This window comes from Cannabis sativa, chromosome 9 (genome assembly GCF_029168945.1).
Source record: "Cannabis sativa cultivar Pink pepper isolate KNU-18-1 chromosome 9, ASM2916894v1, whole genome shotgun sequence".
NCBI lineage: Eukaryota > Viridiplantae > Streptophyta > Magnoliopsida > Rosales > Cannabaceae > Cannabis > Cannabis sativa.
The window spans coordinates 27605752-27677840 of NC_083609.1; the positions used below are offsets into that span (position 1 = coordinate 27605752).

General features: G+C 34.9%; 6 protein-coding genes and 1 non-coding gene across 8 annotated transcripts; 3 read left to right on the plus strand and 4 right to left on the minus strand.

Moving 5' to 3' along the window:
• Nucleotides 1-23398: 23398 nt before the first annotated feature.
• LOC115723851 (uncharacterized) lies at nucleotides 23399-24676 on the plus strand. Its single transcript, XM_030653316.2, has one exon. It carries the CDS (start codon nucleotides 23399-23401, stop codon nucleotides 24674-24676), a length of 1278 nt encoding a protein of 425 aa, XP_030509176.2.
• On the minus strand, nucleotides 23780-23886 carry LOC115724230 (small nucleolar RNA R71). Its single transcript, XR_004013032.1, has one exon. It is a non-coding gene; the product is annotated as a small nucleolar RNA R71 (small nucleolar RNA).
• Nucleotides 24677-24732: 56 nt separating the features above from the next.
• Nucleotides 24733-25710, plus strand: LOC133031332 (uncharacterized). Its single transcript, XM_061104814.1, has one exon. It carries the CDS (start codon nucleotides 24733-24735, stop codon nucleotides 25708-25710), a length of 978 nt encoding a protein of 325 aa, XP_060960797.1.
• Nucleotides 25711-31720: 6010 nt separating this feature from the next.
• On the minus strand, nucleotides 31721-33321 carry LOC115723043 (15.7 kDa heat shock protein, peroxisomal). 2 transcript variants are annotated; one of them, XR_009684290.1, is made up of 3 exons: nucleotides 33186-33321; nucleotides 32716-33092; nucleotides 31721-31828 (listed from the first exon to the last, which is right to left on the minus strand). XR_009684290.1 is itself a non-coding variant. In XM_030652444.2 (2 exons), the coding sequence occupies exons 1-2, from the start codon at nucleotides 33319-33321 to the stop codon at nucleotides 32806-32808; spliced, it is 423 nt and encodes a 140-aa protein (XP_030508304.2). In that variant the 3' UTR covers nucleotides 32690-32805. The 2 variants fall into 2 exon arrangements, 1 of the variants encoding a protein (XP_030508304.2); XM_030652444.2 differs by lacking the exon at nucleotides 31721-31828 and having other exon boundaries at nucleotides 32690-33092.
• Nucleotides 33322-33700: 379 nt separating this feature from the next.
• Nucleotides 33701-35772, plus strand: LOC115723041 (ASI1-immunoprecipitated protein 1). Its single transcript, XM_030652442.2, has 3 exons — nucleotides 33701-33841; nucleotides 34274-34795; nucleotides 35304-35772. The coding sequence occupies exons 2-3, from the start codon at nucleotides 34355-34357 to the stop codon at nucleotides 35457-35459; spliced, it is 597 nt and encodes a 198-aa protein (XP_030508302.1). The 5' UTR covers nucleotides 33701-33841; nucleotides 34274-34354; the 3' UTR covers nucleotides 35460-35772.
• Nucleotides 35773-40552: 4780 nt separating this feature from the next.
• On the minus strand, nucleotides 40553-42604 carry LOC115722071 (UDP-glycosyltransferase 43). The gene is given in 1 exon segment (XM_030651187.2): nucleotides 40553-42604. A coding segment is annotated over 1 exon segment (1503 nt). The 5' UTR covers nucleotides 42572-42604; the 3' UTR covers nucleotides 40553-41068.
• Nucleotides 42605-59377: 16773 nt separating this feature from the next.
• On the minus strand, nucleotides 59378-62204 carry LOC133031333 (uncharacterized). The gene is made up of 3 exons (XM_061104815.1): nucleotides 61613-62204; nucleotides 60587-61475; nucleotides 59378-60260 (listed from the first exon to the last, which is right to left on the minus strand). Exons 1-3 carry the CDS (start codon nucleotides 62202-62204, stop codon nucleotides 59378-59380), a joined length of 2364 nt encoding a protein of 787 aa, XP_060960798.1.
• Between the last annotated feature and the right edge of the window lie 9885 nt (nucleotides 62205-72089).

Genomic DNA, 72089 nt, shown 5'->3' on the forward strand with positions numbered 1-72089 from the left:
TACTTGTATGGGCAAATCAAACTTAGAATTAAATTAGTAGTGGTGGTCCAAGATAGAATTACTCATTATATTTGGTATAAATTTAAGTCTTTGACTTTAATTTTAGATTCCAAACAGAAATTTTCTTATATTTCTAATTCCAGGATGCAATACAGTTACACCTTCACAAGGGTTTAATATCCATCTTCTATTAATGGATTCAAACTGTATGGAATATGAGTTAGGTATTCTGTGACCAGGATCCACTTGCACTATTCTAAGAATTCTTTGATGTAACTAAACCTAAGTCATCAAAAGACACTACCGCATTTTTTTTAATCTATGGCATTTGTATCTTGTTCATAGTGGATTTGACAAGATCAATCTCTGCAAAGAGTTAATATGCCTATATCCACTGAAAGTAGTTCATCTCATTCGCAGATGGATGTACATTCAGGGGTGGATATGAGTTTTTCTTTGTATTCTTAAAACGTAACTCTAAATTATACCTTATGCAAAGAAATTTGAAATGTTTGAAAATTTTCATTAATTTCTAGCAATGGTTAAAACCATTAAGGTAAGTGGTTAAAGATCTTGCGAACTGATAGGGGTGGAGAAATAGTTAGTAGATATGTAGTTCAAAGATCATTAAATTGATTTTTGAATTATATCCAAACTTACCTCCCCAGAAATTTCGAGTTGCATGTTGATGATTAGTTACTAGTCGTTGCCTAATTCCTTCTATGGTAATACAATTTCAGAATGATGTAATGGTTGTATACTTAATGTAAATCATTACTAGATTCATGGATGACCTACTCAAAATCTTAAGAAAAGCTAGAACTGTTAACCATGGTTTGTTAGCTATTCTAAGTGATTAGGGGTGGACCATCCCATAGTCAATAGATAAGAAAGTGTTTGTTCAAACAAATACTACTTTCTAAGAAAATGACTAAGTCTGAAAATAAAGTAGCATATAAAGGAGATATTTAATTCTTGATTCCAAAAGTGTTCTATCATCTTACATATGATGATCCCACTGCCTCTGTTGTCTTGTCACAACCGAAGAGATCAATACCATTTAGTTTTCTTAGACATAATTCACGGTACCTTGTCGTAGTGGGAGAGTTTCTAGGAACTCACCTTCTTATGACTTGGAAGACACTAGTGATTAAAATCCATTGTGAGTTTAAACAAGTAATGGATTGTCAAGATAAGAAACTAAGAAGAAAAGCCAAAAGAACTATGGTTTAATCCATTCACATGGAATAACCTAAAGTTTTCTATTACAAGGACATAAAAGGAAATTTTCGTTTATAAGTCCATTCAATGGACTTAACAAAATTTCCTGTTCCTAGTATTATAGTTTGAGTTTATCTAAACCTATGGCTTGTGGTATACCTGGTAATTACTTACTCTAATGCAAGCAACTTACTTTAGTGAGATGCTGAAGCATTTTCTTTCTAATGGCAATCTATAGAAGCTTCACAACTTTTTAAACGTAGATTTTATTTATCTAAGGAAAAGTTTCAACTATTCTAGAAAAGATAAAGCCATGAAAGAATTTCTTAAATCAACAGTGAGAGGTCTTAGATATGCTTTTGTATGCCTTAGACCAGACACCTGCTGTTGAGTGGGAGTAATGAGTAGGTATCAGATTAATCCAGGAGAAGAACATTGGAAGACAATCAAGTAAATCTTAAGATAAAGAAGAGGAACTATATGTTAGTCTATAAGGGTGTGTTTAGAACTCTTAGACTACACCATATCCGATTTCGAAATTTGCCTTTGTGCTAGTAAATCTTTCTGATAAGATGGTGGTTACTCTGGGGGTGGAATAGTGATTTTGGAGAAGTGTAAAAACCTATCTGAAGTCTCTAGGTCTACCAGAAAGGGACTGAATGTTAAAGTTGCAGGAAAGGTACTTATTCAGTCTAAGGAAAGTTCTATACATCTTTGGCACCATTCCAAATTGCCTTAACTACTAGTGTTACTTCCTGAATAGCCAAGAAGTAGTTGCCAAAGGTATGTATAGAATCAGTATCCTAAGAGAGTAGACATATAGAGAAGAATTTCACATTATCAATGATTTTGTGATTAAGGAAGAGTAATAGTGGAGAAAAGGTTGTGTTTTATTCAACCTTTCAGATCCTATTACGAGGAGTTTACTACTACTACACTTGATTTGTATATCAAGGTGTTGAGATTATTTGAAATGCACATTTTATTTTATATTAGTGCAAGTGGGAGTTTGTTGGGTTTTATGCCCTAAATTAAACTCATTTCAATATAATCAGATTTACTTATTAATGTAGATCAGAAATAACATTTAATGTTGCATGGTTCACATGATTTATTTCATGATTATATGTACATAATGTATGAATTCATCTGAAACCCTTTTCACATACTTGATCCTGTTTATTGTGTTGTCAACACATTGGAAAGTAAACATGACTATGTGAATAAAGATTCCTAGATTTATCAGACATAGGGTTTTACTGATATGATAATCTACAACAGAGTTTACTTGCATTTGGAGAAATGCTACGTTCTTTCCAGGGCATTGGTTAAAGTAAAGCTCAGGTTGGATGCATGGAGTATGCATCGGAAGGGACCGATATTGAACTTTGACTTAGATTTATTAAACTTACTGTAATATCTATTCAAGTCAATATCGCCTAGTTGATCCTAGATCAAATGATCTTAATCCTGTTATGATTAGGCTCAATCTCGAGAGGCTATTCGTGTTCTTTGATTTGTTAGTTAAGCCTACTTTTAGGTCAGGGTGATACGTACATTTTGGGAACACAGTAGTGCAATTGAGTGGGAGCGCTATCATAAACATGGAATCTATAGCTTCTATCTGGCGAATAGTAAGTAAAGGATGATCTCCTTCGAGCTTGACCAAACGAAAATAAATGGTGGAGTACTCATTTCACATAAGCTGAAATATCATTTATACGGGTTTAAGTGTTTTAAGGATTAAATACATTGTAGGGTGTATCGGTAATCTAATCCCTTTACAATGTAGATCATTCATATAGAGGATCATTGATCAAATTAGGATTATAACAATGGATAACTAATGATGTGTCTATATGGTAGAACATATAGAGCATTCTATATACTGAGAGTGCAATTCTAAGTTCTATGCGTGGATTCAACAAAGAATTAATAAGTCAGTGAATTTAGGTTATAAATTCTTGATCTACTTATTGGAAGCTCGGTTATATAGACCCATGGTCTCCGCACTAGTTGAGATAATATTGCTTGTAAGACTCATATAATTGGTTTTGATTAATCAATTATAATTCTCAATTTAGACTATGTCTATTTGTGAATTTTTCACTAAGTAATGGCGAAATTGTAAAGAAAGAGTTTATAGGGGCATATTTGTTAATTATGATACTTTGTATGGTTCAATTAATAAATATGATAAATGACAATATTATTTAATAATTATTTATAGTTATTAAATAGTTAGAATTGGCATTTAAATGGTTGAATTAGAAAATTTGCGTTTTTAAGAAAATCAGATGCAGAAAAAATAAAACTGCAAAATTGCAAAAAGTGAGGCCCAAATCCACTAAGAATGGCCGGCCACTTTTGTAGGGAATTTAAACTGATATTTTCATTATTTTAATGCCAAATAATTCAAACCTAACCTTAGTGGAATGCTATAAATAGATAGTGAAGGCTTCAGGAAAATTACACTTAAATTTTCTATTTTTCCTTTAGAGAAAAACCCGAGCCTTCTCCCTCCCTATCTGGCCGACCACTCCCTCTCTCTTTCTTCCCTCTTGAATTTCGAAATCCTTAGTGTGAGAGTAGTGCCCACACACAACAAGTGATACCTCATCCATAGTGAGGAAGATCGTGAAGAAAGACTTTCAGCAAGAAGGAGTTTCAGCACTAAAGAATCAGAGAAAGAGATCCAGGTTCAGATATTGATAATGCTCTGCTACAGAAAGGAATCAAGGGCTAGATATCTGAACGGAAGGAGTCATATTATTCCGCTGCACCCAATGTAAGGTTTCTCAAACTTTATATGTGTTTATTTCATCGTTTTAGAAAGTTCATATTTAGGGTGTTAATCAACATACTTGTGAGTAGATCTAAGATCCTGGTAAAATAATTTCCAACACATATCACAGCTACCAAAGTACTGTTTGCTAGAGAAGAAGCTCACATGGCAGAAGCAATGTTCTTTGACAAGCTTTTAGAAAATAACATGAAAATTGTCACAAGGCCACGTGCGGTGCACTTACCAAAATGGGAAGAATATGCAATAACAAATAATCCTTCAATTGCCAAGCCTAAAAGAGAAAAGAAGGTTCAGAAATTCACATTGCCTAATGGGAAAAGAGCATATCGTTTATGACGGTATGCGGGATCGACTATCATGTCTGGCCCCACCATTGCTATGGCGGAAGAGGTTGAGAATAAATTTGTTCTACCTCATCCACAAGTTGATAGTCTATTAAAGGATGTGGAAGACAAGTTAATATCACTTGAGCTACAAGAAGAGCCAAAATCCACGTCTAACAAATTGGAAGAAATTAATTTTTCAGAAAATCCTGTAGGGAAAAAACCTGTGTTCATTTCTACTGACTTACTTGTAGTTATACGAGTTGAATTGATGGAGCTATTATACAAATATCGAAATGTGTTTTCTTGGACATACGAAGATATGCCTGAGCTAGATCCTAAACTAGTCACTCATAAATTAAGCACACTACAGGAAGCGAAACCAGTAAAGAAAACCTCAAGGAATTACAGGCCAGAGGTATAACTTCAAATCAAGGCAGAAATGAAATATTACTAAAAGCAAGATTTATTCGCACATGCAAGCATCTGATATGGTTGGCTAACATAGTGCCAGTAAAGAAAAAGAATGGGAAAATGAGAATCTGTGTTGATTATTGAGATCTTAATAAAGCTTGTCCAAAGGACGACTTTCCATTGCCGAATCTTGATACTTTAATTGATGCAACAACAAATTGTGAGATGTTTTCTTTCATGGATGGGTTAAGCGGATATAAAAAAATTCAGATGTCTCCAGAAGATGTAGAGAAAACAGCATTCTGAACCCCATTCGGAAACTTCTACTAAACAGTCATGCCATTTGGTCTGAAAAACATTCGAGCCACCTATCAAAGAGCAGTGACAGCAATATTCCATGACATGATACATAAGAACGTAGAAGTGTATGTTGATGATACCATCGTCAAATCCCAAAATAAATTTAATCACATTCTCGATCGAGAGAGAGCATTCCAAAGGTGTAAAAGATACAAACTTAAAATGAATCCTCTTAAATGTACCTTTGGTGTGAGCGCAGGAAAATTCTTAGGGTTTGTTGTTCACAAAAAGGGTAGCATAAATGAAGACAAAACTAAGGCTATATTAGCCATGGGAGCACCACAGTCACTAGAGGAACTAAAAAGCTTCCTTGGAAAAGTACCATACTTACAACGTTATATACCAGCTTTGGCAGAACTCACAAATCCACTACAGGCCATAATACGGAAGGGTGTATCATTTTATTGGGGAGAAAGACAACAGAGTTCATTTGACAGGATTAAAAGCGTGTTGTCTTCTCCTCAGGTTATGATGTCACCAGTACAAGGAGTACTGTTGCTATTATATTTAGCTGTTACCAAGACATCTGTTGGGACATTGTTAGCACAAGAAGTAGAAGGGAAAGAAAAGCATGTGTATTATCTTAGACGAAAACCGAAAGACGCCGAGACTAATTACCCCTATGTTGAAAAACAATGTTTGGCTTTGGTATATACAGCCCAACGATTGTGACATTACTTAGTAGCACACAAAGTAATAGTGATGACCAAGGTAGATCCCATAAGGTTTATGTTAAATAAACACATACCTTCTAGTAGAATAGCCTGGTGGATACTAATGCTTAGCAAGTTTGATATCACTGTCATGCATCCAAAGGCACAAAAAAGTCAGGCCTTATCTGATCTATTGACATGTTTACCTGATAATGATAAAAATTTATTCATGGATAAAATCCCTAGAGAGTTACCTGAGGCTATGATTTGTAATGAGGGAACACAAGAATGGTGGGCAATAACATTTGATGGGTCGTCAACTGCTAAAGGAGGAGGTGTAAGAATAGTATTAACTGATCCTATGGGTAAGAATCGTATACAAGCTTATAAGTTATCATTTGATTGTACTAACAACGAAGCTGAGTATGAGGCACTTATTCTGGGAATGATAGTCACGCTAAAAATAGAAGTCAACAAAGTTGTGATTAGAGGGGACTCCAAACTTGTTATCCAACAAGTCAAAGGGGAATTTGCTGTGAAAGAGCCATCATTGGCAACATATCGAACAATGGTCCAAGAGCTAGCAAAGAATTTTGAGCAATGTCAATTCGAGCATATGCCTCGAACATAAAATAGATATGTCGATGCTTTGGCTACTATGGCTTCAAAAATTGAGGTATCAGAAATCCAAAACTTGACATTTAAAATAGTCAATTAAAAGTGTTCAATCACCTCGGGGTATGGAAAAGAGTCTGCCAGCAAGAAGTGGACACAACAAATGATTGATAAGCTCGCGAAATTGAAAAAGACTCATCTCAAAGAGATGCAACGCTTTATTGTTATAGGGGGACACTTTATTACCGATCATCAGATGGGGTATTAGCAAGATGTTTAGACCAAGAGGAAATCTCTACACAGATGGAAGAAATTCATAACGCTGTCTGTGGAGTCGAAGGCCCCAAATTGTCAAGAAGATTACGAAGGGCCGGTTATTTTTGGCTAGAAATGGAAGAAGATGCTACGAATTTGCAAAAAGATTGTCCGCAATGTCAACTCTTATTTAATAACCATGAGGCAATTTTAATAACCAAAGATTACGATTGGAGGAGACCATATAAAGAATATTTACGAGACAAAATAGCACCATGTGATAAGAAAAAAAAAAAGAAAAGCTACTCAGACACATAAGTAATTATTTCTTGAAAAAAGTGTTGGGTTTTGTGCCCTAAATAAAACCCTTTACAATCTGATTAGTTATTAATATAAGAAATTTAAAGTGATTTATGTTTGCATGAATTTTACATGCTAATGGTTTAATATGTTTATTACATTTACACACAAAATCTGTTAAGTCCAGATCATATGTTTATTCACAATTACAGTATCGTCAACATAGTGGAATGTAATTGTGATTATATGAATCAAAAGACTAAGTCCCTAATTCATTAGTGTTTTGGATTTACACTGATGTGATAATCAGCGATGATGTGTACTTACACTTGGAGTAAGTGTTATGTTTTTTCCAGGACATTGGTAAAGTATACTAGTTTCAAATGTATGGAGTATACATTGGACTGGACCGATATTGAACTTAGTTAAGATATTATAAACTTACCGTTATATCTTTCCAAGTCAATATCAGTAGTTGATCTTAATATTAAAAGAATCTAAATCCTGATATGCTTAGGCTCAACTCAGGAGTGCTATTCATGTTCTTTGATTTATTAGTTAAGCCTACTTTTGGGTCAGGGTGATACGTATATTTTGGGAACATGATAGTATGATTGAGTAGGAGTGCTGAACATAAATATGGAATCTATAACTTCTACTGGTGTATAGAAGTCAAGTGATGATTCCCTTCGAGCTTAACTAAATAGAAGTAAATGGATGAGTTATTGTTTAAGTGACTAATTCTTAGATCACTAAACATCATTTAAAGGTAGCTAAGTGTTTTAAGGGGCAAAATACGTTGAGGGGTGAAAACGGTAAAATTATCCCATCTCGATGTAAATCATCTATATAGAGGATCTTGTTGGGTTTTATGCCCTAAATAAAACTCTTTACATTCTGATTAGTTATCAATATAAGAAATTTGAAGTGATTGATGTTTGCATGAATTTTACATGCTAATGGTTTAATATGTTTATTACATTCATACACACAAAATCAGTTAAATCCAGATCATATGTTTATTCACAATTACAGTATCGTCAACATAGTGGAATGTGATTGTGATCATATGAATCAAAAGACTTGGTCCCTGTTTCATCAGTGTTATTGGATTTACACTAATGTGATAATCAGCGATGATGTATACTTACACTTGGAGTAAGTGTTATGTTGTTTCCAGGACATTAGTAAAGTATACTAGTTTCGAATGTATGGAGTATACATTGGACTGGACCGATATTGCAACTAAGTTAAGATATTACAAACTTACCGTTATACATATCTTTCCAAGTCAATATCAGTAGTTGATCTTAAGATTAAAAGAATCTAAATCCTGATATGCTTAGGCTCAACTCAGGAGTGTTATTCATGTTCTTTGATTTATTAGTTAAGCCTACTTTTGGGTCAGGGTGATACGTATATTTTGGGAACATGATAGTATGATTGAGTGGGAGTGCTGAACATAAATATGGAATCTATAGCTTCTACTGGTGTATAGAAGTCAAGTGATGATTCCCTTTGAGCTTAGCAAATAGAAGTAAATGGATGAGCTCTTGTTTAACTGACTAATTATTAGATCACTAAACACCATTTACAGGTAGCTAAGTGTATTAAGGGGCAAAATACATTGAGGGGTGAGAACGGTAAAGAAATCCCATCTCGATGTAGATCATCTATATAGAGGATCTTTAAATCACAATAAGATTATAACAATGGTTAAATGAGATAGTATATTGATATCGTGGAACATACAATATGCTCTATATAAGTCTGAGAGTGCAATTCTAAGTTCTAAGAGTGGATTCAACGAAGAATTAATAAGTAGGAATTTACTTGGTAAATTTGGTTCACTTATTGGAAGCTCAGCATATAGATCCATGGTCCCCATTCTAGTTGAGAACATTCTGCTTGTAAGACTCATTAATTGATTCGTGATTGATCAATTATAATTCTAAAGATAGACTATGTCTAATTTTATGAATTTTCACTAAGCAGGGGTGAAATTGTAAAGAAAAGAGTTTCTAGGTTTATTTATTTATTAATGGACTTTATATGTCTAATTAATAATTAAATTAAATGACAATATTATTTAATAATCTATTTTAGTTATTAAATAATTAGTTTTGGCATTTAAAAGGTTAGAATTGGAAAATTGGCATTTTTGAGAAAATAGAGATAAAATTTGATAAAACTGCAAAATTAAGTGAGGCCCAATAACACACCATGGCCGGCCACTTAAATAGGTTTTTCAAATTAATATTTTCATTATTTTAATGCCAAATAATTCTTAACCTAAACCTAGTAGTTGCCTATAAATAGAAAGTGATGGCTCAGTCACATAACAATGCTTTCATTAGTAATCTGACAGAAATTTCTCTCTTCAGAAAAACTGAGCCTTCCCCACGTTCTATACTGGCCGAAATCTTCTTTCTCTTTTCTCCTTCATCAATTTCGTGACCCTAGTGAAAGAGTGAGTGCCCACACACAGCAAGCAGTAACTCAATCATAGATTGGAAGACTGTGAAGGATCAAACTTGAAGAAGAAGGACATTCGGGCTCAGATCTTGATTATACTCTGCTACAGAAAGGATACAAGGGTTAGAGATCTGAGTGGAAGGAGACATTAATTCTGCTGCATCAATGTAAGGTTTTCTTAACTTTATATGTGCTTAATTTATCGTTTTAGAAAGTTCATATTTAGGGTGTTTAAACAACATACTTGTGAGTAGATCTAAGATCCTGGTAAAATAAATTTCCAACAGATCTTTGATCACAATAAGATTATAACAATGGTTAAATTGTTGGAAATTATTTGTTTATTGGATTATTGATTCTGGACTAACTTTGTTTATTTGTTTCTTCTTCTTATAGGCCAAGCTACTTGAACTCAGATGTTATCTTAGTGAGTTGGATCGGAAAGTTGGACAGAAGGGTGAAGACCGTCCAAGATGAAGATGAAGCTCATTTATCTATTTTTGAATTAATTGTTTTAGTTTAAAGACAATTTGGATTTCGAATTTTAGTTATGGATTTTTATCCCTGTTTTCTCATATTGTTGCAATACATTTTTTTTATTATTAATAATATTTTATTTTCTATTCAAACAAATTGCAATTTATGAGATTGAGCTTCATTTACTTTATCTTAAACCACAATTACCACATTATATTTATATGTTTGTATGTGTAAGTGTTTTTATTATTGATACAAATTCTATAATATTTACAACTCTTCATAGAGTTATATTAAAGAAACACTAGAAATTATTTCTATGTTTATTAATAATTGTTAATTCTAATACAATTATTGAGAATTTGTTTAATAAAAGGATCTTTTGATCTGATAGGGGTGGAGAAAAGTTAAGAAAACAATGCAGTTCAACGATCTTTTATATCTAATGAACTCTGGATTGTATTCAACTCCACATAATCTCTATAACACTTAGAGAATCATGATCTTTATAACCTTTAGGGGTGGATCATAATCTCTATATACTTAGGGGTGGAATTTATCCACAATACCCTATGTAACACATATTTTCTTTAAACATGGAAGTAATATAATGAATAAGCTATTTTCAGTATAAATCCTTGATCTTGATTGTATGTTCCAATTTAGTTTTACTGTTGTAGTAAATAATGATACCTATAAAAGTTCTTTGATAATGTATCACACTACCTTAATTGAGTGGGAGAATTTTAAAATTCTTTACCCATCTTCATTTGGTTGACACTTGTGATAGGAACTTAAGAACACTACTGAAAAGCAAATCTAACCATTCATGTGGATAGATATAACTTATCAGAATTATGAGAATAAGATAAAAGAATTCTAGTTCAGTCTATTGGAATGACTTGAGCCAAGATTTCTTAATCCTCATAAAATTTTATGGTATCTTAATTTTGATTACTTAATCTCTAGCAAGTATTTTTCACTTCAAATACTAGTATGCTATGTTGATGATTTAGTCTTAAAAGAAACTTAAAGTTTCAGACTAATACAATAAGTCACAACTAGATAACTCTCCAAATAATAAGAGGTTAAAAGTATTATTTAACCAGACATCTGCCATTGAGTGGGAGCTATCTGAGATGTAATCAAATAAGGAACGTTAGAAGATATTCAAGAAAGATTTATGAAAGTGATCTATATGTTAGATATTAAGGAACTGTATATTAGTTATCCTTGTATCTACCCCAACTCATTCAAAACTTTGAGGTGGTGGTTACTCTGGGGGTGGAGGAGTTATTATACAATAATTCAAGCTCTACCAGAGAAGATTTATAACTTTGTAAATTCGAAATTACCAGAAAGTTATTTTACTGAAGAAAAGTCTACGTTGTATTATCTCAATTCCATATTTTAAAATATGAGAGATATGTCTTCTGTTTATTCAGATGTACTTTAAATAGTAAGGATTTCAGTATCCCTTGATGAGTAAAGCATATAGTAAATGATGTTTCATAAATATTTTTATGAACTAGTTTCTAGAAGTTTGGTTGGATTCAAATATACTACACTTGATCTGAAGATCAAGACAACAGATTGATTTATTTGCACAGTTTGTTTTATGTTAGTGCAAGTGCGAGTTTGTTGGGTTTTGTGCCCTAAATAAAACCCTTTACAATCTGATTAGTTATCAATATAAGAAATTTGAAGTGATTTATGTTTGCATGAATTTTACATGCTAATGGTTTAATATGTTTATTACATTTACACACAAAATCTGTTAAGTCCAGATCATATGTTTATTCACAATTACAGTATCGTCAACACAGTAGAATGTAATTGTGATTATATGAGTCAAAAGACTAAGTCCCTGTTTCAACAGTATTTTGGATTTACACTGATGTGATAATCAGCGATGATGTGTACTTACAATTGGAGTAAGTGTTATGTTCTTTCCAGGACATTGGTAAACTATACTAGTTTCAAATGTATGGAGTATACATTGGACTGGACCGATATTGAACTTAGTTAAGATATTATAAACTTACTGTTATATCTTTCCTAGTCAATATCAGTAGTTGATCTTAAGATTAAAAGAATCTAAATCCTGATATGCTTAGGCTCAACTCAGGAGTGCTATCATGTTCTTTGATTTATTAGTTAAGCCTACTTTTGGGTCAGGGTGATACGTATATTTTGGGAACATGATAGTATGATTGAGTGGGAGTGCTGAACATAAATATGGAATCTATAGCTTCTACTGGTGTATAGAAGTCAAGTGATGATTCCCTTCGAGCTTAGCTAAATAGAAGTAAATGGATGAGCTCTTGTTTAAGTGACTAATTCTTAGATCACTAAACATCATTTACAGGTAGCTAAGTGTTTTAAGGGGCAAAATACGTTGAGGGGTGAAAACGGTAAAATTATCCCATCTCGATGTAAATCATCTATATAGAGGATCTTTGATCATACTAAGATTATAACAATGGTTAAATGAGATAGCATATCTATATCGTGGAACATATAATATGCTCTATATAAGTCTGAGAGTGCAATTCTATAAGTTTTAAGAGTGGATTCAACGAGGAATTAATAAGCAGGGATTTACTTAGTAAATTCGGCTCACTTATTGGAAGCTCAGCATATAGATCCATGATCCCCATTCTAGTTGAGACTATACTTCTTGTAAGACTCAATAATTGATTTGTGATTAATCAATTATAATTCTAAAGTTAGACTATGTCTAATTTGTGAATTTTCACTAAGCATGGGTGAAATTGTAAAGAAAAGAGATTCTAGGTTTATTTATTAATTAAGAGACTTTATATGTCTAATTAATAATTAAATTAAATGACAATATTATTTAATAATCTATTTTAGTTATTAAATAATTAGTTTTGGCATTTAAAAGGTTAGAATTAGAAAATTGGCGTTTTTGAGAAAATAGAAATAAAAATTGTGAAAACTGCAAAAACCAAGTGAGGTCCAATAGACACCTTGGCCGGCCACTTAAGCAGGTTTTTCAAATTGATATTTTCATTATTTTAATGCCAAATAATTACTAACCTAAACCTAGTAGTTGCCTATAAATAGAAAGTGATGGCTCAGTCAAATAACAAGTTTTTAACAAGTTTTCAAGCCTTCTGTCAGAAAATTACTTTTTCAAAAAAACTGAGCCTTCCACTTTTCTCTCTATAGCCGAACTAATCCCTCTCTCTTTTCCTCTTCATAATTTCGAAACCCTCAGTGATAGAGTAGTGCCCACACACAGCAAGTGGTACCTCAATCATAGATTGGAAGACTCTGAAGGATCACACACAAAGAGAAGGACATTCGGGCTCAGATCTTGATAATACTCTGCGACAGAAAGGATACAAGGGTTAGAGATCTTAGTGGAAGGAGACATTATTCTGCTGCAACCAATGTAAGGTTTTCTTAACTTTATATGTGTTTAATTATCGTTTTAGAAAGTTCGTATTTATGGTGTTAAATAACATACTTGTGAGTAGATCTAAGATCCTGGTAAAATAAATTCCAACAAAAAGATGATGGCCTCTACCGCAAAGGATTCAATGGGAAGTTGTTGCGTTGCATTTGCAAGGAAGAAGCTAATGAAGTAATGGAGGAAGTCCATCGCGGGGATTGTGGTCAACATCAAGGAGGAAGAAAATTATATGAGGAAATTGTTCGTATAGAATATTATTGGCCAACCATGGAAGCAGATGCCATGAAATTTGCAAAAGAGTGTCAAAAATGCCAAATTTTTGGAGACAAAATCCATGCGCCAGCTATCCCTCTCCAATCCATCACCACCCCTTGGCCTTTTCACACTTGGGCTACGGACCTCATAGGTCCAATCTCGCCACCATCTGAGGGAAGAATTTGGATTTTAGCTGCAATAGAGTGTTTCCTAAATGGTCAGAAGCAATCCCTAGGGAAGACAATTATACCTGCGGGTTCGGGTACCCGCAGGTACCCGTCCCTAATGGGGCGGGTACGGGGGTTGACTTTCGTGGGCGGGGGTAGGTATGGGTTTAAAAATTCATACCTGAGTCGGAAACGGGACGGGACAGGGGAATAGATACTCGCCCCAAAGCCACCCTAATATGATATATGTATATATTTAAGTTTTAAAATCATAACTACTATAATTAAAATAACTTCATGCTTTAGGCTTTTTATTGATTATACCTTTTTTTTTTACTATACACACTATTCCACTTAAGTTTATTATTTTACTAAGTTTTTATGATTATTTTTTTAATTCTCTTTGAGACATCATTTTTTTTCAAAAATATATATGTAATGGGTACCCGATGGGAATCCTTCCCCCGTCAGGTAATTCCTACCCCAGCCCCGCTTTAATTTAAATGGGTATTGGGGCGGGTATGGGGGTGAATTTAAGAAGCGGGTATGGTGGTGGGGGAGCAATCCCCGCACCCACCCTGCCCCGTTTACATCCCTAGCAATCCCATTGAAAAAAGGCCTCTACAGAAGTTGTGGCCACTTTCATCTTGGAACACATTATTTGTCGATTTGGCATTCCAAAAAGAATCTTGTCAGATAATGGCACACCATTCACCGGCAAAGCAACAACAAAGTTACTAGAAGATTATCAAATTTTCCATGGGAAATCAACCAGGTACTACCCGCAATGAAATGGCATAGCTGAAGCATTTAATAAACTATTATTGTGGGTATCAAGTCGTATGGTATATGACAGTCCCACAATTTGGCATGAATTTATTCCACTGGCTCTATGGGCCTATTGTACCTCAAAACGTGGGTCTACAAGGTTTACACCGTTCTCCTTAGTGTATAAATCTGAAGTAGGGGTGTTCGCGGTGCGGGTGGTGTGGTTTTTAACTATTTTTTCAAACCAACCCGCACATGCGGTTTTTCCAATTTTGCCAAACCGCACCCGCACTGCGATACTTAAAAACCGCAAAAACCGCACCGGAAAAAATGATGCGGTGCGGTGCGGTTTCTGCGGTTTGAACTATCTCAAATTTTTTTTTGAAATCATCATAAAATAATTATACTATCATTAATATAATTATTCCAAAATACTTAAGAAAATACAACAAACTTGAGACTAATAAAAGTTATAACAACAACAAGTCAATAATTTTTTAAAAGTTTCAACAACACACCTAAATCAAAATAACAAACTTGAAACTAATTAAATTCAACCAATAATATAAATGTACAACTAACATACTTTATTAAAAATAAAACAAACACAAACTTCCAACTCCAAATTTCAATACACATGTATGGGCTTGGGTTTGTTGCTAAGAAGAGAGGGTTTGTGAAATGTTATGGATTTTGCCCTAAGATTTATGGGCTTGGGTTGGGCTCATATGTGGGCTTAATTAAATAAATATGAAAATTGAAATTTGAAAACATGCGATGCGGTGTGGTTTGAATCGCAGTTTAATAATTCAAAACCGCAAACCGCACCGCACCGCGCGGTTTGGGAAAAATTCAAATCGTAACCGCACCGCGAAGAATTTCAAACCACATTTTTTTTGCGGTGCGGGCGGTTTGAACGGTTTGAGCGGTTTGATGCACACCCCTAATCTGAAGCAATATTGCATGTCGAAATAGCTGTGTCGTCAACTAGGCTAGCCATGTCTGCGGGAATGGATGTACACCAAGCACGGTTAGAAGAATTGGAATTAATTGATGAACGTCGGGAAAAGCCCAAAATAATTTGCTGCAATACCAACGACGTGTATCTTGGGCATATGACAAACTTGTACGACCAAGGACGTTCCAAGAAGGTTATATGGTTCTGAAAGCTGTAGACCATGTGATGCGAGGAATGCATGCAACTAAGTTTGTATCGAATTGGGAAGGACCATATATTATCAAAGAGATAAAAGGCAGTGGCTACTGCACGCTCTTAGATACTAACACAGGAATGACACTCCCTGTTACTAATATAAAATACATTAAGAAATACTTTTCTTAAGTTATGACTACAATAAATAAAAGTCCAAACCTTGGATAATGAAATCTTATAATTACCTCACTACTCTTGTTACCATTGTGTATGGCATGAAGTTATTTTTCTTAAATAAAATGTTTAAATCATATGTATTAATTTCTATTTTATTTTTTTTCTTTTATCTTTTCTAGAAGTTTTACAAAAAAATATATATAATATTCCCATATTTGTAAAAATGAAAAGAAATTAATACACACATATATATAAAAAAAAAACATTTATACCAAAACTAAAAGAGACTACAAGAAAAAAAGGGGATCTACACCCCTAAATCATAAAGGAACATGAGTCCAAGTACGTGGTGGAGAGTCGCGATCTCTTATATGCTCTGCCAAATTTTCTATCTTATGATCCAAGTCGTTACATGCTTCGCGCAGGGTATTAAGCTCTTCTAGCAACTGACGATGACGAATGGATGACCGAACAGTCTCGAGGTAGGACTCTATCAATTTTTTTAATATAGAGGGCTGCTTTGGAAACACAAGACACAATATTCTCCAATTCTCTGACAATAAAGAGCAATATGTCTCTGAAACTACGTATTCAAACTGGAGCAACGGTAGCACAGGAGTACTCAGTTGAATAAAAAGTACTTTTTCATACTGGAAAAGACCTTTGAAGAAGGACGCAAAGTCTTTATCCATTGAAGTATAACGTAAATAAAATTGTGATGCTTGAGGCTCATATGATGACAAATAAATTGTGTCTCTTCCTACTAATGTTGTTAAGTCTTCACTATGCTCCAATCCTACATGCGTCGAGCTAGCATCTAAAAGACCGCTTGGAGGAGTTGGCAAGCACAGTTCATGAGTGCTTCGATCAGTGTCTGTGGCATGCGTCTAAGATAGAGAAAACAGATTGAGAGCTCTAGAGAAACCTACAAATCCGGTTGTCTGCACAATATACATACATATGTAAGTATCCATACTATACTACACATATACATAAAATATATATACTTAGAAGACTTCCATACCTTTAAAGGCGCAATTGTGGGAGCTAATTCATGTGTGATAGTACTTTAAATTGTGCTGCTACCAGAAGAAGGGACAAGTGGGTATCTTGTAATGACCTTGAAATTAGAGAAAAGGATATGTAATGAAAAAAAATAATAAATATAAAATTATAGATATGGTGAAGACTACGAACAAATAACCATAAGCAAAATATATATATACTAACCAAGTTTGTGGTAGCATCGCTGTCACCATTAGTTCCTGAACAATGGAAGGGTCGTGGTTCAGAGTTTGGTCGAACTGCAACATCATTCCTGTGAGAGTTACCACCCAAAGCGTCAGAAGGTTTACCCATTAAAGCTACCATTACATCATCTTCTATGGACCCGATATTAAGATTGGCAGAAGTATGACGTTCATCAACTAAACAGAGTTCATGGGGTGCTAAAGGAGGCGACTTTTGCGAAGGAACATACACCCCTGTTTTCAACAGCAAAGTCATATTATCTTGTATAAATTATCAAAGATTTGGCATTATTAAGAGAAGAGGAGCAAGTGAGGAGATACTTGACGATGGACCCACGTCTTTCTCTCGGTCATAAGCCTCACCTCGACTGATTAATCTAGTACAATGATGCCGCATCCAAATGTTAACAAATTAAACAGAAACCCCACCTTCTCTTTCTTTACTGGGTAGTCAAAATGTGTCGTGAGATCGCTTTGAGAGTTGGAAGGAACCCAACAAACATGATTGTTTTGTTTTTTCTAAATCCCCTATCTTCCGATCATGAGGAACATGTTGATCAAACCCAAATTGTCTATTTACACGATCAGAGCGATATGAAACAAATGACCAAGATAAAGATTTCGAATCATCTTGAAGACATAACACTGATCAGGGAAGGCAAACAACAAACCAAAATCTTGCTTCCCCAGCAGAAGTAGTGAAAGAAGAACAAACCTCATATGTCAGTGGTACTACACTTCCTGGATACATATCGAGGGTGAAATAGGTACAAATATTGGTAAGGTAAGGGCGAAACGTAAAATTCGAAACATCCTTTGTAACATTACACAAGGTTTTTCAACACTTCGAACTTACCCATGCCCAAGGACGGGGTTCTCCAAGTTGCAGTGACTTGCAAAGAGGTGCAAGCTTTGAAAAATGCTCCCAAATGAACATTTGAAGGAAACATGCATCTATTGAACTTATCACCTCCTTATTTTTACTATAAGAATTGGCATCAGTAATAATGGAATCGAGGTTATGATACAAAATTCCAAGATACGCAGCTCCTAGAGGAAAGTGTTTCCCGTAAGTGAGTCTGCAGACCAATGGAAACATGGCGCTTTGAATTGTTCTTCTAGAAGTTTTTGAGGGGAAAATATATCTACTCAACCATAAAGAAATACAAGATGCTAATTCTACCAAATCTTGACTACCTTCTTTTTAACGCAGACTTTTGTTAACCAAATTTGAGCCTCACAATGATAATTCAACACAGAAATAATAAAAGCTATAGAAAAATAAAATATGAACACTGAGTTTTTTACGTGGTTTTGCAGTTAAAATTCTGCATAGTCCACAAGTAAATCTTATTCAGATTTCTGAGTATTTTTTTAGGGCCTCTTGTATAAAAGTTTTTTCGTCCCTTTTTTGAGATTATTTGCCATTATTTATAATTGTAAAGTGGCAGTTAATTACAAAATTGACCAAAATATGATTACAATCATTATCCCTTAAATCGTGGGATCTGATTACATATCATAAAATGTAAATGCGGTGCATAATTTTGAAAATCATTTAGCTATGATTTTCTTGCTTTTACTGGGTCAAACATATCGTGTATTAAACACGTCTTTAATTGCTGAATCTAGAGATGTCTCGATAGAAACTTGATTGTAGTGATCCCAATGGCGAGCTAGAACCATTCTTCTTTCTGAGGTCGACAAGATATGTCTTACGTCGATCGCGGGTATACAGGAATCTTCTGACTTGCCAGGGTGATGAGCCTCGCTCCTGTTAGTTGGATGGAACTATAGGAAGCTTCCTCGTAGCGAGATGGTCATCTCGCATTCTTATTCTTCGAGTCGATCCGACTTTTACACTTAGTTTGCTTATTGCAAGCAAAGGTATGTGTTACTTTCTCCGGTGCCTCGCTATTCTCCTTTAGCGATATATGGTTTCTTGTTAATACACTAAGTACCAGTTCGTACATTAATTCCTCGCCTAAGACCTTACAATCAGCGGGTTACAAATATACTCTGATACTTATGCAATTAATGAGTTATTCCATAAAAAGTTATGACACCGATTCACATTCCCTTTACCTTGACACGTGTCTTCCAGCCGAATTTCAGGTATAACAATTGCCCCTTAAAAAGTTCTTTTTTTAGTAAAAAGAGCTTTTTAATAATTACATAGGGCATTTTTTCCAAAATCTTTTCTTGGAAAGGGCACCTCCTTTGATTCTGGCGATTGTATGGTTTCGAAGATCATTATAAATTGCCTATTCATATTCTGCACGATTCCCAACCATTAGATTTCTCAATCTTTGGCTTTCTTGTCAACGAACTTCGTGTATAAAAGGGGGGCTCATGCTGGTCATTTTTCACAACCCTCTGGCTCTTTAGTGAAATCCATTTTCAGAATGGATTACTTCCTTCCTACCAAAATGTCTCTTCTGAGTTTAGAAGTGTATCCTTCTAGACTCATAATACCTAGATGCACCAACCATTTTCCATTTGTTCTTATAGACTTCAAGCCTCTACCGGAGCCGGAAACAATGGATTCCAGGGTTGAGGATCTTCTGACCAATCCAAACCAGGGGAACCCCGTGACCTGCCATGGCCGATCCTCACAAGTGATCCTAGAGGGTATAGATCTTGTGAGCAATCTCAAAGATCCTCCTCAAGCTGGTGAAAAATTCCAGAGCAAGATTGGCATGGTTTTAGGTGGATCTGGGAAGGAAGTTGACGTGGTTTCTATTAGAGAATCCAGCCAACCCGAGACCCTAACCTGTGCCAGGAGATCTTTGCGTCAGCCTCTCTTCAATGTTGAGAAATTTCCTGAGGCTGGAAAATAGATCTCAGCTTCAGGAAATGGGATCTTCTGATGATGAGGGGAATGAGGCCTGTGCAGAGATCAAGGCTCTCTACGTGTAGCCGGTCTTTCTCAAGCTATGTGTAGTCACTCTGTCTTCGAGTTACATGTAGATAATCTTTTTTAAGCTATATGCAGACGGTCTTTCTTGAGTTTATTGGCTTCCCCTCTCATCCTTTGTTTAAGAGAATGACTTAATGGTTTGCCCCTAGTGGCATTTTTGTAAAGACAAGTTTGTAACCAGTCTTAGGTTTTTCTTATCTTAAATGCCTTGTGCTGTTTTCATTCGAACTTAATACAATTGTATTTGCTTGCATTTTTATTCACAATGTAAACAACTATATTTTGATCGAATATACAACATTTTTGGGTTTCTCCATTGTTCGTAATCTTCTTGTAAAAGTAGTTAGTAATCTACCAAACTTTATGATTTTCGAGCGGTTGTCAATTCTGCCTCACAATTGCAGTTATAATCTGCCTTAAGCAAACTTAAATATACTTTAAGGATTTTATCACTTTGTATATTTTTAATTTGCTCGCATGAATAGTTATATTATCTATCGATTTTCTAGGTTTAAGTACTTTTATCAAGGCATCGTGATGCCTCGTTTAGTACTTTCCTAGCTTGCGAGAACCGTTAGTATTTAGTTTTATACGCGAGTTATAACTTTTGATTTTCCTCTCCCGTCAGATAGGTTATAATAAAAAATTAATGTTGTTTGATCCTTTCTTCGTCAAAAAGGTTTGATCAATGTGTTACAATGATTCGACCCCTTTCTCGTCAAAAAGGTTTGGTCAGATAGTTATAATAGTTCGACTCCACTTTCGTCAAAGAGGTTTAGTCGAGAACCTTTGAATTTCAAAAAAAAAAAAAAATTAAATGGCGGGTTTGCATTATACAATGTATTTCCAGATAACTTCCGGTTAGTCATACATAAATGCCCCTTAAGTAATTTTAAAGAACGAAACTTCGTAATTACTTAATATAAATGATTCTCTTTATTCATAACTGAAGTTTAAAGCTTACATCAATAATGTGAGTTACATTATTTATTTATTGATAGTGGGGTCGTAAATGTTCTACGTTCTAGTAGTTTTTTATTAGCGAGCCATCAAGTCGAGACAATTTATAGACTCCGACTCCAGTTACTGCTTCGATGACATTTGGACCCTGATTAATGCTCAAATTTGTATGTTTTAAGGCCTTAATTATGGACATAAAATTAATTTAAATTAAATATTTCATAATTTTAATTGTAAAATTATTTCAATTGAAAATATTTAATGTACTTTTATTTTTATGTTACTTTTCAGATTTTGAGCAAAGTGGTGTAAATGAAAAATAAGAAAAGCCCAACTTCATCAATCCTATCCTTGTTTTATCAAATTAATTTGATCTTCTCACATGAAGTCCAAGAAGGCCCAATCATCATCATCACGTGCCATGTATCCAATTTCAAACAACTATAATTAATATTATTATATAAATGTTTGTCAATGGAACTATTGCACAGTACGGATGCCATATCACACCACTCGGCCCACATCTTATTCCCAGTATCTGCTAATCCATTACCCAACATCAACTTTCACTCCGAGCACGCCATGTGTCCGCTTTCTTCCATTTTCTTCACCAACAAGAGCATGTGGTTCAAGATATTTCCCCACTCTTTGCAAGATGACGTCAATTAACCACTTTGCTCATTTTAAGAGTCATTTTCTTTCCCACTAAACAGTACACGTTTGGCAAGTTATGGGGCCAATTAGGCTCTATAAATAGGACCATTTAGGAAAGCAAAAGGCATCAGATTTTACCTAGAGTTATTATACCAAAATTGTGTCTTTTCTTTCTTTCTTCTTTATTTTGTTTTATTAATTTTGGTGTAAAGACAATGCCTTTTCTAGGCTAATTTCTTTAGCAAGACTCAAGTGTAAGTTCATGCAATTTTTATTCTTCTAATATATTGATTCTCTTTGTTCTTCATTTTCACATTTGTTATATTAAATTTCTCTTCTTCTTAATTGCACTTTAAATTTAATAGTACCTTTTATATAAGTTCACTCATGCTTTTCTTATGTAAGTTAGGCTATTAATTATTAGAGTGTTTATTATATTATATGATTTTTACTGCATTTTGCCGGTGGTATTTTGTCGATTTAAATTATATAATATGATAGTATTTTGAGAAGTAGTATTAATTTAATTAGAGAACATATTTTTCTAGTAAGCTTAATCATACACATTTTCCAACTATAATTAATGGTGTAGAATTATAGTTGAGGTTAAAAAATCAATTTTATTAGGAAAATATAATTGCATGTACAAAGCTTGTGTCTTCCATAATCATTTTCTGATCACTTCTCGTTTTAATTACTTGTTTAATTTTTAAAAATCATTTTCTCAATATTCTCATCACATTCAAGGTTCATATTTTATTCTCTAAAATTACTAACTATCATTTTGAGTGTATTTTTCCTCCCTGTGGATACGACATATAGCCCGTTTACTACCGCGACCGCAGTGTAACTAATTGGGCGACATCAATTTTTGGCACCGTTGCCGGGGAGGTTTCTGCGCTACAAGAGGTTAGTATAGTAATTTTATTTTTTTTTAATTTTTTTTTTGTCTCTCTTTATTTGTTTACATCAAAAAAAAAAAAAACTTTTTAGTTAATATAATATAATTTAGTTTTTTTTAAGTTATATATAGATTAAAAAAAAATTATTATATATTATTATTATTATTATTATTATTATTATTATTATTATTATTATTATTATTTACTCTTTTAGTAAAAAAAAAAAAGCAAGCAGTTTAATTTTTTTAGTTTATTTGTTAGTTGTATTTATTATTTTGCTACTATATTAGGGTGTTAATTTTTTTTTTACATTATTTTATTTTGTATTATTCTTTTTTTAGGATTAGCCATTTTTTTTTATTTATTTATTTTAGGTTAGTTGTAGACTTTTACCCTTTAGGCTAAAAAAAAAGTTGTGCATAAAATATTTTCATAAACTTTTTAGTGTAAACCCAATTGTGTAATGGTAAAAGTGGTACAAACTGAGATTATTCTGTCTAAGAAAGATTAGCTTTAAAGGTTTGTGGTAGAGTACCCTCTACACTTTCTAGCAACCCCGGGGAGTTCTAGTAAAAGTGTGGGACGAAGCGGTACCTTGACAACCTTCCCAATCGGCCTGGGAATATCTTGTGTGAATACCCTTGCATTATTACATAGTTGTAATTTACATTATTTAACAAGTGAAAATACACACAAAAAAAATTAAAAAAAAAAAGTGAATGTCACGAAATAGAGACAGATTAGGGAGATTTGTAAAACAACAAATTAAAATTTTAAAAAACTCTCCTAAATCGTCTTCTTCCACTCATTCTCATTCACCACCATCACCCATACTTCCTGCACTGCCAATGATGGCTCAACAACAGGAAATCCAACCAAGAACGCTACAGGATTATCTACATCCTACGCGTACGGCCACACCTTCATGCATAATGTATCCCATGAATATGCCCAACTTCGATTTCAAACCTGGCATGATTCAACTTTTACCAACCTTTCATGGTATGGAAAATGAGAATCCATATGTGCATATTCAGGCCTTCGAAGAGGTGGTGGCCACATTCAACAACCAAGCTGACATCATTAACTTGGTGAGATTGAAGTTCTTTCCTTTCTCACTCAAGGATAAAGCCAAAAGCTGGTTGTATTCCTTAAGGCCAAGGTCTATTGGGACATGGGATGAAATGACAAAAGTATTTTTCTCTAAATTTTTTCCACCCCATAAGACCAGCAGCCTTAAGAGGCAAATCTCTACCTTCACCCAAAAGGACCATGAAACGTTTTATCAGGTCTGGGAGAGGTTTAAAGATTTGATGGGCAAGTGCCCACATCATGGATACGAAAGTTGGCGTCTCGTCAGCTATTTCTACCACGGTCTCACAGCCGACAAAAGACAATTCGTACAAATGATGTGCAATGGCGACTTCCTACAGAAAGATCCCAAAGAAGCTTTGGAATATCTTGAAGAAATTTCTGAAAAATCATACACATGGAGTGCGCCAAGTCCTACGGACAAGCCACGAACAGCCGAAGTCTACCAATTGAAGGAGGAGGACAGTGTGAAAGCTCAACTTGAAGCTTTGAAAAAACAATTTGAGGCTTTCAAAACTCAAGAAGGTAAAGCACTCCAGATGGCTGTAAAAGTGGAAAAGCAAGAACCATGCTTCATTTGTGGAGGGACTGATCATCAACCACAAGAGTGCCCTAGTCTTAGTATGTTGAGGGGAGGAAATGAGGAACAATGTAATGCCTTAGGGGATTACAAGAAGCCTTATAATGCCTACTCCAACACATACAATCCTGGTTGGCGTAACCATCCCAATTTCAGTTGGAAGGATACAAGTCAAAATCAAGCATCTGGGAGCCAATGGAAACCTGTTCAACAAAATAATTCTCTTGAGAATTCCATGAAAATTCTCGCAGACTCTCAACTAGAGTTCAGGACTTATTTTGCTCAGGTGATAGAGGAATTGAAGGACATAAAGATTCAATTAACAAAGTTAAATGATTCTTCAGCCATTCAAGAGCGTGGTAAGCTTCCCGCTCAACCTCTAATCACTCCCAAAGGGAAACAAATGGCACAACCTCTACTTCTTCAGAGTCTAATCTTAAGGGGGTTAATGCCATAACTACTCGAAGTGGTCAAAGTACAGTATCACCATTACCTAAGACCACTAGTGTACCAATGCCTGCTCTAGATGCTAATATGCCACAGAACCCTCCAGTGAAGGTGCCCTTCCCTCAGGCTTTGAAATCTTCTAGGAAGGTACTGGAAAATCATGGTGAAATCCTAGAAAATTTAAAACAAGTGAAGATCAACCTTCCTCTCTTGCATGTGATCAAACAAGTACCAGCATATGCCAAGGTCATCAAGGATTTATGCACCATGAAAAGAAAACACCATGTCAAGAAAACTGCATTCTTGACAGAACAAGTAAGTGCGGTGATTGAACAAAAGATACCGATCAAATACAAAGATCCAGGTTGTCCTACAATCGCTTGCCAAATTGGGACACAAGGATTTGGTCAAGCTCTCCTAGACTTAGGCGCAAGTGTTAATCTCATGCCTTATTCAATTTACTTGCAACTAGGCTTAGGAGAAATCAAGCCCACATCTGTGGTGCTACAATTGGCTGACCGCTCAATTAAAAAGCCACGAGGAATAGTTGAAGATGTCTTGATTAAAGTTGGAAAATTCTATTACCCCGCTGACTTTTTGATTTTGGACACTCAGTATGAGGTTACTGAGCCAAAAATTCCCATCATTCTCGGTAGGCCTTTCCTCGCAACAGCCAATGCTCTCATTAACTGTAGGAATGGTCTCATGAAATTATCTTTCGGGAATATGACTATGGAGGTCAACATTTTTCATGTTGCGAAACAACCACCAGACGAGGAGGAAGATTGCTATCATACTGATGTGATAGACACAATTGTTGAGGAGGAAGTTCTTTTGGATGATGATTCTGATTCTTTAAATGATCTCCTCCATGACTTTGATACTGAAAATATGCTTTATCCACCTGAGGAAGCTAATGTTTCTTCCATCCTTGAGATGTCCCAAGATGAAGCATCACCGTCGCAATATGAGAATTTGCGATTCCAGACCCGATCTATGAAACGCTTCTTCGGGTCCATGTGCGATATTGACAAATTCTGGTAAGAGGGTAGGCTTACCTGAGGAGAACACCTTTGTGACTCTGGCCTACCCAGAATGATCAGGTTGTTTCTATTTCTGTTTATGTTTATATTTTATTCACTATTTATTTCCTTTGTTTTTGTTTTGTTTTTTCGAGGATCAATATCGCTGCTATCCATGGTTGCTTGCTCTCCAGGTGTTCTCTTTCCCTATTCTTTTAATTTTTATATCTTTAGACATTGAGGACACTGTCTGATTTTAGTTGGGGTCGTGAGCATATTCAAGCATGTTTCTTAATTTTTTCATATTAATATTTTCATGGTCAAATTTTTCAAAAAATTACTCATTTATTCTTGTAAAATGTTATTTTTAAGCCAATTTTTGCTATCTTTGTTACTTAGAATTTTTCTAGAGTTACAAAATGCACATGCCAAACTTTGTGGTAAGATGGTTGTTAGCACATATTTGCTTAGAAAAGCTACCAAGTTTAAGTGTTCATGTTTTTGTGAGTGGCGAGATTTGAGAAAACAACTTTTGAATTTTTATTGATTCTGAGAAACGGTTATAATTATTTTGGACATGGTACTAGGGTTTGATTGGATTATGCTTTAAGGGATAAGTTTTTTTATAGACAAATCTTATTAAGGAGCCTTTGTGTAATTATTTTCCTTATGTGCAAAAAAAAAAAAAAAGGAAATACAAGAGCAACATTTCCATTATTACATGTTGTCTCTTGTTAAAAAAAAAAAAAAAAGAAAGAAAGAAAGAAAAAAAAAAAGAAAAGAAAAGAAAAAAAAAAGGTTTGTAGTATTTCATTTTTTTTATTTGTTTTGGCTTCTAGAATAAATGTAAAAGATTATCTATTTTCGTTTAAAAAAATCTCGAAAAGCTGGTTTGTGGTACTCTTATGGTGGTTTGTCCAAATAATTCATAATCTATCTTCGTTTCAATATTTATTTAATTATTTGTCCTAATATTGTCATATTCATTCGAGTGCTCACTTTTCAATTTCCAACTCCATGAGTGAAATCTTTAGCCATGAATAAATATTTTCAATGACCTGTGAGGCTAATGGAGTTGAGACTTTCACTTGGTACATTTTTCGAAAGTATTTATGTACTATGCTTTGTGGTAAGAAGGTTCAGGTTTGGTGCACACACTCACAACTCTAGATTTATTCAAGGTAGTTCTGTAAAATTTTTATTGGCTTGTTACTAACATTTTATTTGAATATTTGTGTTATTTTTCAAAAAATTTGACCTAAAAATATTATGTTGACATTATTTTTCTTCGCTTGAATTGCTAGAGACTAGCAATAAGCTAGTTGGGGGTTATGATTAATGCTCAAATTTGTATGTTTTAAGGCCTTAATTATGGACATAAAATTAATTTAAATTAAATATTTCATCATTTTAATTGTAAAATTATTTCAATTGAAAATATTTAATGTACTTTTATTTTTATGTTACTTTTCAGATTTTGAGCAAAGTGGTGTAAATGAAAAATAAGAAAAGCCCAACTTCATCAATCCTATCCTTGTTTTATCAAATTAATTTGATCTTCTCACTTGAAGTCCAAGAAGGCCCAATCATCATCATCACGTGCCATGAATCCAATTTCAAACAACTATAATTAATATTATTATATAAATGTTTGTCAATGGAACTATTGCACAGTATGGATGCCATATCACACCAATCGGCCCACATCTTATTCCCAGTATCTGCTAATCCATTACCCAACATCAACTTTCACTCTGAGCACGCCATGTGTCCGCTTTCTTCCATTTTCTTCACCAACAAGAGCATGTGGTTCAAGATATTTCCCCACTCTTTGCAAGATGACGTCAATTAACCACTTTGCTCATTTTAAGAGTCATTTTCTTTCCCACTAAACAGTACACGTTTGGCAAGTTATGGGGCCAATTAGGCTCTATAAATAGGACCATTTAGGAAAGCAAAAGGCATCAGATTTTACCTAGAGTTATTATACCAAAATTGTGTCTTTTCTTTCTTTCTTTATTTTGTTTTATTAATTTTGCTGTAAAGACAATGCCTTTTTTAGGCTAATTTCTTTGGCAAGACTCAAGTGTAAGTTCATGCAATTTTTATTCTTCTAATATATTGATTCTCTTTGTTCTTCATTTTCACATTTGTTATATTAAATTTCTCTTCTTCTTAATTGCACTTTAAGTTTAATAGTACCTTTTATATAAGTTCAGTCATGCTTTTCTTATGTAAGTTAGGCTATTAATTATTAGAGTGTTTATTATATTATATGATTTTTACTGCATTTTGCCGGTGGTATTTTGTCGATTTAAATTATATAATATGATAGTATTTTTAGAAGTAGTATTAATTTAATTAGAGAACATATTTTTCTAGTAAGCTTAATCATACACATTTTCCAACTATAATTAATGGTGTAGAATTATAGTTGAGGTTAAAGAATCAATTTTATTAGGAAAATATAATTGCATGTACAAAGCTTGTGTCTTCCATAATCATTTTCTGATCACTTCTCGTTTTAATTACTTGTTTAATTTTTAAAAATCATTTTCTCAATATTCTCATCACATTCAAGGTTCATATTTTATTCTCATAAAATTACTAACTGTCCTTTTGAGTGTATTTTTCCTCCCTGTGGATACGACATATAGCCCGTTTACTACCGCGACCGCAGTGTAACTAATTGGGCGACCCAATTCGGTTTCAACACTCATGCTGATGCATTTCTCGTATTTGCAAAGACTCGTCTTAACACCAAGTCTCCAACATTGAACAGTCTTTTCTTGACTCTTTTGTTGAAGTATCTTGTGACTCGGTGTTGATATGCAGCGTTGGTGATTTGTGACTCATTTCGTTTTTCCTCAAGTAGATCCAAGGACAATTTTAAAAGTTCTTGGTTTTTTTCTTGACTATAAAACTCTCTTCTCTGAGTCGATATGTTCACTTCAACAGGCAGCATTGCTTCTGAGGCAAATGCTAGTGAGAAAGGAGTGTGTCCCGTGGATGTTTTCTCGGTAGTTCTGTGGGCCCAGAGCACCTGAGGTAGCTCGTCAACCCATCTGCCTTTGGCAGCGTCTAACTTCTTCTTGATAGTATCCTTTAGGGTTTTATTAACGGCTTTTACTTGTCCATTTTCCTGAGGCCTGGATACTGACGAGAAGCTTTTGATAATTTTATTCCTATCGCAGAATTCAGTGAACAAGTCGCCATCAAATTGGGTTCCATTATCGGATACTATCTTTATGGGAATTCCAAACCTACAGATAGTGTTCTTGACGACGAAGTCAAGGACTTTCTTGTAGGTTATGGATACGAGGGGCTCGGCCTCCGTCCATTTAGTGAAGAAGTCGACTGCTACCACCACATACTTAGCTCCTCCTCGCCCAGTGGATAATGCCCCAATTAGGTCGATCCCCCATGTAGCAAATGGGTAGGGCGAGGTCATCATTCTAAGTTTGGTTGGCGGTACGTGAGGTATATGTGAAAATCTCTAACATTTATTGTAATATCCCGAAAATTAAAATAGTATTTAATTAGACATATTTTATTAAATATGTTATTATTTTGGTATTTGAGTAAGATTATGATCTTAGTTAGAGTAATTAAGGTAAATTTATTAAATGATTAAATGAAGCGTAATTTATTAATTACGGAAATTATTTTGAAATATGTGGGTATCGTGGATACAACTTTTGAATTAAAATGTTTTCGGGCCCATCAATTGTGGAAAGCTCCACGGAGTGGTTAGAAATATCACGACAATATAGGATGGATTGATTTAGAAATATTCCGCACTAGTTTAGAACTTTAAGTTGTCAGTTTGGCGGGATTAGTTAAAATGACCAAAATATCCCTAGGGTTTAATTTGAATTTTAGTGCTTGAGGGGGGGCAAATTGGTAATTTGGTGGGATTGGGTTTTGTCTTTGGTGGCCTTATGTTTAGGCTGAAATTTAATTTATTTATTATATAGTTAGTTAATTAAGTAGGAAAACAAAAAGAAAAACAAAAGCAATTTCTTAACTCTCTCTCTCCTCTCTTTCGGCTCAAAGGAAACCAGGAGAAAACCCTAAGGAGCTCAGCCTATTTTCTTCATTTCTTTGTTAATTCTTCAACTCTAGATACCATCCAAAGTTTGAGGTAAGCTTTCTTGTTGTTCTTGAGGGTTTTAGGGTTTTAAAGTTAAGTTTAAAGTAAGTTTTGATGAATTATGTTCTGTGTATGTGTGTGTTTGTGAGGGCTTGCTGTTAGATGTTTGTTTAGGGTTGTATGAGCTTTAATTTTGAGATTTTGGGGCTGTTAAGCTAAGGGTTGGTTAGGTTGAGTTCAATAATCCAATATCACTTAACAATTGTAGATTTGTGTTATTAGTATAATTCTGAGTTTGGAATGCTTAGATATGTTATATTTATGCTATTGTACTATTCTGGGAAGTTTGAGCAGGTTTGGAGGAGATTTGAGTGGTTTTGGGGAGATTTGTAAAACCGGTCGACCGGTTTTGCTAGCAGGGGGAATTTCGGGTTTTCTTCTCAAGTTCGATTGTGGCTCGGGGTATTTTCTAGAGTGTAATTCAGAGTATTTTAGAGATATTTAAGTTAGTTTGATCCAAGGAGAATAGGGTTTTCCAGTTTTGAGAGTTAGGGTTTGTTTCGAGAATTTAATAAAGGTTTTTATTAAGTTTTGGTTGTTGTGACATAGGACTGGGATTGCCCAGCTTATTTTCCTCTCAGGTTGGCCTGCACACTTGAGTTCTGGGCTGAGGTAAGAAAAAATATTATACTTCACTTAGGATTAAGTGAATAACATGAGTATGGTAAGCCTCGATTATGATCGAGATTTTGATTACTTGTTTGTTTAGCCTCGGTTATGACTGAATATTTGTTGAGTACAAAATATAATATCAAAATGATAGTATTTAAAAAAAAACAAGTAGTATTTAGTTTTTGATATTAAGATTATTAAATTTTAAAATAAAATAAATAAATGTAATGCATTTGGGCCCTCCACGTGTCCATATTTATGAGTTAACGGAAGTGGTAGTAATAGTATAAGAGAATTGTAACATTAGGTATTTTTGCCTCCAAATATAAACATTAGATATTTAAGTGTATAAAATCTGAAACATTAAGTATTTATACCGTAATTTACCCTAAATTTTAATTATAATTTTCTTACACAAATACTCAAAGTGTAGTCTATTTTTGTTTTAATAAAAAGAGATCAGGTAGCAATAATATCTATATTTTTTTTAGGCTAATTAGGATTTTTACCTTTTGAACTTTGACATGTACAAAATCATGCCCCTTGAACTTTTAAGGTCGTTAAAAATGTCTCCTGAACTATTGAGATTGTTGGATTTAAGGACTTTTGTCTAATTTCATTCAATTTTACTATTTCAGTGATTGTTTATATACTAAACCATGCTCCCCAGACTTTGATATCTACCAAATCATGCCCTTCGAACTTTGACATGTACTAAATCATGGCCCATGAACTTTCATCCATGTTAGACTTTTTTACTAAAATTGAAAAAAAATCTATAAATCCAACAATCTTAATAGTTCAAGAAGCATTTTTCTATTTGTATTTTATATTTTTTTGGTTTTATTATTTTATACTTCTAATCTTTCATTAAAATTCCTTTATATTGTTAATTTCTTTTTATCAAATTATATTTTTATATAAAAATTAAATAAATTATTCAACTATTTATATATAATAAAACTTCTTAATTTTTTTTAGTAGTTTCTCAATTACTTTATCCATTTTTTTTTTAAAAAATAATCTCTTAAGTGAAAAAACTACACCATCAATTACAAGCTCAGTTTATTAAACTTATAAACTTATAATTTGGTATTTTGAAAATACTAAATTATGTATCCAATAACTTAAAAAATGTTACTTTGTTTAAAAAATACATATAAAAATGTATTATTTTTGATTATATCACAATTAGTAAAAAAAAAATCAAATTTTAAAGAATTACAAAAATTTAGCAACACCCAGAAAGCACGTTAATTCTAGTTCATTAATAAAGTGATGATTTTTATTTAAAAAGAGTGATTTTTAACACAACAATTAGCTTACAAACACCCCCATAATGTCTTTTTCAACACCTTATAGTAGAAAATTCCTACTATTATGGAAGAGGTTTCAATGGTTATATTTTTATTGTAACCATCATGGTTACATTTTTTTAAGCTATTAGATTACTATTAAATGGTTGTGATTAATTTGGAAATAAAATAAAAATAAATAATAAATAACTTGTAACCTGAAAGTAACCTAATAATTTATTTTCTTATAAAACTTTGACTAAGATTAATTATATTTTAAAATTAAATTAACTATAATTATTAATTAATTTTTTGTAGTTTATTACTATATAAGGATCTTTAAGTAATTTATTTTTTTGTACTTAAATCATTTAAAATTTTATAACAAAACTTTTTATAATTTAAAATTATACACATGTAATTTCATAATTTAAATTTTATTATACTTGTAATCTTTATTTTAAATTGTTACACTTAAATATTTAATTTTTTTATTTAAATATTTAAAAAGTAAAAAGTGAAATAAGTTGAAAAATTTTTTAGAAAAAAAAATTGCTACACTTGTTATCGATTGACTAACTTGAGGTCTCATACTTAGTTCATCTAATTGTAACAAAATAATTAAATATTATTTAAAAATAATTAATTATTTAAAAATTTATTATATAAAGAGAATTTTAATTTGTGTAGAATAAAATTTAATTTTTATAAAAAAAATAAATTTTATTGTAAATATTATAATTAAATGATTTAATTGTTAAAATAATTAGAGTAAGAATTTAAATATAAATAAAAAAAATTATTTATAAATATTAATTGCTAAAAGAAATTTTGTTAAAGATTTAATAAATTATTTTAAAAAAATAGTTAATTATAATTAATTAATTCTTAAAAAAAAAATGTTTACTTATTATTAGTAAAAGAAAAATGTAACGATATCATTACAATAAAAACCATTAAATAGTACCCTTATTATTATTTAATAAATTATTATTATTATAGGACACTTGTAATATTACAAGAAGATATCCGTACTAGAGAAACGACGAATATCTACTCAGAGCTTGCTAGTAATGTTGATGCTTCTCACTTTAGAAGGCTTTGGAGTTGTATCCTTGGGAACAATTATGGTGAGAAGACCATTTTCCACTTGAGCTTTAATCTGATCAAATTTCACATTTTCTGGCAATTCAACTTTTCGAGAAAACGCTCGTTTTCCTGTCCCTCTCTCTGCTACATGCAAAACGCTGTCCTTTGAGTTTGATTCCTCTTTTACTCCTTCTCCTCTTATGTGCAAAATGTTTCCATCTTCTATCTCAACTTTTATATCTTCTTTGGCCAAACCTGTTTCAACATCGTTAATAAAATCTCCACATGTAGAATCAAAACAATCACCTCCTGTAACTAAATTAAACAGAAGAGAAGAGATGTTATAACCTGGAACGTTGAATTTGAAGATGTGTGCAGAATGGGATTCAAGCCAGTCCATAAGACCCGTTGATCCCGACCAGTCTTCGAAGATCGGAGGGTTGCAAAATCGAAAGAAAGGGTGACTAAAAACATTATAGGCCATTGAAGTAGTTTGTACTAATATAATTAACTTCTTTCCCTGGTTTGCTTATAAAGGAAATTATCTACATGTATTTGCGGATATTAGGAATCCAGAAGGTTCTGGCGGGACTCGTCTTATTTTTCGAGAGTTCTAGCACCATATTTATGTAAATAGCAAATTGGTCCCTTAGTATTGATAATATTGTTTTTAGTCCTTAATAGTATATGTATTTGTAAATACTCCTTTCATTTTTGGGAATTGACAGAAAAAGGCAATTATCAACAGACCTTACAAAAGGCAAAAGCCCAAACGGTTTGATCACATTCTTTCTCCTTCTCTTTTCCCTACAACGCGCCCACCTACCCTTTCTCTCAACGCCACCCACTCTCCCTCTCCGACATCCATTATTGACGGTGACGGTAGTCTGCTCATTTCTCACGGACGGTTTTCTCACGGACGCTCAAGTATCGCGGTGCCCTTCCCGCAAGAACCTCTGTGTCAACTCGTTAAGGCCGGCCCCGCTGGGATTTATATATAGGAGGTATTGCTGTCTCAGTTGGAATTCTAAGATTTCTTTTCTTTGCATTAATGGCTTTTGTTTCAAATGCGTTAAGTCAGAAGGTTTTTGATGAGGGTTTTGTTGTTTTATTTAGAAGATGATATCGAAAATTAAAGTTCAATTTAAGAAAATTCTTGACCGTTTAGTAGAGTGATAAATTGTAAATTGTTTGTGGCTTTTCTTTTTCTCTTTTACGTTTGTCATGGGAGTCTTTTTGAAGATTGTGTTTACAAAAATGTTAATGGTATAAACATGAACATATGTAATTATTGTTAGACTATCAAATGCAAACCTCCACTTAGTGTTTCGATAGTGTATTCACTACTTATTACGGATGTAGTTTGCAATTTGCATTGTGATCTTGTAATATGATTTTAACCAGTCCTTATAGTTCGATTTGTTGATTTTGGGCAGAATTTTTACGTGATTTCCAAACAAGGAAGAGGCAGCTGCTTTATAATTTCATTTGTTGATTTTGGTTTTGGTATTCCAAATATGGGCACCTCTGAAGAGTACGCTGCATTTCAGGAGAAAGTTAAACGGACAGTTTATATTGACAACCTCTCACCACAGGTTACTGAACCTGTGATGAAAAATGCTCTGGATCAGTTCGGTAATGTAAATAGTGTACAGTTCATTCCGAACTACATTGTGCCTGGGAATATCCCAAAGTGTGCGTTAGTGGAAATGGAGAGCAAAAAACAAGCTGATGCTGTTATCTCTGTGATAACAGAGTTCCCTTTCATGATATCTGGGATGCCTAGACCTGTGAGGGCATCTGCTGCTGTGGAGAATATGTTTGATGATCGTCCCAGGAAACCTGATAGAAAAATACATTGTCGTTGGCTTGATAATGACGATCCTGATTTCGAGATAGCAAAGAAACTCAAGCATCTTTCTCAAATTCATTCCAAAGAAGCTGACTTCTTGCTTAAGGTAATGTTCTCTTCTAGGATACAATACAACTTTATTTCCTACCAGCAACTCATATATTCTTTGAATTTAATTTGTTTTTTTTTCCTTTATTACACTAGGATTTAGAAATTGTAATTTAGTAAGAGCAAAAGAGTATAGAATAAAATAAATATTGTAAAGACTGTTCTACAGCTTTCCAATCTGATTACATGGTTGTTGCTTTGAAAGAAGCAAATGCATAAGTTGTACATTGTTCTATAAAGGCAACTTATCTTGAGCCTAAACAGAGTGAAAACGGCACACCTTTACACCACTTTACCTTTTTTTACTACTGCCAGCCGAAGAGGAAATGTCTGGGGTGAAACACAAAATATGAGCTTATTATAACTCAATTGATTTTTTTTTTTTTTTCTGAAAGGGAATAACTCAATTGATTAGCAGTAATTTAAGTTGTTATTTAACTGAGGCTTGCCTTTGAAATTATTACTATTTCTTTCACATAGTTTATTGTTTTTTTTTCCTGCTGTAGAAACAACTACAAGAAGAGGAGAAGCTTGCAAAGAAGCAGCAAGAAGAACTCAAAGCACATTATAAGAAGCACGAGTTGATGGATGGTATCATGTCTGATGGAACTGCTAAGCGCTTGGCACGTCTTTATAACATCCGTCCTCCCAATGAAGGATAGGCTTTCAAATTAGAATCTTCCTCATGTCTAACAAGTAATGTCAGATTGATACTAGGTAACTGGTTTGTAGGCTCCACTAGTATGAAGAAAACACATTCTCACCTTTGTTATATGCATACTAGGTAATTTTTTCAGATGAAGACAGACAGACCAGGTTACACTGAAGTCACCTGAGAAACTGTTCTAGTTCAATTACACTCAAACTTTGGGCATGTAAATGCTTTTGCGCAGCATCAGTTTTTTTGACTGGTATTGTGTTTAATCATCTTCTATTGATATTAGAACAATATTATAGATGCTGCCATTGCAATGAGATCAATCTCATTTTATCAATCTTAGGAAACTATACCAAATTAGGAAATCAGAGTAATGCTAATTTACAACTATATATAATTTAGAGCATAAATATTAATCATGTCCAATTTGTTACAATTTTTTTTTTTTTAAAAAAAATTTGGTACAAAAATAGTTCACTTAAACCCCATTTAAAAGATGTGTGAAGATATCCCCTCAGTGCTCTAGTCTTTGTTATGTAGAGATCAAGTCTTATTAAATTTTTTGTTGAATAAAATCACAATCAATTTCAATGTGCATAGTTCTTTCATGAAACATAGTTTAGATGCAATGTGAAGAACAACTTAGTTGTCATGCCACAATTTTGCTGGGTATTAAAATCTCGAGTCCCAATTTAGTCAAGGGCTGATACATCCACATTATCTCACACAAGTTGGACTATGCATTGAATTGTGACACAACACTCTGCTTCTTACTTTTCCATTAGACCAAATTCCCTCCAACAAATGTACAATAATTTGTACTTAACAAAAAAAAAAAATGTACAATAATTTGGAGTGGATCTTCTATCATTTTTTGACCCTACCCAATTTGCATCTGAAAAATACTCAATATAACAGTATTCATTGTTTGCATACATAATTCAATGTTTAGGTGCTCCTTTTAAGTAACATAAAAAATTTCCTAAGGCTACCTAATAATGATATAAACTGACTTAGCACACTAATTGAATATCACTGTAAGATAATTCATCTGCCCAACCAACCTTCGGTATCTCTTAGGATCTTCAAATAATTCTCCATCTCTTGTAAGGTGTTTACTAGGAGTCATTGAAGTATTACAAGAGTTTGCCCCAATTTTTGTCCTAGTTAATAAATCAAGAACATATTTTCTTTGAGATAGGAAGATAATTTTTTTTTTTTTTTGTAACCTCAACTCCCAAAAATACTTTAGCACTCCCAAATCTTTTTTGTGAAGCTGAGTATGAATGTAACGTAAGGAGATGAGATTTATGTAATATCACTTCATACTTTTTTTCACAATCTAACGAAGACATGTTACTATATTATAGTCAAAGCTTCTTGAGCAAATAAAGAGATGGATGGTCCAATCGACAATGAACCTTAAAAAGAAAAGTGACACTCGAACAAGCAATGGAAATTGGGAGCGGTGTATCAAGAATGTAGAGGTTTCTAGACTCATATCTCTTACCAATAATCTTTTTTGTCATAAGATCCTAAAATAAACAATGACCAGACTAAAATGAAATACAACATTTAATTACAAGTGTGTTAACTAAACATAAAGTTAATTGAAGGATAAGTTATGTAAATAAGACAAATGACAAAAAATCATAGGGTTATGATATTGCTAGATTCATGAACAGAAGATGGTAAACAATTAGCTAAAGTAATTGTAGAAGTAAAAGTATGATATTGAAAAGCAAGAAAGAGACTAGAATTATATCGGAATTAATGACCATTTGGAGGATGAGGAATGAATATGGACATTAAATTTACTTGAATTAACAATGGTAGTGACAAAAGAAGATGAAAACATGAGTAATTTTCGATATTGTGAGGACTTGGCAAATCCATTCTCAGAGATGAGGATTGGTTTTTCAAAGGTATTTTTGGAACATGCAACATTAACAGAGTGTTTTTGCTAATTTATGAACTATAACTTTTTATACAAATTTGGTGTGATTCTAATCTTTTTACCAGTTGCAAAAGATACCTTTAGAATCTGATGTTTGATCGTTAGATTTTAAATCCTTGTGAAATTCCCATTTTGTGTAAAATCTCAAGCGCTTAACTATTAGGGAAATTTGAAATTTTATGCATAATATGAACTAAAATTGGTCAACTAATTTAAAACTTTAAAAAATTTGTAAAATGGGATAATTGTTACTAAAACCCAATTTTACCCTCCCCAATTACATCACATCCCTCTCTCTCCTCTCTTCCCATTTCTTCTTCCTTCTTCCTAGAGCTTTCAGTCGAGCTCTACTCCACCACCATAATTTTTTTTTTCTTCTCTTCACTCATTTTCAACAGTATAAGCTGCTACACTACACTACAACACTACAACTACAAGCTCCAACACTACAAGCTCCCCATATATGACGCATCAATTGACAATTAATTTTTTTTATCTTCTCTGTTGTTGTTATATTTAGTTTAGAATGTTGTTTTGGTGCTTGATCTGTGGGTTGTTGGTGTTATTTTGCTGTTTTGTGTGTTGAAATGCTTGTTGTCTGTGAATACTGCATTTTTCCTAGTTTCTGCATTTTTTTTGCTTGGTCCGATGGGGTCCGATGCACATATGGGCTAGGTGACAGGGATGACAGCCCGATAGGGGCCTGATGGGGCCCCGATGGGTCCAAAAAAATGGCCACTTTTAATTAGTTTCGATGGGGCCCGATTGAGGGTCCGATTTTTGTTCCAACATGGGTTTTGGGACATTAATTTTAATGGGGTCCGATATAGGTCCGATTAGGCCCGATGGGTGGTCCGATTATTGTTGAAATATGGATTTTGATACCATTAATTTTGATTGGTCCGATATAGGTCCGATTGGGCTCGATGGGAGTCCGATTATTGTTGAAATATGGATTTTGATGCCATTAATTTTGATGGGTCCGATATAGGCCCGATTGGGCCCAATGGTGGTACGATTATTGTTGAAATATGGGTTTTAAAGCCATTAATGTTTATGGCTCCGATATAGGCCCGATTGGGCCCGATGGTGATCTGATTTGGGCTAGATTTATTGCATTTTCTAGAATTTGCAATATTTTTCTATGAGATTTTTGTTTTATATTGTAATTGTATTTTTTTTAATGTATGTGAGAGGTTCAACTGTTAATGCATTTGTTATGTATAATGGTGTTTGGGAGCTTGAGGGTGGAGATTGGGTTTATAACCGGGCCAAAAATTTGACATTTGACATTGATCCGAACGTAAGAGCTACTCAGGTTTAGTTGATCTTTTGTATGAAGAACTGGATGTTGACAAAGTGGAATATGACTTAAAATTAGAAGTAAATTACAAGTACATGAAAGGCTTAATGTATTGCCCTGAAGTTATTAAAAATGATAAACGTGCAAGGTACTTTTTGCCTACACTTGCGAAGAAGCCAGATGAATTTACTCCCTTGGTTGTGACTTTGTTAAAGAAGAATGTTTGTGTTGATCCTAGTCTCACACCAAGTTCTGTTAAGGACAATCGTAGCGAGGTTGAGAGTTTTTTTCCAGAAACAAATCCAGAGGTGTTGGTTGCCGATGTATTACCTAAATTAAACACTATGATGCCGAGTGCTGATATTGTAGCACAAATGCCCTTCATTGATGGTTTTTTTGATGGTCCAGACCTTGAATGTTATGTTGAGGGCAATGATGACGTAAGAGACGACCAAGGTACAGGGGTCCCTGATGTTGTAGCTTTCAACTTGACTCCACTATCGTACCAAATACCATCCAGGCCACCGACACGGAAAAGAATGCCCTGTAGAAGAAATTACCAAACACCTGGTACTAGTAGTAGTCGTCCAAAAGAAACCAATAATGCTAGAGGAACCACTGACAGTACATGTCCTAATAATGCTAGAGAGACCAATGATGCTTGTGGTCCTAGTGATGCTAGAGGGACCAATGTGACTGGATTTAGCGATCCATTTTTTTCTTCGACAAGTTACGGTAAATTGAAGGAGAAAATGTATACAAGAGAAGACATCGAGGATCATAGTCATTATATATCTATGGGTGGCACACCAGGCAGGGAGTTACATGTAGGAAATTTTTTTAGAGACAAAGAGCATTTAAAGATAGTTGTTGGCTTGTATGCAATGAAGAAATAGTTTGACTACTCCGTCAGGAAGTCCGCTATTGCTATTTGGTACGCCACATGTAAGGATACAGATTGTGGGTGGAAATTAAGAGCGAAGAAGAACGTACTTTCTAACATGTTTGAGGTGAGTACATTTCATAATGTACATACATGGTCCCTTGATTTTCGAGTACATTTTATAATGTGCATACATGTTCCCTTGATCACCTCTGATAGTTGCCCATCTAATTAAGGATAGGTTCGCAACTGACGGCTCGGATCATTTGGCCTCTGATATAAGGAAAAGTATGCACAGGGATTACGGAATCCAAATGAGTTATGAAAAGGCATGGAGGTGCAGGGAGAAGGCACTACACCTAGCTCGGGGTACACTTGAATATCTAAATGAGTTATGAAAAGGCATAGAAGTACATATAAAATTTTTCTAATTTTTTTCATAGCTCAAGCGAACATGTTTCATTCAATATACAATACCTTAATTCATGTCAAACTTAAACGCATAGTACTTACTGCTTTCGACTGAAACTCCTCCCAACCTTCATTAGTCATACTCTGAAGTTTCTTTCCTTGCAGTGCCTTTAGGAGTCATGTTGTACCAACACATTTTTTTTCTGTACTTTGTCATAAAATGAAATTTTCTTCCCATCCAAAAGATCGATTTCAAATTTTGTGGAAGACATCATCTTTGAAATTTTTTATTGATCTGAATCTTGGTTCTTAATACCACTTGTTGGGCCTATTCTTCCACCATGTTGGGTCGCCATGCACCTTAACTCCCACATTAGTATGATATGATTCGCTTTGGGCCTAAACCCTCACAGTTTTATTTTTGGGCACCTTCCCAAAAAGTCTCATACTAATGGAGTAGGTAGAACACATATTTAAGACAACTCTTGCTTATTCTTATGATGTGGGACTTTGATTGATACCCCAACAATAGAAGAGATAGGCTGCATCAATTAAATAAAATGTTTACGATAAGTGTACTCAATTAAAGAAGACGATAAAAGTGGTTTGTATTTGTATACAAAAATATAGAATAATGAACACCATAAAAATAACAATAAATTAAAAAATACTAAAGCCAATAAAAAGGACAAACTAAAAATTACCATATTTTCAAACAATGTTTTGAAATATCATATTGAGTAAATTCTATGTAAGATAAAAGATTGTTTTAGTTAAAATTGTTTCTCATTTTATCATGGATGTCAATGGTTTTGGCTTATAAGCTCATACATTTTGTATATTTACGAATATTTTAATTCTAATGATGTGAAAAATATTTGTTATACACAATTATAAAATACAGATAAAATAATGTATTATGTATTTCAAACACACAATTTATTTAGATGTTTAAGTTTTCCATATCATTAGACAAATTATGTGTAAAAATTTGTCACCACTTCAAGCATCATATTAAAAAATTCAAGCAAAGAGAATATATTATTAACTACTATATTATTAACTACTAGCAATCAATTCCTCAACCAAGGCCTTCAATAATTGTTGGGACGATCCATTTTGCATCAAAGTCATTCTGCTCTTCTCCTTCATAACTTTCACATTTTCTCTCACTTTATTATTTTCCCTCATCAAATCATTTATTCCTTTCACCACTTCATCTGCCGTGACTAAATTGCTTTGTTCCCTATAATCCAATCTAATCTTTGTAGCTAATCCCAACTCTTCCACTATCTCAAAAGTATTCATTTGTTGCTCCGCAAATATTGGCCATGTCGTAATCGGTACGCCATGCCACAAGCTCTCCAAGATTGAATTCCAACCACAATGTGACACAAACCCTCCGACTGCTTTGTGGGCCAAGATCTTCACTTGTGGGACCCATCCGCAAACTAAGCCCATCCCATTTGTTCTGTTCAAGAATCCATTTGGTAATACTTTTACAAGATCCACATAGTCACTTGAGATTGCTAATTTAGTCTTGGGTGGTTCACGGAGAGACCATAAGAATCGATATCCGGCCCGTTCTAGCCCAATTGCTATCTCTCTCACTTGAGCCTCATTGAGACTTCTCATACTACCGAAGCACAAGAACACTACTGAAGATGTAGGCTGATTGTCAAGCCAACTAATAAGGCTCTGAAAGTTGGCCTTCTCTGGATGCCATTTGATGGGCCCATTATCGTCAATTATGGGCCCAATTGGAAAAATCCTAGGCACCCCATCCATCTTACTTATTGAATCCAATGCATATGGCTCAAGGTCTTGAAATGTATTGATAATAATACCTTTCGTCTCTGTGTACCTTCGAGCATGGTACAAGTACCAAGAGTACCCATCTCTTCGCTTTAACACCGTCGATGGAAGCACTTTACAAGGTAATGGTTTGGCAAAACTACCCACTTTCAGCTTAGTTTCTGATTCAAAAATATGTTAGGGATCAAGGGTGGGAAGCTCAAGCATGAAGCCAAGAAAAGTTGCTGGTGATGCAAAGAATAGGTAACAAGGAATGCCAAGCTCGTCAGCTACGTCAATCATGGGTGTGCAAAACATGTCAACGAATAATGCCACAACTCGACCTGATTTCGATCCAGACTTAGTGGAGTTAAGGTCTGTCATGATTTGTCTGACGTTGGGCATTTGCTTCTTTATGAGAAGGGATATGTAGCCCAGTTCAGAGGTGGAGCCAGTTGAGGGTGCATCCAAATGAGGGTGGTGAGATATGCTGGCGAGTGTAAAGGTGGCGATCTGGTCAGGTGTGGGTGTGTCCACATGAGGAAGATGGACTAATTGGATGTTTGGAGCGATGGTAGGGAGTGATTGGATGAAGGTATTGACCACTGGTCTTTGAGGAACGGTGATGAGAAGAATTGTTGCAGAAAAACTAGGGTGGTGATGGAGTAGGCGTTGAGCAAATTGAACTGTTGGGACTAAGTTACCAATTTCTGGGTTGGATAGGAAAACTATGTGATTTGAAATGGAAGGTAATTTTTTTCTCATCATCGTTTGAGGTTTCTGGGTTGTACAATCTTACAAAATTACAAATAGGTAGATGGCATAATTTAGAAATAATTATACAAGGGTATGTGATAACGAAGACAAACCAATACAGCCAAGCTGAGTAAACAAAAAAAAAAATCTAAACTAATAGCACTACTCCTAACCAAAATTGTTTGTAAGCACTATAATATATTTAAGTCTTTAAGAGACGTATGCGAATTGAATAATTAAGATAGGAATAACTTTTACATATAATAATGTTTATGTAGAAACTAAAAGACTTGCTTTTAGGCCATGAAGTCTTTATTGATTGGATTTACAAACGCGTGGATCTCCATGAGACGAGAATAACCACAACTAAAAAAGTATTGTATAATAAAACAATAATTTATAGGAAATTTATGCACTACAGTACACCCCTTAGATTTGTTATAGATTTTCTATCTATTTTTACATTCAAAATTTTTTTTTAATACAATTTTTTGTATATAGCATACATTATAACTATTTAGTATCATTTGTAAACTTTTACAATATTAAGAATATAGTTCAAATAGTTACTTACTATACGTATAAGAAAAAACACAAAATATTTAAATTTTAATTTTAAAATTGTAAACTATTTACAATTTTCTAAAAATTTACAAATTATTCTAAATAATTATAATATACACAATTATTAAAAGAAAAAGACTAAAATATTATCTTGAATACCAAAACAAATAAAAGTATACTAAACCATCATTTTAACTAGGTGACTCATATAATATTTTACTTATATAATACTATAATATTAGGTGGTGATGTGAATGTGATAATTATATAAAAGAGCGTAATACTATTTATTCACCTTATATTTTTTTTTTGATTACTGGCCCCTCAAAGAGGACCAAACAAACAACACACGCAAAAACAACCCGAAAGAGGCTGGAAGGAGGGAAGCCCCCCAAAAAAACACAGTCAAAGATACAGACAGAACCCGACAAACAACAACTAAAAAAGGAAAACTAACTAAACAAGAACAGCAAACTAACTAAGAAGGAAATAACAGAATTCAGAAATCCAAACACAGCCATCCGCTCAACCAATGAGCAGGGAACCGTCAAAATCGGACAGATTAACACACCCAAACAGCTGGGAATTAATCGCCCATCTAGCCACACGGTGGGCAACACCATTGAGTCCCCTTGGAATCCAAAGAGCTTCCCAAAGACTCAAAGCATTAGAGGAGTTCTTGAACTTGCGCACAACATCTTGAACATTATGGTGTAGCATCTGAATTTTGTTGTCTGCACAAAGGATGGCAGTGATTGCACTTGAAGAGTCATTGTGGAAAATTACATTGTTAAAGTGGAGATTCGCAGCCACTTCCGCCCCATAAATTAGAGCTGCAATTTCACCTGTCAAAGGGTCACAGTAATTAAGCCTGATTGTAAACATGCCGATGATATTACCTTCCTCATTCCAGAATACCCCAGCACCAGCGGAGGTGTTGTCATCGATGGCCACATCTGTGCTACAATTGACCCATCCCGGGGGGAGGGGGGGAAGCCATTGTGACTGAGGAGTAGAGTAGATTTCGTGATATTCAATGATTCCTTAATCCTTTTATCAATTAGATTTATCGTGACAGAGATTGGAGAGGGGTGAACACCATGAGTGATGCTATTCCTTTCCTTCCAAATGCGCTCAAAAATTATTACTGCCCCTTCCAAAAACATGTTATAGCTTAATCCCACTGGTCTCTTGTTGTCATCCTTGAAAAACGATAGCCAAGAGTCCCAGTTAGCCGGGGAGTAGTTATCTGTTTTGATATGTCAGTAGCTTTCAAACCATATTGCTCTCGCGTATTGGCAAGACCAGAACAGATGGATCGTGTCCTCAACATTAGTGCTGCAGAAGGGACATTTTGGATCGTACACTTTGAACCTCGTACTGAGCTTGCTACGTGTGAGTAGGTAGTTAGCTAGTATCTTCCACCAAAACATCTTCAATCTATTGTGGATTTTGGCCCCCCAAATTATTCGCCATTTGGAATTAGCGGAGGACATCATTCCCAAGTTTTTGACTACTTTGTGGGCTGACTTGATGCTAAAATCCCCATTAGCTTCAGGGGTCTAAATCCATGAATTTTTGGTCGGTTCCAAAGGCAGTGTGATGTTGAGTATTCTTCTTGCTTCCTCACGATTAAACTAGTGCCTAACCATATCCTCATCCCAATGGTTATTGGAAATGAAGTTGCTCACAAGACTTATGTTAACCGAGGCATCCATCCGAGGTTGAGGTTGAAGAGTGCCATTAGGAACCCAAGGGTGAAACCAAATAGAAGTGGCCTTCCCATCCCCATTTTCCTACAAATACCTTTTGAGATATGATTTCTAACATTCAAGATACCTTTCCAAAGTAGGGAGTCGGAGCTATTAGGGGCAATATCCAAAAAACAACGATTCTTTAAGTACTTTGCGTCCACCACTCGACTCCATAGACTTGAATTATCTACCAAAATTTTCCAAGCCCACTTCATAAGGAAGGCTGTGTTGGTGGCTTCAGTTGTACGAAATCCCAAACCTTCACAAACTTTGGGTCGACAGAGCACCTCCCAAGCTATTGAATGCATTTTCCTTTTCCCGATCGAGTCTCCCCACCAAAAATCTCGTAAGGCTTTGTCCACCTTCTTAGCAATGGTTATTGGAATGACATCAGAGGAGGCTACGTAGTTAGAGACCGTCGATCCTACAAATTTAATGAGGCACATCTTTCCCGCACTAGAGAGAAGCTTAGCTTTCCACCCTTGCACTCGATGGAGGACTTTATCAACCACCTACTTATTATCCTTAATGCGTTCAGTCGATCTGAAAAGAGGAAGGCCTAGGTAGGCTGCATTGTCAGCCATTTTCTTCATTCCCAGGAATTGGGATATGGTATGCGATTTGCTTCTCGTGACGCCTCTGGTGAAGAGAATCGATGATTTCTGGAAATTGATAGATTGTCCTAACCACGTGCAATACTTATTTAGGCATTCCAAGATAATTTTAGCTTCCTTTATTGAGGCCTGGCCGGATAGTATAATGTTGTCCGCGAACATGAGGTGACTAATAGATAGATTATTTCTTCCCAATTGGAACCCTTTTAATGGACCCCTGCTCTCTTGTTGAATTAGTAGACGGGATAAAGCTTCGGCCGCCAGGATGAAGAGAGAAGGAGAGAGGGGGTCTCCTTGTCTCAAGCCACGCTCCGGTTTGAACTTTCCAGCGATGGACCCATTGAGCAACAGTTTTATTTCCTTTACTTTTATGCATGCCTTTATCCAATTCGTGAACGGAGCAGTGAATCCTAGCCGTTGAAGGACCGTTAGTATGAACTCCCAATCCATCTTGTCGTAAGCCTTCTCCATATATAATTTATTCACCTTATATTGATCATATGTTTTGGGTGTTACTTTCATAAACTGATTCACCTTATATTATTCTTCTTTTTCGTACATATTTATATATAAATATATAAATTTGTCTCATATATAGTGGCAGATTCAAAATTTAATGTGAAAGGCATAATTTTTTTTAAGGTAAAGGTAAAAATAAACTTAAAAAGGAAAAAAAAATAATGCTCTTTATACGAATTTATTTATTACACTAAAATTAATATTCCTTTTGATATTTATTATGCATTAAAATTTAATATTAGATTGATTATTTTTTTGACTTTAGTTATGAAAGTAGGGCTGTTCATAAAGTATTCGATCCGATCCAATCCAATCTAATCCAATTTGCAAATACGGATATCCATAATTGTGCGGATTGAATGTTGTTTGACCTTTAAAGATAACCGATTCAATCCAATCCGCATTTTATATATTAAAATAATTATAATATATATAATAGATATAATATTATATTAATTTCTAGTAATAATAAATAATATAATATGACTGTAATATTAAAACTAGGGCTGTACAAAAAAATTCGTAAACCGCCCAAACTGAATAACTCGTCCAAACTAAACCGAAAAAACTGATAAAAATTACAAACCGAAATAACTCGAAAAAATTACAAACCGCCCAATCTGTTAATTGGGCGGGCTGAAAATAGGTCCAACCTGACCAACATGATTTTGGATTTTAATTTTTTTTTATAACTTTTTAGTTTTTATTATATATAACATAAATGATTAAATATATAATAATATAAAGTTATATACTTAATTGAAAGTTTTAAAGTCATATATATTGTGTTGTACTTTGGTGGAATGTGATATTTTTAATTTATCTTTTTAATTTTTATTGATTGTCTTTGAAACTAAAAAAAAAGTTTGGCCAGTTTGGGCGGGTTAACCCGAACAAATCGCCCAAACCGTTGGTCGATTTACAATTTTTTTTTTAAATTGCGCGGGTTGCACTTAAATTTTAGCAACCCAAATTTTAGATTGGGTTAGAAAATATATAGGATAAACTGTTAGACTTTTATTTGGGCTTACATTAAATTTTATTGGTTTTATTAAAACTTGGGTTGATTGGATAGTTCTTTGCTGTGTTAGCCCATGTTGTTGGTGATCAATTGTTAATGGGCTTAGCATCTATGTGTAAAGTCTAGGTGAAGCAGAAGTGTGGGCTTTTCTAGTTGACTGAAGCCTTTGATGAGCAGGCCCAGCCCAACTAGGGTTTTGTAGCTAAGTCCCCTCCCTAACTCTATAAATACATATTATCTCATCACAATTGTATACCTTTTGATAATCAGATAAAATAAACTGCTTCTGATTTAGAGATCTAGGGAGGAAGACTTAGTTGATAGTATTGCACTATCGAATTGGAGTAACTGCTGTGGATCAAACTGAGATAATTGCTATGGATCAGTCAGGTACACATACCAAATTATTATATCTTATTATTGTGTTCTATGTTATATACAAATAGATCTTGGGTATATTATTAATTTTTCTAACATAAACCGCCCAAACCGACCGATATACAACCCTAATTATAACAAATTGTAATTTCTAATTCTAAACTTAATAATGTGACTTTTTATCAAGAAAAAAAAATCTAAATATATAATTAAATGAAACATTATTAAGGTTTAGAATATGAAACTTATTTTTTTTAACTGTTATGATTTATGTTATAGGAGTGTAATGTGTTTTTGGAAAAGAAATAATAGTTTTTTTAGTGTTTGTTAAACCTAAATTTTGGTTGTGCTACCTACTATCTATTGTGTGTAGTTTTTTTTTTATTATTATTTAAATTTTTAATAAAATGTTAAATAATTTTAATATTAAAAAAAATAAGCGATCAAATTCGCATTATTGCAGATTGAATTGGATTGGATTTAAACTGCTATGCGGATTGGATTGGATCTAAAATTTAGAATTCGCACTTAGCACAAATTGGATGTTGTTTGACCAAAAAAGTACGCATTGTATCTGATGAGCAATCCTATATGAAACTAAGAAATAGGCCGCACTTCGCGTGCGATTATTTATAATTTTTTTAAATTATATATAAAAAATTATATTTTTAAAAATTGTTATGATCTTCAATATACATACATATATAATAATTAAATTCATAAATTTGAAAAGTAAAGTAAAAAATAAGAATAAAATCTTTATTATTATTTAATTAAAAAATTATTATATTTAAATTTAAATTGCATATATTATTTAATAACTTAATAATTGAATGAAAACTTTTAAAAAATAATAATAATTGAAAAAAGGTTATTAATTGATATTATTGTAATATATTATTTGAATATTAATATTTTTTAATTATTTTTTTTTGAAAAGGATATTTTTTGATATATTTTTATAATAATCATTTTTTTTATCTTATAATATCAATAAAATAAAATTTTAAATTTACATTGAAATTATAAATATTCTAAACATAAAACCAACTCATATAGCGAATGAATAAAATAAAAAAGGCTTGACATTTTTTTATGGCAGCCAAAGGGACAAATATATATGAAAATCATGTCTCTTTCTTTGATAACATATTTAAGTTTCTAATTAAATATTATAGAAACTACTAAAGAGGCGCAAGAATTAAACATAATATGTATGAAGAACCATAATTTCGGGTTGTAACGCTAGTTGTAATAAGAGTTTCTATATGATTTTTTATTGCAATTTAAGTTGCAGCGCTACTTGCAATAGGAGTTTCGATGTAGAATTTCGTAAAAATATATTAAAAAAAAACTGTTTTGAAGTGTAAAAATGAAAAAACCCAGTAAAAAATTACAAACGACTAAAATTTAAATAATGAGAACTACAATAATCTAAGACTTTGGCGATACAAAGGTTAGTCTTGAATGCACGGTTCACTCAATTATTTAATTTTCTTATTACTGTCTAGGCACATGGACATACAAAAAATAATAATAATAAAACAAATATGAAAGCTCTTAACTTTTAGTAGTAATTCAATTGTATAATGGAAAATTTAAAATTAAAATACAATACTAAATTACTCAATATATATATATTTATATATAAATCTATTCTACATAAAGTGTGCCTATATAACAGAATTTTTAGTTTATGAGAAATTCATGGGTTGACTTTTTAGTTATATTAAAAATAAAATGGTTTATTAATAAAAATAAAATAGTTTATGAGAAATTCATGGGTCACTTTTTATTTATATATAATAAAATAAATAAAATAAATCCCATTAAATCTAAAAAAAAATACGATTGGGTTTATTGAATCTCTTGGCCATGATCAAACAAAGAACAACAAGAACAAGAACAGAACAGAGTAAAACCAGAACGAAAGAGAGAGGAAAGAATTGAAAGAAAAGTAAAGAGAGATTGATAAACCAAAGAGAAATCTATTGAAATGGTAAATGGTTGTACATGATTATATAGTGACAGAATGAAGATGAGAAAGAGAATCAGTTACAGAGAGGATAACAAACTCTAACAGATTCAAGCTAACCACCTAACAGTAATAACTAACTGTCACTAACCGAATGCCAGCTGTACTAACAACCAAATACCCTTAACACGGCCCCTCAAGGTTACAATTCAAAGCATCTGTAGCAGTAGAGAGGTCTTGAATTGTGAGCTTGGTACGAAATGAGGGAAAGCGTTCACTGGAGATTGCTTTGGTAAGACCATCAGCGAGTTGGTCAATAGCTGGAACATGTTTAACATGAACCATTTGTTGCAGCACTTTTTCACGCACAAAATATAGGTCCAATTCAATGTGTTTCGTTCGTGCGTGAAGAACGGGATTAGCTGTGAGTAAGATGGTGCTGAGATTGTCACACCACACAACAGGTGGTCTTGGAATCTGAATGCGAAGTTCTGTGAAGAATGAATGAAACCAGGTGAGTTCTGCCACAGTGCTTGCGAGACTTCGAAATTCAGCTTCAGTGCTGGATCTGGAGATTGTGTGCTGCTTCTTACATTGCCAAGCTACAAGGTTGTTGCCAAAGAATATAGTGAAACCAGATGTAGAACGACGGTCATCTGGATCAGTGGCCCAGTCGGCATCACAAAACGCAACAACATCAAGATCAGATGGCCTTTTGAGATGCAATCCATGAGAGATAGTGCGACTTAAGTATCTGAGTATGCGTTTCACAGCAAGCCAGTGAGTAAGGAGAGGTTTATGCATAAACTGGCAGACCTTGTTGACACTAAACGAGAGGTCTGGTCTGGTAATGAGTAAATACTGAAGAGCCCCTACGATTGAGCGATAAAGTTGGGGTTCAGACATTGGTTCACTACCGTGAGCTGAGAGACGAAGTCCACTAGTCATTGGAGTTGAGCATGGTTTAGCATCTTGCATTTGTGCCTTGTAAGTAAGTCCCGTGCATACTTAGCCTGAGATAAATGCAGACCCGATGGTGTTGAATGAATCTCAATACCCAGAAAATAATGAAGATCACCAAGGTCTTTTAGAGAGAACTTGACATTAAGAGCAGCAATTAAGTTGGAGACAACAATGGGGTCACTACCAGTGACAAGAATATCATCCACATAGATTAGAATCAAAGTTGTATGAGTGGAAGTATGTTGAATGAAGAGTGAGTGATCTGATTTGGAGGGTATGAATCCCAACTGAAGAAGGCACTGGTGCAATTTGTCAAACCAGGCTCGAGGAGACTGTTTGAGGCCATAGAGGGCTTTGTGAAGCTTGCACACTAATGGAGGTGTTGATGGTATTTCAAATCCAGGTGGTTGTACCATGTACACCTCTTCTTTAAGATCACCATTCAAAAACGCGTTGTTAACATCTAGTTGTTTAATGCACCAGCCACGAGACAAAGCTAGAGTGATAACAATGCGTATGGTCACTGGTTTGACAACAGGACTAAATGTCTCTGTGAAGTCGAACCCTGGCTGTTGGTGAACGCCTTTGGCTACAAGACGCGCCTTGAACTTGTTGTGAGTGCCATCTGAGTTTTCCTTGTGTCTAAAGATCCATTTGCACCCAATAGGTTCTCGACCAGGAGGGAGAGGAACTAGTGTGTAGGTAGCATTTCGAATTAGAGCAAGCATTTCATCCGACATTGCTTGATTCCATTGCTCAATTTGTAGAGCTTCTTTGACTGATTTAGGAATTTTGACAGCCATATAAGCCTTCGGTTTTTTGATGCCAGATTTTCCACGAGTTTGCATATGATGCGAGTTGATCGTGGGAGTTTGAGTAACAGCAGCAGGAGAGTTTGCAGTGGGAGCAATAGTAGCAGATGGAGTACCAGCAGTGGGATTTACAACAGCATTTGGAAGTGTTGACTCAGCATTTTCAGTATCTTGTTGAGACACAACACAGCCAGTGTTTTCAGTACTGGGAGTATGCAAATCTGTGGGAGCTGAGATGGGTCCAGAGGATGAGATGTGAAGATGTTCAGGTGAGTTCTGTTGAGCATTTTCTGTTGTTGTTGGGAAACCAGTACCCTGCACAGATGGGAAACAACTTGCCAAATTTGGCACAGGTGAATTAGTGGTTACTGGTGTTGCACCAGCAGTTGTTTGTGGTATTGTAGGTATGACAGCAGATGCAAAAAATTCATGATAGGAGTAAGAGTCAGTGTCAATTTTAGGCATGGATGAGAATGGGAAGGATGTTTCATCAAATATTACATCCCTGGAAATGTAGACACGACCTGAAGCATCTAAACACTTGTACCCTTTATGATTTAGGCTGTAGCCTAGGAAAGTACAAGGTGATGACCTGAATTGAAGTTTGTGTTTGTTGTAAGGACGGATATTGGGAAAACATTTGCAACCAAACGTTTTTAACACAGTGTAATCAAGTGTTAGGGAAAAGAGTTTTTCTATGGGAGACACATGTTGTAATACAGGAGTTGGCAGTCTGTTTGAGAGATAAAGAGCCGTTCTAAAAGCCTCGTCCCAATACTTGAGAGGCATTGATGCATGAGCTAACAAGGTAAGGCCATTTTCTACAACATGCCTATGTTTCCTCTCTACTAAACCGTTTTGTTCATGTGTAGTAGGGCACGGGTGCCTGTGTAAAATACCAAATTGTTTTAGTAGATCAGAAAATGGTCGAAACTCACCCCCCCAGTCAGTTTGTAAGCATTTGATTTGCTTCCCCAATTGCAATTTAGATTCAGCTTTGAATTGAGTAAAGGTTTTTAATGCATCAGATTTGTTTTTAAGTAAATATAGCCAGGTGAATCTCGAGAAAGCATCAATAAACTGAATGTAATATCTGTACCCATTGACAGATGGAGTTTTTGCAGGACCCCATAAGTCAGCAATAACAAGTTGCAAGGGTTCATTGTAAACAGTAAGAGATGATTTGGGGAATGGGAACTTGTGGATTTTGCCTAAGCAACATGCAGTACAAACAGAAAGAGAATCTTTATTGCTGATTTTTATATTACAAGAGTCAAGAACAGATTTGACAATCCTTTGAGAAGGATGTCCAAGCCAATTATGCCACAAATCATAGTCAGAGATGTGTGATTTATTGCACTGAGTACTATCAGCAACAGTATGCTCATTATTTTGGGGTAGAGAGACTGTCAAGGCACTTGGTGGGACATCAGGTGTTGGGACTTGAACACTGAAATGGGAAGGATTAAAAGTATAGAGGCCATTCTGGTGTATCCCAGTGAGAAGGGTTGCTCGTGTGACCTGATCTTTCACAAAACAATTATCAGCATGAAACTCAAAAAAGACATTATTGTCACGGGCAAAACGAGAGACACTGAGTAAATTTTTTGTAAGTTCAGGTACATGTAATAGATTGTTTAAAACAAGAGGATGAGATGAATTAGAATGAACAAAAGATTGACCAATGTGTTTAATGGACAGATCTGAACCATCTCCAACATACAGCTGGTCTGGACCTTCATATTCAGTGCTGGTTGTTAAGTTTTGAACATTTGGTGTGCAGTGATTTGTTGCTCCAAAGTCAGGAAACCAGCTGTTGTCATCTGTTTGTGAAGTCTGTGGTATGTTGGCTTGAGTTGTAGGAGAGTTGGAACCTGGAAAAACCCCAGTGAAACTTTTATCAAAACGATAAAAGCAATCGATCACAGTGTGTCCAAGCTTATGACAAAGCTGACACTGGACACGATTTGGTGCTATAGGAAATCTGCCACCTCCTCTATTCGAACCCGATCCACCACGACCATTAGTGCCAGGATACATGCCATAGTTACTCCCAGTAGACATTCCTCGATTGATGAACCCACGGCCACCACCACGAGATGTGGTTATTGGAGAAGGAGTCCGATTGTAGCTAGGAAATCTGTTATTCCTATTTGAGTAGTTCTGATAGGCCACATTAGCTTCAGATACTTGATCAGATTCAATCACAGCAAGATTGACACTTAGATCTGAGTCTTGATCTGGATCAATTTTTTCGATTCGCGATTCGGATGCAAGCAGTAGTGCTTCTATTTCAGCAACAGAGTATTCCTCTATACGAGTATTTGAAGAGATGATAAACGTATCATACTCGCTGGGTAAGCCCTTGAATATTGCAGCAATGTGATCTCTGGCACTCAAAGTTTCTCCAACAGATGCAAGGAGATCAACATGTTGTTTGACCTTCAAGAGATAGTCGTTTAGTGACATAGATCCTTTGCGAAGCTTCTGCAACTTAGTTCGAAACTCTAAAATCTTTGAGGAAACTTGTAATGTAAAGTGTTTTTCAAGAGCATGCCAGATCTGCCGTGCTGTATTGCATCCGACCATGCGTGTGAGGAGGCTTTCAGTCATCGATGATAGCAGCCAAGACACAAGTAATTGATCCTGCACTTCCCACTCCAAGAATTCTGGGTTGAATGTGTTGGAAGCTTGATCTGCATCATTCAAGAATTGAGGTGGTGGAGCTCGATCTTGAATGTATTTGATTAATCTATTTCCACGTATAGCAGCAAGCACCTGTTGTTTCCACAAGAGAAAATTGTGATCATTTAATCTAATGGACATGTTGTGATTGAAGTATACCGGATTAGTTTCATCGGAGCTGTTTCTTGATCGATTGAAGGCAGAGGCTCCACTTTGTTGATTCTGTTGTCTGCTGGTGTTGGAATTGATCTGGTTTCCATTGTTGGCAACTCCGGTACTCGCCATGTTTGCAGACAGAGGAGGAAAAGGCTCTGATACCATGTTGAATCTCTTAGCCATGATCAAACAAAGAACAACAAGAACAAGAACAGAACAGAGTAAAACCAGAACGAAAGAGAGAGGAAAGAATTGAAAGAAAAGTAAAGAGAGATTGATAAACCAAAGAGCAATCTATTGAAATGGTAAATGGTTGTACATGATTATATAGTGACATAATGAAGATGAGAAAGAGAATCAGTTACAGAGAGGATAACAAACTCTAACAGATTCAAGCTAACCACCTAACAGTAATAACTAACTGTCACTAACCGAATGCCAGCTGTACTAACAACCAAATACCCTTAACAGGGTTTTTGCTGTTGTACATCTACCATTAGCTTTTCTAAATATACTTATGTTATTTAATTGAATTTTATTCTAAATAAGAATTTACTACTATTTATATATTATATATATTTTGCTAAAAAAATTTTATATATGTTTTTTTTTTTGGCTCGATCAGGTTATAATTGTTTGCCTCCACATCTGAATATATAAAATATGACGAATTCTTTGTTTATGAGAAATTATTGGGTGACTTTTTTTTAAAATATATTTTTTTATATAAAATGTAGCTATGTAACAGAATTCTTGGTTTAATGTTATTATTTATTTTTCTGTCAAAATGTTAACAGAATATTCTGATTAGAAAACGTTAATTATAATTGATTAATTTTAGCTAAATAATCCTACCAAAATTTAATCTAACAAATTTCTCTCTCTAGAGCAAAAACTCTAGCCTCGAACACAATATTTACCAGTTTATAACCTTAGTTATAATTTCTTAAGCTATATTTTATAATTTATTTTTCATTTTAAAATTTAAAAAATATTAATGAAGACAACATGCTGCATGCTATTATACAATAAATATTACATTTGTATATCCCACGATGTTTCAAAAATACTTTGAAAAGTTCATCTTGAATTAATTATTAATAAGTAATAAAAGATATTAGTTATTATACTATTACTTCAAACAAAGGAAAGTTCTAGCTGTGCTTTTACTTTCTAATCATAAACCTCAATTTTGGCTTCTTTAACCAGCTGCCACACACAAGTTACTTACTCTGAATTATAACCATTTATAATTTTTTAACACTCAAAAAGTTACTGAGTTTGTTTTCTATAGCTCTACTTATTGAGGTAAAAAAATATTTTTAGATTGACTCTATTCCGTCTATTAAATGAATTATTTTCAAGTTGACACATTAACTTAAAAATGACACAATAATGACCTACTACAAAGTATACACTTATATTCATTCTATTTATTGAGAATCAAAATTTCAATCTTCTTCACTAGATTAGCCAGACACACACAATATTTGGACATAAACACAGGACACAATATTATAACTCAAGCTCAGAAACACTTAGTCGAAACTTAAATGAATAATGCCACTCTTTCAAGTTTTAAGACTGCATATGACTAGGCAATTTTGGTTATTGTATTATCATTCCTGCTACATAGTTGATCATTTTTAGATTTTTGATGTGAAATTTCGTTTTGTGAGCTTTTTAGAGTTTCTAATAGACTTCAATGAGTAATAGATTTATATAATTATACTTGGAATAAATTTTGATAATGTTGTTTGGTAGATTCCTATTTTGTTATTAGGTAACATAATATTATTATTCGTTAGGTCTGTCACAATTATTAAGTGAGAATAAATCAATTTAAAAACCTTTCACTATATTGATAAGTAAGATTGATTTTAATATGAGCTTAAGTATATTTTTTATTTTGTATATCTATTGTTTTATTTGAAAACAGGTGAATAAATGACTACACTATATACACCAATTAAGGACATCACTCTAATTACAGAAAGTTGAAAAAATAAGATGAGAGTGTTAGAAAAATTTGAAAAGCGGATAAATAAGAGTTCACCACTCAAATATCAAAAGCTTAATGTTAGTAGACAAAAAAGTATACAGTCAGTTAATTTACTGTTGATATTGTCAATACTTTACTAATAAATGCTATATTTTCTGAATTTTGCTTGTACTCGCGTTGCAACAAATTATTATTTCATAAATATATTTTTTTTCCTTAAAAATGAATACAGGATAATGATGTTCAACCTAATAACTAATAATATTTTTTTAATTTTTAATTGTATCACTTTTTAACTTTTTAATAACGTAAAAAAAAATTAGTACCAAATAAATTTCTTTGGCAACACATAATAGAATGAAATTTTTACATGAAAAATCTATTTTATACAATTTATTACAAAATTACTCATACACGCTTATACCTACTTTTTTACTTACAAAGTTTGTTTTATTACACATATACCACTTAGTCATCATTCCATCCATCATCAATCAAATCCTACTCTCCTCCCTCTCTTTTTTCATTTTCTATCAATCAATCCATCATTTCACTCTCTTTTTTTCTTCTTTTCTTTTTATTTTTAATTTTATTTCAGTTTTTTATTTTTTATTTTTAATTTTATTTCAGTTTTTAATTTTTAATTTTTAATTTTATTTTCAGTTTTTAATTTTTAATTTTTTTTCCATAACAATTCTTCTTTTCTTTTTATTTTTAATTTTTAATTGTAAAGCTAATTTCTTATATATTGTTGCTTAGGTCTAGGATTGACTTCTATCAATCAATCCATCATTTCACTCTCTTTTTTTCTTCTAAGCTTTTTATTTTTAATTTTATTTCAGTTTTTAATTAAATCTTTTTAACTTATTAGTTTAACTTTACAATTTCTGAAATACTTTCATGACAAAAGAGAAGACTTTGACTAGGCCATTCAACTGATATAAGCATGTACAAATAAATTGGTACAATTTTAATGTCATTTTCATTCTCGCTGGACTAGCTCAAAGCCACGTCGAAATAATTAGATAATAAAATAAAATAATAAGAAACAATTACCGATGATATTCTATACTTGAAAAGAAAACGATCTAATTCATGCTTATAGTAGTATTGACGTGAGTAGAGTTATAAAATTAATATTAGAAAAGTATTAGGACAAACATGATTAAGATTTATGAGTGAAGGTGGCAAAGCTAATAGATTAGATTAACCTGGTCAGTCCCATTTTTATATCATCAATGGGTAACAATGAGATTTATCATGGATGTTGATGTTCAAAGAGTTTTTCCTGTATTTTAGTTTGTATACAGTTGTTTTGTAGTTTTATTATAGTTTTGCTACTTGCATATGTTATTTCACTATAAAATTAATATGCAACTATTTGCACAAAACTTACTATGTATAACTACTATTTCTTAGTCCCCATCAAATTAAATTCTTGCATAATATATAAACTATCATAAAACGATAATGCAACTATAAGGCAACTATTTGCACTTGCATACAGTTGTTTTGTAGTTTTATTATAGTTTTGCTACTTGCATATGTTATTTCACTATAAAATTAATATGCAACTATTTGCACAAAACTTACTATGTATAACTACTATTTCTTAGTCCCCATCAAATTAAATTCTTGCATAATATATAAACTATCATAAAACGATAATGCAACTATAAGACAACTATTTGCACTTGCATACAGTTATTTTGTAGTTTTGTTATAGTTTTGCTACTTGCATATGTTATTTCACTATAAAATTAATATGCAACTATTTGCACAAAACTTACTATGTATAACTACTATTTCTTAGTCCCCATCAAATTAAATTCTTGCATAATATATAAACTATCATAAAACGATAATGCAACTATAAGGCAACCAAAACAAAAAATAAATCAAAATGCAACTGTATATAACGTAGATGTATTATTCATGAGGTTTTTTTTTAAATTTTTCACATCATACATTGTTTTGGATTTAGTGGGAGCTCCAGATCTGTTTGTTACAGATCTACATTTCATGAATATAGATTTCGATATTAGGGGGAGTTATTTTGATCGAATAAAATAGAAAACAAATGTGTAATTTCAGTTTCTTCACAGTTTTTCTGATTTTTTTTTCGTCATTTTCAGTTTAGATCATTGCAGGTATTCTTTTCCAGTTGATTTTGCCAGAATTAATAGTTGTATTTTTCTCGTTTTGGTTTCATTTTGGTTGTTTTGCGGTTTTGAAACGAGCGCGTATTTTCATCTTCATGGTTCGCTCTGTACAGCTGAAGGCTTAGTGCATGTGGTATTTTTGTAAATATTTGTATGTGGACTGTATAAATGTTTAATGGGTCGACCCAAAGTATTTTTGTAATTTTTTTTCCTTTTTTGTATTTTTTTGTTTTTTTCCCTAATAGAATTAGAAACTCAATCACCAGCCACCAACACCGGTGCTCCACCAAAACTCTACGCCTTCTTCTCAAACCCAGCAACCAACACTATTTTTATTGAAAGAATGATCACTTGAAAAAAAGTGTACATGTATAAAATTCCATTATTATTAGTAAATATCTATTAGAAAGAGAATTAATCATCTTATTATGTCGTATAAAAATTGTGATAGTGTTGCATTATCAAAGTTTTGAATTATGATCTCAACCTCTAAAAGAAACTATCATATAAATATATATAATAATAGAATTTACATAAAAAAATTAATAAAGATCAAAGAGGAGAAAGCGGTTGAAAGTAAAAGAACGAAAGAGAAATATATACCTGAATGGTGATATGTGCTATATTGTGTAGTGTAGTTAAATATTTTTTTTTAATAAAAATTATAAGATTTATTAATTAATAAATTCGTTCAAAATAATAGTATGCACTTCAGAGGAGCAGTCCTCCAGCTGAAGCACACGACTTGTAGAGAAACAAGAGTCTCTTGCCAAGCAATGAGTCAACTTATTTGCAGATCGTTTTTCAAAATACAAATTTACAAAAGATAAAGCTAAAAGCAAAATTCGAACATCTTGAACAATAAGACCAAACTGTGAAGGCATAAAAATACCGCCTTGAATCGCTTAGACACACAACAAGCTATATGTTTCCAATATGACTCTATCCCACGAATGAGTTGCAATCCAACTAAAAGTTTCTTTAATACCTATTATCTCAGCAATTTCAGGTTGAACACAACCAATCTTCCCCTTCGTGAATGCTTCTACCATAGCACCATGATGATTCTGAGCTACACAACCCATGCCAAAGCGCCCTTCTTGTTCAAATAAAGTCCCATCAACATTAACTTTGATCTTGTTTAACTCAGGTGCAATCCAACGCTTAAGATTTCGCCCCCATCATGCAGCGGAGACAACGAAAGACCCTTCCTTCATTGAGCAAATTTATACTGATCAAGCATTTTTCTAGCAGATGCAACAATATTTGATGCAGACCAACTCTTCTTTTGCCAAAAAAATTCATTTCGCACACGCCAAATAGCCCAACTCATCACAGCCACATCTTCCATTTCACATTTGTGCCCTCTGCCAAAGATCCCCAACAGCCAGCTGCTGAATGTTGCAGCCCCAGCCCTGACGTCGACCATGCTGTGATACGAAGAAGCTTTAGCAAGCTCACACAACACCAACGCATGTTGAACGATTTCTGCATGAGCGTTACACAGCGAACAGTCAACATTGACGGGAACATGACGTTTTTGGAGCTGAAAACAAGTTGGGAGCACACCCGAAGCAGCCCTCCATAAGAAATTACTAATCTTAAGAGGTATTTGTAATGACCAAAGACGCTTCCAAAAGTCAATATTGGCATCACGACACCAAGCACCTTTAGATTCTTGCAAGAATTTATAAGCACTTTTAACCGAATAATTCCCACAAGTCTCAAGTCTCCAATTCCAACCATCATTTACGGCCGAGTCACTAAGCTGAATGGACAAAATAAGGTCCTGATCACGTGAAACAAACAAGTCTCTCACAACATCCTCATCCCAAGCGCGAGTGTCAACTTGAAAGAGGCAGCTGACTGATTTGTTCACAAGAGCAGGGTGCCTTGTAACGACATAGCTGTTAAAATTATGTGGAAGCCAAGGATCTGCAAGAATGGATACATTTTCCCCATTAGCTATTGTTCTTTGAGCACATGAATGTACTAGATCTTTTGCTTCAAGAATAATTCGCCAGATGAAACTAGGATTATCTCCCAATTTAGTAGAAAACAAGTTGCCATGAGCATAATATTTAGCCTTATAGAGCCTACTAACCAAAGAGTCATCATTAACCAACAATTGCCAATATTGTTTCCCCAGAAGAGCCAAATTAAAGTCTCTCAAATTTCAGAAACCCAGTCCTCCTGCATGTTTATGACGACACAACCGCTCCCAACTCATCCAATTAATACCTTTACCACTGCTTTACCACTGCTCGAGTCTGAATGCCACTAAAACTTAGCCATAAGACGCTCTAACTCCTTACAAGTGTCTAAAGGCAAGAGAAATACATTCATAGCATAATTCGGGAATGCTTGAGCAATAAATTTCAGCAATACCTCTTTTCCTGCACGAGACAAAATACGCCCTTACCAACCTTGAATTCTCTTTCGGAGTTTATCCTTAAGAAAGCCAAGGATAGCATTCTTATTCCTCTCAACCAAGCAAGGAAGGCCCAGATAATAGCCATTTTCATCTGCCTCATAAATTTCCAGCATAGCACAGATAGAATCCTGCACCTCACTACCAATATTATTGCTATAAAACATAAAAGACTTAGTGAAATTAATTCTTTGTCCCGAAGCCGTCTCATAAGTATGCAACAACTCCTTCACATTGTACACTTTCTCCTCAGTGGCCTTACAATAAATATAACTATCATCAGCAAATAGCATATGAGAAATTATCGGCGCACCTCGAGCAATTTTACATCTCGTGAGTAAACCACTTTGTTCATAACTACGCAACAAACTAGAGAAACCTTCAGCACAAAGAATAAACATATACGTTGATAAAGGATCACCTTGACGTATTCCTCTTTGAGCAACAATGTTCCCCAACTCCTTCCCTCCGTGTGAAAATGTATAGGAAACAAAAGAAACACATTGCATAACTAAGTTAATCCAACGACCATCAAAACCCATCCTTACCATCATAGCACAAAGGTAACCCCACTCAAGCTTATCATATGCTTTGCTAACATCAAGTTTAAGTGCCATATAACCATCCCTCCCTCTTTGTTTTCTCTTTAAATGATGTATAATCTCATAGGCAATCATGATGTTATCTGAGATTAAGCGGCCTTGTAAAAATGCACTTTGAGTATCGTATATGATGGACGGCATAACACTCTTGAGTCTATTAGCAACCACTTTGGACACAATCTTGTACAACAGATTGCATAAAGCAATTCGTCTTAAATCCCCCATATCCATAGGTTGATTCTTCTTAGGAATTAAAACCAAATTGGTTTTGTTAAGATCTATAAGAAGAAACCCATTATGAAAAAATTGCTTGACCATATTGATGATATCATCTTTAACAATCGACCAACACTTCTGAAAAAAGCCAGGGGTCATACCGTCGGGCCCTGGGGATTTATCCGGATGCATTTGGAACAAAGCTTTGCGAACCTCCTCATTTGAAACCGAAAGTAACAACTCAACATTCTGCTGTGATGATACACGAGTTTGCACACTGCTTGTGACTTCTCTCCAATCGGTTTGAGAACCATAAGTTGGTCCAAACCACTATCCCAGTCAACCCACGCACCAGAATGGTCCTTAAGTTTTGCCACAAAATTATTTCTTCGTCTTGTAGTTGCAGCAACATGAAAATATTTGCTATTATTGTCTCTTTCTTGCAACCATAATTGCTTCAATCTTTGATGCCATAAAACTTCCTTTTGCACGTAACTTTCAGCCAAATTTCTCTTTCCTTGTTTGTAATTGGCAACGGATACTTCATCTCGACCCAATTTCCACCTTTGCATCTCATTTTTACACTTTTTTAATCTTTCTTTAAAGTTCCCAGTAACCTCCTTACCCCAATCGACCAACTTTTCCCTACAAAACTGAATTTTATACATCACATCATCAGCCCCACAAATCTCCCAACTATCTTTAACAATATGATAGCAAAGAGGTTCCCTCAACCACGCATTTTCAAACCAAAACCGCTTCACAAAATTGTGGCCAGCAGCAGGAACCATACCATAAGAATCGGAGTATGGTCTGAGGTTGAAATTTCAAGATTATGGAGCTTAGCAGAAGTGAACATGTTCAACCAAGCAAGATTAGCTAGCCCCCTATCCAAACACACTTCAATCCAGTGATTAGTGCCCCTCCCACGCTCCCAAGTAAATAAATAACCACATAACTCCATGTCTTGAAGTCCACTATCAACCAAAGCTATTGAAAACCTTGGATTAAAAATCAGGGTACCTATTACCGCCCTTTTCTCATCATGAGATAAGACATTGTTTAGATCACCCATCACACACCATGGTAGATGTTATACCCGAAATTCGGCTGGAGGACACGTGTCAAGATAAAGAGAATGTGAATCGGTGTAATATCTTTTTATGGAATAACTCATTAATTACGTAAGTATCAGAGTATATTTGTAACCCGCTGACTGTAAGGTCTTAGGCAAGGAATCAATGTACAAACCGGCACTTAGTGTATTAATGAGAAACTATATGTCGCTAAAGGTGAATAGCGAGGCACCAGAGAAAAGTGACACATACCTTAGCTTGCAATAAGCAAACTAAGTGTAAAAGTCGGATCGACTCGAAGAACAAGTATGCAAGATGACCATCTCACTATGAGGAGACTTCCTATAGCTTCCTCCAACTAACAGGAGCGAGGCTCATAACCCCGTCAAGTCAGAAGATTTCTTTATACCCGAGATCGACGTAGGACATACATTGTCGAACTCAGAAAGAAGAATGGTCCCAGCTTGCTATTGGTATCACTACAATCAAGTTTTTGTCGAGACATCTTCAGATTCAACAATTAATGACGTGTTTAATACACGATATTTTTTGACCCAGTAAAAGCGTGAAAATCACAGCTATACGATTTTCAAAATCATACACTGCATTTACATTTCGTGAAATGTAATAAGATCCCACAATTTTAGGGATAATGGTTGTAAACATATTCTGGTCAACTCTGTAATTAACTGTCTACTATGTACTCATAAATGGTGGCAAACAATCTCAAAAGAGGGACGAAGAAACTCATATGAAAGAGGCCCTAAAAAAATACTCAGAAATCTGAATAAGATTGACTCGTGGACTATGCAGAATTTTAACTGCAAAACCACGTAAAAAACCCTGTGTTCATATATTATTTTTCTATAGCTTTTACTTTTTCTGTGTGGAATTATCACCGTGAGGCTCAAATTTGGTTAACGAAAATCTGCGTTAACAGTTTGGTGCTTTCATTGAGAGCCTCTGTAAAAAAGCTCAGAAAAAAAAACCTCCCTTCTCTTAAAGAAAAACCTTTTCCTTTATGGCTGAAAATCTAGAGAATATTAATACCCCGCATGAGAAAACTAACCATCGTTTAGGAAAAGAGCCCACGGGCTCCAGAAGATCTACCAATCTGTAGTTCAGAAGGACCACCCGTTCCAGGAGGGCTCAATCTGAGGGTGGCCCCAGTGCTCGGACCACACGTCCCCAAAGAACTCAACCTAATGCTGGTCCTAGTACGCGGACAACCCGTTCGAGGAGAACTCTACATGGGAATGGTCAGGATCCCGGGGCGAGGGATGAAGAGCTCAACCGTGGAGATCCCCAATCCGTGGGAGAAAGTACTTATGAAACGGAAAGCCACCGCCTGAGACGCCGTCTGGAAGAGGAACAACGTTGAAACACTGAGTTAGAATGTGAGGCAGCCTCAGCCAGGGTTACACAGGGGATGAACGCTCAAAATCAACCTGTACCTAAAGTGAGAAGACCACAAGGCAGACCTCGTGGGTCACGAACTAGGAGACAAGAAAATGCCCGGGAAGAATAACCTGGGGAAAATGAGACACCCCTTGAGAATCAGGATGAACAGCCAAAAAGGAGACAACCAGAAACTGATGAACGAGAAATCCCTCATGAAAATGAGGAGGATCTTGGAACTCAACCGGGAGAACAGAGATCACCTGCTAGAAATCACCAACGTTCTTCCCAAACCCATAGTGCAAGGACTCATACGTACCATGATGGGGGAAATACGACAAACCGCTCTCGGGAGGAAAGAACAGAGCGTGAAGAAGTAAGTGTGACTTCGAGGCGATCTAGAACCCATAGCCGATCAACTCGAAGAGGAGAAAGTACTCAACGAGCTAATGATCAAGAAAGTATGGGAACCAGTAAATCCGCGAGCCTTTCAAAGACAAAGTGTATGAGTAGGACGCTGTCTATGAGTAAGATGAGATCTGCCAGCAATTACTCCCAACCAGATCTGTGAGAGCACTTGAATCGGAAGAAACCTGACCTTTGCCAACAGCTTGGTCCAAAGCAAGGAATCTAATCCAATTGTAGATAAACAAGCTGGAGGACAAGTTCAGGAGATATCAAGTGGGGGAATTGGGGAAATTATCTGGATACGACTTTAACGAGGAGCTTGAGCCGTATCACCCAGATATTATGAATACCCTTTTTGCTTCGGGATTCAAATGGTCTCGTATCTGAATAACTTTAACACGTTAATGTGAGCGAGTAACGTGACGAACAATTTACGCTGTATTTTGTTCCCCACCTCGCTTGTTGGAGCAGCGAGTAGCTGGTTTAACAAGTTGACTCGTCATTCAATAACTTCGTGGGAGCAGTTGTCCAGGGATTTTAAGAAGCAATTATAGGCCGCTAGGGATAGGCAACCCGAAGCGACCTTGCTAACTAATATAAAGCAGCAGCCTGGCAAAATGCTTAAGGCGTACTTAAGTATTTTTAGCTTGGCTGCCGCTAAGGTTAGAAATTTGGATGACAGCATGCAACTTACAGCCCATCAGGCGGGGATCTCCACTAATCCATTAACCGTCGAGGGCGAATTGTGGGATGATTTACAAGGACGTCCCGTAAGAAGCATCACTGAGTTCAACGAGAGGGCTCAGGTGTTTGTCCAGAAGGAAGAAGCCCGAAAGGAAATGAACTTGTTGAAAATAAGCTCGGGAGGTAATCCCAGCAATGTTTCTACAGGGACTTCTTCCACGAGAATTGATAACTCGGGGGCTTCTGGTCCGAAAAGAAAGGACAGAATTAGGGAACCGTCAAAGGATAGAAAGAAACAAAAGAAGCATGACAAATACGTGCCAGTACTATTTACACCGAGCTTAATGAAACTTGGGAAAATATTTACCTCGCACATGCGCAGAAGGTAGCCTTCGGCAAACCCGAGCCTATGAGGAATTCGAGGAGCAAAAGAGATCCTAACAAATATTGTGAATTCCATAAACATATTGGACATGCGACCAATGAATGTTGCCAATTAAAAGATGAGATAAAGAGTCTCATCGCTTGAGGCCATTTTAAATAGTATGTGAAAAGACAGGGCCAGGGATACAACCAACCCAGGCAGCCTAATAACCCAAACAACCAGGGGTTACAACAAATTCCTGTAGAAGGAGAGGACATCCTGATTATTTCAGGAGGGCCGCATATCGCAGGGGAAAGCAATAACGCCCAGAAAAGATATGTGAAGGAGATAAAGAACGAGCAGTCGGTCTTTGCCCCAGAACCTTCCAAGAAGGTGAAAATCGAGGAACCCCCCATTGCATTCGCAGAGGAAGACAAGAAGAACGTGAGATACCCTCACTTCGATCCGCTGGTCATAACCATTCAACTTGCCAATAAGAGGATCAAGAGAGTGTTAATAGACAATGGGAGCTCGGTAAATATTATTTATAAGGAGACTCTAAAGAAAATCGGGCTCAAAAAGACCAAATTATGGCCTTGTACGGTGAATCTTTACGGATTCATCGGAGATAGCATCGCTAGCCTTGGCATAATCGAGCTTGCATTAACTTTAGGTGAGGCACCTTTAACTGCTACTGTTCTGCAAGACTTCTGGGTTGTTGACCTGCCCTTGGCTTACAAGATATTATTGGGTCGTCTAGCACTGATCGGACTAGGGGCAGTCAGTTCGATCAAGCACCTATCTTTAAAATTCCAAACACAAGATGGCGTGGGAGTGGTGCGTGGCGACTAGATGTTAGTTCGCAATTGCTATCGCATAGAGTTGCAGCATAGAAAGGTTGGTCATCAGTTAATAACGATATTTGCAGGAGAAAACGAGAAGAAAGAAGAAGATCTTGATCCCCGAGTTCAAGATGAAAGGAACCTGCTAAAACCAATTGAAGAATTGGAAGAGGTTATTCTCGACCCAGGAAATCCCACCAAATGTGTGTACATTGGGAAGAACCTAGACGAGCAGCTCAAATAGCAATTAATAAGCTTTTTGAAGGCGAACCAGGATCAATTCGCCTGGAGTCATGGGGATATGATATGGATCGACCCTAAGATTCTCTGCCATCACTTAAATGTTGATCCAAACTACCCAGTGAAGAGACAAAAAAGGAGGCCCCTGGATTTCGAGAGGCAAGGGCCACTAAAACAGGAAGTTGACAAGTTGTTAGTCAACGATTTTATACGCGAGGTGTTTTATCCCTCGTAAAAAGCCAATCCTGTTCTCATCACGAAACCTAATGGAACTTTGAGAACTTGTATTGACTTCTCCGATCTGAATAAGGCGTGCCCAAAAGACTGTTTTCCACTTCCCAGGATCGACCAGTTAGTGGGTGCAACTAATGGGTACGAGCTTATGTCGTTTATGGATGCATGTCCTGGATATAACCAGATAAAAATGTACGTCCCAAATTAAGAAGATACAAGCTTCGTAACCAACATGGGACTCTATTATTATAAAGTCATGCAGTTCGGACTGAAGAACGCTAGGGCTACGTATCAGTGACTAGTAAACGAAATGTTCGCAAGGAGGTTTACGTCGATGATATGTTGGTGAAATTGATAAAGAGTAAGGATCATACCTCAGACCTCACGGATTGATATTAAAAAAGTATAACATGAAGCTAAACCCAAAAAATGTTCCTCTGGAGTCTCCTCGGGAAAGTTTTTGGGATTCATAGTTAACACGAGGGGTATTGAGGCAAATCCTAAAAAAATCAAGGCATTAATAGACATGCCATTCCCAACAAAGCCTAAAGAAGTATAGGCCCTGATAGGAAGAATGGCGACACTTAACATATTCATATCGAAGTCAACTGATAAGTGTGTGCCATTCTTCAACATATTGCGAGACAACAAAAAGTTCGAGTGGACAAAAGAGTGCGAAGAGGCCTTTCAGAGCATAAAAAGGCATCTCGCAACGCCTCCAGTTTATGCAAAACCAATAACTGGAGAGACATTATTTCTTTATTTAGCCATCTCAAAAGATGCAATTAGTGCAGCTGTAGTGCGGGAAGAGGGCAAACACTAGCAACCTATTTACTACTCTAGATATCCCCCTCTAGAAAAACTCGCATTATGCCTAGTCCATGCATCTCGCAAACTACGACCATATTTTCAAGCTCACCCCATAAAAGTGTTAAACGTTCAGCACTTGAGACAAGTATTATCAAAACCAGATGCTTCTGGTCAATTGAACTGGGGCAGTTCGACATAACATACCATCCTCGAACATCCATCAAGGGTCAAGCTTTAGCTGACTTCTTGATAGAAGGTATGACTCTAGGAGAAATCTCATCTGATCAGTGAGACGCGGAAACCTGGAAGTTATTTATGGATGGCGCATCCAACGACTAGGGTTCAGGTGCAGGGGTAATATTAATATCGCCAGAAGGCTTTAAATTTCACTATGCTCTGAGGTTCCAATTTGACGCATCCAATAATGAGGCTGAATATGAAGCTTTGATCGCTGACTTAAAGATAGCAGAGGCCTTGAAAGTCAAAAATCTCATCTGTCATAGTTATTCCCAGCTAATTGTGAACTAGGTCCTCAGGGAATACCAAGCCAAATGCTTAAAAATGGCGAAGTATTTAGAGAAATTTTAGAAGAACTTGGAAAGATTCGATTACTTTAAAATTGAATAAATTCCAAGAGAACAAAACTCCAACGTCGATGCCTTAGCAAAGCTGGCCTCGCAGAATGACCTAGATGAACTAAATCTGGTTCCGGTAGAGATGCTGAGCGAGCCAAGTATATGTGAAACTGAAGACATCGAGATGATAGATAACTCTCCAACATGGATGACGCCTATTATCAATTATTTACTCAACGGGCAACTTCCAAATGACAAAATCAAGGTACAAAAACTATTGTATTCAGTGCCTCGCTACACAATGATCAAAGGCAAACTATGTAGAAGAGGGTATTCAATGCCCCTACTTCGGTGTGTTCTTCCCGTAGAATCAAACGAAATCATTAGACAAATTCATGAAGGCTTCTGTGGGGATCATGCGAGTTGGCAAAGTCTGTCTAAAAAGATCATTAGACAAGGATATTACTGGCTAACGATCAATAAGGACACACATGAGTTTGTCAAGAAATGTGATAAGTGTCAAAGGTTTTCACATATACCTCGCATACTGCCAACAAAACTTAGAATGATGACCTCGCCCTGCCCATTTTCTATATGGAGGATCGATCTAATTGGGGCATTATCCATTGGGTGAGGTGGAGCTAAGTATGTGGTAGTAGCAGTCGACTTCTTCACTAAATGGACGGAGGCTGAGCCCCTCGTCTCCATAACCTGCAAGAAAGTCCTTGACTTTGTCGTCAAGAATATTATCTGTAGGTTTAGAATTCCCATGAAGATAGTATTCGATAATAGAGCCCAATTTGATGGCGACTTGTTCACTGACTTCTGCGAGAGGAATAGAATTATCAAAAGCTTCTCGTCAGTATCCAGGCCTCAAGCAAATGGACAAGTAGAAGCCGTCAATAAAACCCTAAAGGATACTATCAAGAAGAAGTTAGACGGTGCCAAAGGCAGATGTGTTGACGAGCTACCTCAGGTACTCTGGGCCCACAGAACTACTAAGAAGACAGCCACGAGACACACTCCTTTCTCGCTAGCATTTGGCTCGGAAGCAGTGCTACTTGTTGAAGTGAACATATTGACTCACAGAAGAGAGTTTTATAATCAAGAAGAAAACTAGGAACTTTTAAAATTGTCCTTGGATCTACTTGAGAAAAAACGAGCTGAGTCGCAAATTACGAACGCCGCATACCAACACCAAGTAACAAGATACTTCAACAAAAAAGTCAAGAAAAGACTATTTAATGTTGGAGACTTGGTGTTAGGACGAGTCTTTGCAAATACGAGAGATGCATCCGCAGGAGTGTTCAACCCGAACTAGGAGGGTCCATATGTCATCGAAGTAGTAGTTGGAGTCGGAGTCTATAAATTGGCTCAACTTGATGGCTCGCTAATAAAGAACTACTGGAACGTAGAACATTTGCGACCCTACTATTAATAAATAAATGATGTAACTCGCATTACTGATGTAAACTTTAAACTTCAGTTATGAATAAAGAGAATCATTTATATTAAGTAATTGCAAAGTTTCATTCTTTAAAAATTAGTTAAGGGGCATTTATGTATGATTAACCGGAATTCATCTGGAAATACATTGTATAATGCAAACCCGTCATTTCAATTTTTTTTTTCTAAATTCAAAGGTACTCGACTAAATCTCTTTGACAAAAGTGGAGTCGAATCGTTATAACTCCCTAACCAAACCTTTTTGACAAGAAAGGAGTCGAATCGTTATAACACCTTGATCAAACCTTTTTGACGAAGAAGGGATCAAACAACTATAATTTTTGATTTATAACCTATTCGACGGGAGAGGAAAATCAAAAGTTATAACTCGCTTATAAAACTGAATACTAACGGTTCTCGTGAGCTAGGAAAGTATTAAACAAGGCATCACAACGCCTTGGTAGAAGTACTTAAACCTAGAAAATGGATAGATAATATAACTATTCATACGAGCAAATAAAAAATATACAAAGTGATAAAATCTTTAAAGTATATTTAAGTTTTCTTAAAGTAGATTATAACTGCAATTGCGAGGCAGAATTGACAACCACTCGAAAATCATAAAGTTTGGTAGATTACTAACTACTTAAACAGGAAGATTGCGAGCAATGAAAAAACCCAAAGGTACTGAACATTTGATCAAAATATAGTTGTTCACATTGTGAATGAAAATGCAAGCAAATACAATTGTATTAAGTTCGAATAAAAACAGTACAAAGCATTTAAGATAAGAAAAACCTAAGACTGGTTATGAACTTGTCTTTACAAAAATGCCATTAGGGGCAAACCATTAAGTCATTCTCCTAAATAAAGGATGAAAGGGGAAGCCAATGAACTCGAGAAAGACCGTCTACACATAGCTCGGAGAAAGACCGGCTACACATAGAGAGCCTTGATCTCTGCACAGACCTTATTCCCCTCATCATCAGAAGATCCCATATCCTGAAGCTGAGATCTTTTTCCCAGCCTCAAGAAATTTCTTAACATCGGAGAGAGGTTGACGCAAAGATCTCTTGGCACAGGTTAGGGTCTTGGGTTGGTTGGATTCTCTAATAGAAACCACGCCAAATTCCTTCCCAGATCCACTTGAAACCATGCCAATCTTTCTCTAGAATTCTTCATCAGCCTAAGGAGGACCTTTGAGATCACTCACAAGATCTATACCCTCTGGGATCACTTGTGAGGATCGGCCATGGCAGGCTACGGGGTTCCCCTGGTTTGGATCGGTCGGAAGCTCCTTAGCCTTGGAATCCACCGTTTCCGGCTCCGGTTGAGGCTTGAAGTCTGTAGAAACAAATGGAAAATGGTTGGTGCATCTGGGTATTATGAGTCTTGAAAAGGCCAGACTTTTAAAAGGTAATATGTCTTGATGGAAGGACTAGGGTATAGAAGTATTCCTAGTGGTGAAGGCCACATTTACTTTTGGTTATATTTTCTATATATGGACTGAATTGGTGGAAGTGATATAATCCCTCCTCTTTTTGAGTTGGACTTTTTTTTAAGTCACAAAGGAATTTTAATTTATAGGGAGTTGGGATAGGCCAATTTCTCAAGCGGTAGAAGATGAAGAAGGTTGACAGGATTCTATAACTATTTGGGTTTATTTGGTAAGGACATACTCCCAAGAAGTCCGCTATTGATATAAACCACAGATGCAAAAGGAAGTAAGCACCCACATTCATATGGAACCTCGACCAAGCTCTACAGCAAGGGTTCTCGAACCCATTGAGACATCCAAATCGTGGCTTTCATATGACACTTTCTAGAAGGAGATATTCATCTCTAATTAATTGTGTTTGGTGTTCGGTGATTATACTAAATACAAGAGATCTCAACATAAAGCCTAGTCTCTCGGGTCATCACTCTGAATGGCAGCTTTGAAAAGTTCAATTGCCATTACTTTCCCGCCAAGTGCCTTGTTTAAGCTCTTAGACTTGGGCACAATCACTCTAGCTCTAATGAACAGAGCCACATGGGGATCATGTTCATCAGGCAATCTTTAGCTTCTCTTCATTCGAGGCATAGTGACTTCAAAATTCAATTGTTTACTACTCAAGAAAAGTCTATTTTGGCTTTGGAGATGAACTCAAGGTGATTTCAAAATAAGAAAGTCTTAACTCACAAGGATAGTGTTTTGGAATTTTGAAGGTCTCAATTAGGGAATAAAGAATTCCTTGGGAGTTCTAGAATCCTTGAAGCAAGCTCAATAAAGAAAAAGAATAAGAGAATTTAAAAATAAAAAAAATCAGCGCTGAAAGAAAAAAATAATATTTTTTTTTCTACATTGATGGATAAAGAGCACTTGAAGAAATGAGGGAGATAAAATTCCAAGGGCGTTCAGGAAGGCTTGGGTGTGGAGATCATAATGGGAAGTGAAAAAAAATTGATTGAAAGCTATCTTATTTATAGGTAAGCTTAATCCCCTAACCCTAAAGCAATTGTGAGTCTTTTAAATTTAAACCTTAAAAGAAAAAGATAAATGATAAGAAAAAGATGAGAAATCTTTTCTTTTCTCCTTTTAGCTTTTGAAATTCCTATG

Bases quoted from the DNA above. Each gene is read 5' to 3' on its own strand.
- LOC115723851 (XM_030653316.2), top strand. From the start codon at position 23,399: ATGGCTCAACAACAGGAAATCCAACCAAGAACGCTACAGGATTATCTA.
- LOC133031332 (XM_061104814.1), top strand. From the start codon at position 24,733: ATGCCTGCTCTAGATGCTAATATGCCACAGAACCCTCCAGTGAAGGTG.
- LOC115723043 (XM_030652444.2), bottom strand. From the start codon at position 33,321: ATGGCCTATAATGTTTTTAGTCACCCTTTCTTTCGATTTTGCAACCCT. The intron at 33,093-33,185 runs GTTATAACATCT...ATGTTGAAACAG, and splicing joins CTTCAAATTCAACGTTCCAG to GTTTGGCCAAAGAAGATATA.
- LOC115723041 (XM_030652442.2), top strand. From the start codon at position 34,355: ATGGGCACCTCTGAAGAGTACGCTGCATTTCAGGAGAAAGTTAAACGG. The intron at 34,796-35,303 runs GTAATGTTCTCT...TTCCTGCTGTAG, and splicing joins AAGCTGACTTCTTGCTTAAG to AAACAACTACAAGAAGAGGA.
- LOC133031333 (XM_061104815.1), bottom strand. From the start codon at position 62,204: ATGGTTCCTGCTGCTGGCCACAATTTTGTGAAGCGGTTTTGGTTTGAA. The intron at 61,476-61,612 runs GTTCCAAATGCA...TTCTTCTTATAG, and splicing joins GAGGAGGTTCGCAAAGCTTT to ATCTTAACAAAACCAATTTG. The intron at 60,261-60,586 runs GTAAGGGCGTAT...TTTGGTTAGTAG, and splicing joins CGAAAGAGAATTCAAGGTTG to GCTCTATAAGGCTAAATATT.